Raw genomic sequence first — 72089 nt, forward strand, 5'->3', positions numbered from 1 at the left:
GGTATTAAACCTTCTCGGTAATATGTACAACTCCCAAAACATGAACATGGATATAATTGGCTTAGAAGCCCATAAATTACATCAACATGATTCCTGAGTGTAATATAACATGAATATAGATATATAGTATAACTTGTATGAAAACATGGAAGCATGTAAAATTTCATGAAAATAAGCATAATAATTCATATCTTGCATTTAAGAACCCATGGAATCCAAAGCATGGGTGTTCATGGATTACAGACGGATTCCTAATAACCAAAAATGGAATATCAAGAATACAATAACGAACTAGTAATACAAACACGTTATAGCATGATACGTGTAACTTCGGGTTATCATGAATTGAAATAGAAACCCTAGATTTATGAAACTTCGTGTTTTTATGGATGACGTGGCGTGGGGAAGTACAATGATGTTCCCACACGTTGATAGAAATCCTACATACCTTAATCGCTCCAAGACTTGTAGAAAAGATCTGAACTTGAGAAGGAATCCAAAAGTTTTAATCTTGAATCCTTGTGATTGATTTTCTTCAAAACCCTAGGTTAGGAACAATGAATTTCTACCTAGCATTCATGGATATATGTTAGAATTCACTTGAAAGGCTCGTAATTGACTTACTTTGGTGTATTTCAATGGTGGGAGAAGGAAACCTTCGTGCTAGGGCTTGGGAAAGTGAAAAATAGAATTTTGAACTGAACCTGCGTATTTATATTTTTCACTGCATCGGGAAATGTACGGGCACCAGGTATGGCCCGTACATTGTGGTTGTAACACTCCGTAAATCCGAGTTAGGTGTGAAGGTATTAAATGAGAAGTAATGTGAAATTTTATGCATATGAAGTCCTATCAATATGAGTTTGGGTGGAAATAGTTGATTTAAGATCAAGACCAAGTAGTGAAGTACATAAGAGTTCTTAAAATCGCCTAAGATTTGTTGACCTGTCTTGTAGGACAATTTTGTGAAAATTCGTTGCGAATTGGGGACCACCTTCTCTAATAGAAGTTGTAGATCTTTGAAATACCTTTCCAAAGGTAAAAAGTGGAGCTTAAATCGACTTGTGAGTAAACAGTTATGGGCGTTTTACTAACCTGTATTTCGCGGGATCATCCTGCGGTTCAATCCTGCGAATCTCAGGATGAACACCAGAAATCATGCCCCTCTGACACGTCGTGCGGTAGGGCTGCGTTTCACGGGTCAAACGTGCGATTCACAGGATGCGTCACGCGCCTTGCTCGACTATAAAAACAGCATGTGAAATTTTCTTAAACCATCATTCCAATTCATCTTTGGTCGACTTTTTGAGGAGAAATAACCCTAGGGCTTCCCCAAAACATAAGGTAAGAACATCTTTAACATTATTAATCGATCCTAGCATTAAACCCATGATTTTTGAATGAAAAACCCAGGGCTGCAAGGTAATCTTTCTCAAAGTGACTCAAGCTAGGGTTTTGGGTGTTCTTCGTTGTAAAAGTGAATTGTTGAGTTACTTAAGGCTTAATTAAGGTGTCTCTCTTTTAAAAACCTTATCATGGATGGATGTTTTCTTCTCAAAGGTTCTTTATTGAATAAAAAGGTGAACTTCTCATGCAAAATCCTAATTCATGTTTTGATTGTGGTTGGTGTGCGTGAGGGGACAAGCCTACATTAAACCTTGATTGTATTATCCTCTATATACGTATATGAAATCATAATCATTTTCTTCCATAAGAGATGATCAATAATGATGGTTAATTATTGGTACTGATGTTTTATAATGAACTATGACAATGGATCTTATTTAAAGAAGTGGAAACGTTTTCAAGATTATCTATGAAAGTATGGATTTCGTAATGGCATAACGAACTTTAATGTTATTGATGGTGTGACTACTTTGAGACAAATTGTGAATCGGCTTCTATGCTATGAACTTTGTTGTTGTGTTTGGCCTAGCTACTCAGGAGGAAGGGTAGCCACTATAGATCCTAGTGTGATTATGCCTAGCCATTCGGAAGGAAGAATGGCCACTTCTGGGTTCGCTACCTAGGGTGTGATTATGCCTAGCTATTCGGGAGGAAGGATAGCCACCGTTGAATTTCATATTCTGGTGTGATGCGCTGCTATGATTAGGGAACCTCAAAGGTCATCCCTTCGTTATGATTGATTTTTGGGCCTGTATTGGCAAGTGTGATATTTCTATCTTTTAATGGAACTGTTGTTAATAATCATGATCAACTCAAATGGCATATTTGAAGGTTGGAACTTGACAAGGACTTGATAACCTGTTTTGATAATTGTCCTTCATTGAGATAAACAAGCTGAATAATGGTTTTTACATTGATTTCACATGGTTTTCAGAACTGATTTCTTTATATGTTATTACACTTTATTTTCATATCACTTGTTGTCCCCGAGGCACTCACTGAGTACGAAGTACTCGGGCATACCATTGTTATTTTTGATGGTATGTTAGGTAACAGAGAAGAACAGGTTCTTGATACTTCAGGCGCCTAGGAAGGACTTGCTGTTGCTGCTGATTTGGTGAGCCCACACGTTCATTCGTGGGACACCCTATTTAATTGTTTATTTATTTATATTAGTTTTCGGGCTGCGTCCCGATGAGTTAGACTATTATTCCTTATTCTTAGAAGCTCCTTAGTATACATTCGAATGTGGGTAGAAGAAGAGTTGTTGTTTAACTCTTTCAGGCACACTATCATGTTTTGGTTAAATTGTTTAAATTATAAAGACTTCTGCTGATTTTATTCTTACATCATGACTTGTAACAATTTATTTTATAAACTGTTGGAGGTGATTATTGAACCTGGCGGGTTCAAGTGTCATTGTGTGTTACACCTCGCAGTTTAGACGTTGAGTTCCGTAGGTGTTAACTGCTTAATTGTGAACACTAAAGTGATATGTGTCTATTCTATTGTTATAAGGGTTTAAGATCATGTATGAGAAGTATCGAAAGGACTAGAGGGCAAGTGAATGAAGGAAATTAAGTTTGTCGGACTTTGGAGAAAACATGAGGAACAATTTTGGTCCAACTTGGCGGACGAATATCTCTTAGCATATGAAGTGTTTTAAGGTGAAACAAAATCCTAAAATGAATTTCGTCGAGTCTAGTTTCCAACGCAACAAACTGCTCGTCAATTGGACTTCAGAGTAGAGAATTATAGACGTTACAAGTTCAGTTGACAGAGCAGAAACGCGTGCTACAGTACTGCTACAGTACCGACCTGCTACAGTGTTGTTACAGTAAAATGCTACAGTGAACCCGACCCGAATTTGACCCTTATAAAAAGGGTAAGAACCCCTTTTTTTCACCAGATTTTGCTAGAAATTTCCAGAAATTGAAGAGAGAGAGAGAGGGAAACAAAGTGAGCAATTTTTAAGCGACGGAGTATTAGTTTAGGTTCGGATAGCGCGTGGTCGTGATTCTAGCATTTTTGTGTGGTGGATTCTAGCGTGGATTCAAAGAGGATATTGGAGATCTTGCTATTTCAACGAGAATAAGGTATGAATCTTCTTCTAATTACGTTAATACCGGTTTATTCGCGAATATAAAGTCGTTAAATAATTGTGTAGTAAGTTGGTTAGTTATGGAAGTTGGAAAACAGCGTGTGGCTGTTTTATGGTACATATTGGTGATGGAAATGATGTTATTGATGTTGGTATTGTTGTTGTTGTTGTTGATTGCTAAATTGAGAATTCGGGCTAGGCATATAAACAGGGGAGATGCTGCCCGAATTTTGACAGATTTTAAGGAGGTTTAATTTGAAGGTTTAGGACAAGTGTATGATGGTTAGCCTAACAATAGTATGAATGGTTTTATATGTTGATTTCAAGATAGGAGGTAGGTTGGAAAGTCGAGAAGCGAGCTTCCAGGTATGTTAAGGCTCGTCCCTTTCTTTCAAAGGCATGATTCCTATGTTTTGATTCCATACATGACATCCATAATATTTTTACTCCTAGAAATGCCAGAAGTCTATAGTTTCTGAAGAATCTTACGATGACTCCAATCCTAGAGATTTTCAAGCCTAAGGTTCTAGATGATTTCATGACGTGACTGAGCGTGCTATATAATATATGGCCTCAGCTTATGTCTGAGTGTGCTATAGCCTCAGCTTATGTCTGAGTGTGCTATGGCCTCAACTTATGTCTGAGTGTGCTATGGCCTCAGCTTATGTCTGAGCGAGTTATATAACATATGGCCTCAGTTTATGTTATGGATCATTCAAAGTGATACATGATAGTGGTGATGATTATGGTAGTGATGAAGATCCTTATCATCTAAACGAAACCAACAAATAAACGAACTCCAAAGACTCTATTCCTAGACAGTATAGGAGTATTCGTATCTTTGACCTCTTAAGTACCGAAGGGGCATCCATAAGTTGTGCAATTTCATAATGTTGTCTAATTCCCGAAGGGGACATTCAAATGGGTTTCTCTTTCCTATGAATTTTACATTTAAATTTTGGAGTCTCGAAGGAGACACATGAAAAGGGGAAGAAGTTCCCGTTTTGCGTTAAAATTGCTCCGAAGGGAGTCTTTTGATGGTTTTCAAAGATTTTCATGCATTTGCATATTTACATATATGCATGACATCATTTTATGGGGAAGGGAGAAGGTCTAAGGAGTTATATACGCAAACCACCTGATCAGCTGGTATACGATGATGCCCGAAGGGGCCATTATGCTATTATGCCCGAAGGGACTGCGAGCAGGGTGAAGTCATGCATTATATATACACACATACTCATGTTGCATCAAAAGTTCATATGCGCGTACATGTTTATCAGAGTTGGTTACAGGTACAGGTTGAGTCTGTTACTCTTTTATCATCCGAGTCGAGATATATTGTTTCAGTTCTACCTTACATACTCGGTACATTGTTCGTACTGATGTCCCTTTGCCTGGGGGCACTGTGTTTAATGCCACGCAGGTGTATACAGATGAGTAGAAGACATTGGCTATAGGATGTTCCCAGGCTATCATCTGGATTGGTGAGCTCCATCTCAGTCGGAGTGTTGCCGAGTCAAAGTACTTATGTTATGGTATTGTGTATATGTTAGAGACTTTGCAGACAGTGTCCTGTGGATAGTGCGTCGAGGAGTCGACAGTTGTGTAAGGCGACCGTATAGGTCGATGTGTCTTTATGATTTGTTTCCTTTGTAAAGATTTTATTTGTGACTAAAGGTTTTCTTGAATTAACGATAAGGGAGAAGTCCCTGATTTGACAAAAGAGTTTTATTGAAAAGTTTTTCTGTACCTGGCGGAAGCGTCATTTCATAGATTAAAGGTTCACAAAAAGTTGTGACTCATGGATGGAATGGTAGTAGGCGCTCAATCGAGTAGGGTCTTGGGTGTCAGTCGCGGCCCTCCGATTTGGGTCATGACATTGTGCATCTTTTAGGTTCTTCCGATGTTGTTCATGACATTGGATGCCGGTCACGTCTAGGGTGGATTTTGGGCGTGACAGTGGCCGTACCTGCAATGTCAAATTCCAGTAACCCTGATTTATACCTAGTGAGCTACAAGCTGGAAGTACGTTATGTATAATGATATACGGTGACAGGTACGCCCGTACAAATTTGTACGGTCTATATAACTTGACCGTACCTAGAATGTCAAATTCCAGAAACCTCAAATTCTTCCCTTATGAGGTACGTCCTCAAAGTACGACCCGTAAAAATGACGTAAAAAGTCAATTGACCGATGTGAGGCAAATTTTAAATCCCAAAACTCCCTGTTTTGGTCTCTAAGTCCCTGAATCATGAATAAAGCATAGTTAGAAGGTAAGAGGTGTTACACACTTGGGGAATATTTAAGAGTATATGTGAATTGCTAAGGCTGAGAAATGAAATGATTTGGTTGAGCACCGCTCGGACCTAATAAAGTTCTTCACCGCCTTAAAAGTACGGTCAGATTCATGGCCCGTCAACCATTTTCACGGTGGCTTTGCCACCAGGAACTAATCTACGGCCCATACCTAGGCCATCGTAAAACCACCCTAATAATCAGGTTTCTACCTAGCATCTATGATGGAACACCATCATTTCACACCCCGTAAATGGGTTTGATGGCCCGTACTTTGGGCGTGAATCATGACAAGCTGTTGACCTTCAACGAAACTTACTTCCTTCGATTCGTTTGACCTCTAACTCTTCTAACTCATACAAAATATGGTTATGACCAATTATAAACTTTACATTAGCCTAGCTTTACGATCTTATGTTAACTAACTCATGATGTAACTTATCGTATGAAAAATGCGAGATGTAAAAATAGAAATGTACTACGCATGGACTAATAATAATGTATTTAGTAGAATTAATAGAGGAATGATAAATGCTAGTTAGTCTCAGATGTGGGATACTATAGAGGTCATAGTTATGGAACCTGAATTCTCTGACCACTCTCCCTTGAGTGTGAATCAGGATGAGAGGCAAGAAAAGAGGACTAGCCATTCAATCTCTTTAACTATCCTAGTAGCATATGAGGATTTTCAATTGATCCCACAACATAATTGGGGAAAAGGGTTTTCTAACTAACCTATGAAAATTGTATGAAAGCAACTGCACATGCTCAAGCATGGTTTCAAACAGCTGAATACTAAAGAATTTCAAGGAATAGATGACAAGATAACATAGGCCAAACAGAAGCACAAAGACATTCAGATTCAAATGAAAATGCAGTGGTCACCAGCAGTTGTTTGATGAATAACAGGCCTTGAAAGTTGAACTTGAAAAGTGGTACATGATCCAGGAAAGTGCAATGATTCAATAGGCTATAATTTACTGGTTGAAACTAGTAGACTCTAATACAACCTACTTTCATGCATGCATGAGGAACAAAATGACTCAGAACCATATTAGAAGCTTAACCACCGGGATGGAAAGCTTCTACAAAGTAATATAAAGGTGAAAGAAGAGTTCATTGAATTCTATAAATAATTACTAGGAACAACTGCTTCGTGTCAAGGTTGATGTTATGCAATAGGCCAACCCTTTAACTAGATGCCAACAACTTAGCTTAATCTCCAATATCACTAGAACTTAATTGTTGAGGTTGTCAAGGATATTGAGGACAATAAAGCACTAGGGAGTGATGACTACAATATTATCTTCTACAAAAAGGCTTAGGATACCATTGGCGACAATGTCATTGAAGCAATATTGGACTTCTTCAATACTAATACTTTTTACAAGCCAGTCAATACTTTCATTCGCAAAGTGAAGCATCCCATCCCTCTTAAAGAAATAGGTCAATATTTTGTTGTTAATATTTTATACAAGATCATAGCCAAAATTATTACTAAGAGGATGAGTGCAGTCTTGAAGATCCCATTGATGGGAGTCAATCAACCTTTGTGCCTGGAATGCTTATCTCTGACAACATATTATTTAGTCACGAGCTAGTTAAATGTTACTTTAGAAAGAGCATATCACCTAGGTGCATGTTGAAAATTGACTTACAAAAGGCCTATGATTCCATTTAGTGGGCATACTTAGAGCAAGTCCTGATCAATCTCCAGTTCCCTTATGTCTTTGTTAAGATCATGACTTGCCTAACTTTTGTGGCTTATTCTGTCAACCTTAATGGTGCCCCCACTCCATGCTTTGATTCTAAGAGAGGTTTGAGACAAGGAGACCAATGTTTTCCTATCTCTTTGTTCTAACCACAAAGTATCTTAATAGGCAGCTCAAGTTCTCCACGTAGGTGGAAAACTTCATTTCTATACCAGATGTGCTAAACTGAGCTTTGCAGATGACCTGCTTTTATTTAGCAAGGGAGATGTCCAATCAGTACACACATTATTTCATTGATTCAACCAGTTTTCTCAAGGTTTTAAATTACAAGCTAACCTGTAGAAGTGCTCTCTCTACTTTAGAGGAGTGAACCAAATTGTACAAGATTAAATTATAGGTGTTCTGAGGATCCCTAAGTATGAACTGCCCATCAGATATTTAGGGGTGTCTCTGAGCACCAAAAGGCTATCAATAGCTCAGTGCCAACTACCCCTTGATAAGATGTTGGGGAGGATCACTTCTTGGACCTCAAATTTTTTGTCATATGTAGGCAGATTCCAACTTCTTAATGTTGTTCAGTTCTCTATTTAGACCTATTGATCCCAATTATTCTTATTACCTATGAAGATAATGGAGATTACTGAGAAAATTTTGCAAAACATTCATATGGACTGATGAAATTAATACTTCAAGAAAACCTTGCACGGGACAAGCATTATATGCCAAGAACTACAGGAGGTATGAATGTGATCAATATATAGATATGGAACAAGGATTCTATGTGAAAAATGGTATGAAATCTTTATAGAAAGAAAAATGTGTTGTGGATCTAATGAGTTCATATTTATTACGAAAAAAATGGTTCAATGTGGGGTTTGTGCTCGAAAAGCTTGCTGGATAATTCAGAAAGTCCTCAAAACTAGAAAATATATTGAGGAAGCTGGGTTGATTGAAGCTGAGTTGATAATTATGCCTAAGTTCTCAATTAAGAAGATGTACAATCAGATGATGGGTGCTTACACAAAAGTATGTAGGAGAAGATACATACGCAATACTCTCGGTGTACTAACAATTGATTTTTCAACCTTTTTTTTCATTCTTATCAGCTTAAAAGAAAAATGTACTTATGCTCTTTGTCACGTCAGCGTTTAGGGGGTAAAAGCTATCAAATGCCACATTCAGGAGTAACTAAGGCCAACAATATTTTGGGTATACACCGAACAAAAAGTATCAAATTGGATCCCAAACTATTAAAACTTCAATGAATGATGTCCATTGAGGCTCTTTGACCCTCTTTAAAGTGGGGGTAACTTTCTTAGTCTGAAAACTAGTGTATTTAATCGCGCTTCACACAATTTTTAAGAAAATCACAAGATAGATTTTGGAATGTAAATATTGCTATGTTTCTTGAATAAAAACAAAACAGTATAAAAAGGAAAGAAAAAAACAAATGAAACAGAAAGGGAAAAGAAATTTCAAAAACAAATAAATGTATCCAACAAATTAGTCATAGCAAAAAGGGCGAAAAGGTGATAGATTGAGAATACACGTAATTAAGGACATTTTAAAAAAAATATTTTTCCCACCCGATGTCCAGTAACTCCCACCACGATCTTTATTGGTAAGAGATTAAGGACGTTACGGTGTTCCATAATATTAAAAAAAACCATCAAATATCAAATACTATTCATATTGCAAAAGCAAATGTATGCAACATCAAGTACCAAAGACTTAATATTGAAAAAGAGGAGCATGAAATCCCTAATCAGTGGTGAAAGAAATTAAAGTTCAATCTATTTCTTCCACAAACAATCTCCAAGAGTATTACTCCACTATAGATCTATCGTATTACTAATTACAAAAGAAACACATTTTCTTTTCAGACGACCTACTTATATACCCATTTTATAGGCAAGACAAGTGTCCCATGAAGGATCCGACTCCTCTCCATTTTCCCCAAGTTCTAGTTTAGATTAAGGACACATGACATAGTTTAGAGTTAATGACTAAGATTGAATTGACTAAAATAAAGCTTTAATCATGATTTAGATAAATAATAACTTGTCCATAAATATAGTAAAATCTTTTCTCTCTGTTCCTACTTATCTTTTCCTACTATCTATTTACTTCCTTTTTGAATTGATACCTTACCTCGTATCTCCAATTTCTTGTTGAGTTAATCTTTTAATTGCATTTTTCCTTTGGATCTTATCTTTAAAATTAGGAAAACAAATTTGGCTACCAGTACAAATCATGTTCCATATCAATATTAGGATTTCAAGCAAATTTGTTAAATTTAAAAATTTAATGATAAAAAATTAAATAATATAATATTTTATTGGTTCTTTTCGTACACCTAATAATTTTGTTCTCCTGTTAAATTGTTTATTCTTTCCTGTTCCTAACTATATTGGTACTTTTCCTATTCTCCAACTAAATTATAATTTATGTGTAATTTAAGCTAGTTTTAAATAAAAAGATCCAAAGGAAAAATGCAAAAAAAAAAAAAAAGTTTAAATCAAAAAGAAATTGGCGACAAAATGTAAGTTATCAATTAAAAAAGGAAATAAATAGATATTGTACGTAGGAAAAGAAAACTAGGAAGAGAGAAACGAGTTCAATATATTTATGGACAAATTATTATTTATTTAAATCGTGATTAAGGTCTTACTTTAGTCAATTTAATCTAAGCCATTAATTCTAATTCATGTCATGTGTTCCTGATCTAAACTAGAACTTGGGAAAAATGGAGAGAAGAGAAATGGAGAGGAGCCGGATCCCTTCGTAAAAATACAGGAAAGCATATAAAGGTGGGGAAAGCATGTTTTTTTTTACATAGCCGAAAATCTCTATTTTATTTTTTCTCATAATACACAGGAGATTCACTATCATCTATCATCATTAAGATTCTTCTCCACAATACATTAGTACAGATTTTCTTTCTTCCTTCAAATATTGAGGTTGATCTGGTGTATATACAAGCATAAGCTTATTAAGATTGTAATGCTAATATTTATAGGATAGTTAGAAACGCTACTAAGCTTCTTCAGTTTAGTAGCCATTGATCTGGTCTCTCCTCTATTAATCACCCATGGCTTTCCTGCATTTAACAAATAACATAAAAATGATCAAAGACTAAAGTAAATGAAGGGCCTAAAAAAGACCAGGTTGAAGAATCAAGAAATATTTTTGAAGTTCCAGAATGAGATACTTAAAAATAAAATAAAAAGTGGAACCCTAGCTCCAATACAACAACGTCAGAGCTGTGTTATCAATTTATAACTTGTCTTTGTATTCGGAGAGTGGTGTCATCTACTCCTTTAAACCTCTTCTCTTACGAATATCCAGCACGAGCTGGTGAGCCGGTGACCCAACTTCCATCGGATCAGATGACATCATGTCCCAATGATCGAACACACATTGTGGAAAAGCTTGGCCAGAAGTTGCTTGTCTTTAATTGCTTGAGAACCCGAATGATTCGATAACTGGAAGGTATGCCTTAATGTTGTAAAGAGGGGTGCCAAGCCTCTGCATTTCCTCGAATACATGTCCACGTCTCTGGTTAAGAACACTATACATACCACCAAGTGCTTGCTCTGGAGCCTGAATTTCCACCAAGTATACAGGCTCAAGAAGGGCCTAAAAGAGACCAGGTTCAAGAATCAAGAAATATTTTCAAAGTTCCAGAATGAGATACTTTAAAAAAAAAATCAAAACGTGGAACTTTAGCTCCAATATAACAACAACGTCAGAGCTGTGTTGTTGTCTGTCGCTCAAGACCATTGGTTAATCCGTCATACCCAATCTTTTCACCATGTCTTTATATAGTTACCAGAATTAGCATTAATTTACTTCATTGAGTACCAACGAATGAAACGGTATTGAAAATGAAAGGGTTTAGAAACTGATCACAATGTGGACAGTAGATAGCTAGTTGGCATGCATGATAAATACACTAAAATAAATTACTGCATTTGTTAAAAGGTGAGAAAAAGAAACTGAAACATTAACATACCCATTTATGAGATAGCAAAACGTTTCATATGATAAGTTTTCATCAGTACTATGAAAAAACAACAACAATAATCTTGAATCGTGGGGGCAAGAATTAATATTAAACATAATAAAGAGAGTTTAATGAGTGGTTTTTTAAGTTTATTTTACATAGCACATAAATGGAAGAAAATAGGGAAAATGCCAAAAAAAAATGAGAAAAAAGAAAAATAGGAATGCTAGTCATAAAGAGGTGTCACATCAACATATCTATACGTAGCTTTATATTATATATAGATATAGTGTCACGACCCTAATTACCGATCGTGCGGGCACCTACCTTATTATCACTAATAGGCGAACCCTTACCCGTTAACTCATTAATCACTAGCCAATTTCAACTTCTTTAATCATTTATACTCTAACAACCAATAAATAAGTGAATAAATAAATAGTCTAACCAAGTCATAAATGATAAATAATATAAGTGCGGAAGTCTAACTATTACATTCCCAAAATCTGAAAGTCATCGTACAAGGACTCTAACCAACAATGTCTAAAGAATGAAATATTTGTCAAATATAATAATGAATAATGTCTGGAATGAAAGTAGACATCTGGAAAGAAAGATCTTCAGGTGGCATGGCATGGATAGAAGCCCACTCTCGAATCTGATTAAGCACACTAGCTTCAAGCTAGGGATGTGTCTGGATGAAATCTCTGAAACACAATCTGCACTCAAAAAGGGTGCAGCAAGAGTAGCATCAGTACAAACAACATGTACTGAGTAAGCATTATAGGCCAACTAAGATTAGCTCACGCATATAAGCATAAAATCAATCAAGATAAGCAGATAAGCACGTAATATCCAAATCAAGGTCACAACATATCACATAACCGAATCACAACCTAAGGTGAAGCTTCTAAACCACAAGTCTGACAATTCTCAATAATCTCAAGTCTATAATAAACAATTCTAAGTCCTCGAACTAGGCAGAGTCACTAGTCCACAATTCCAGTCCAGTCCATAATCCGATCCATGCTACAACAAAGGTACAACAAAACATACCAAATCAGAAATAAGAAGCCATGTCAGGTGTTGACACCCAATTTTGTCCCGCCTTCCTTCCAAAAAATATTTATTGGCATTTCTAATATTTTATTAGTTTAAGAATAGTCATTTATACTTTACCGCAATTTTAGCTTTCTATTAATACCGCCGTTTATTATCCAATTATAGCCATCGCCCATTATCATTATTATTACTGTTATTATCGTTATCATCATCATCATCATTATTATATTATTATTATTATTATTATTATTATTATTATTATTATTATTATTATTATATTTTCCATTATTATAATTTGCATTACGATCACTTTTAACATTTTCTATTTTTACCGTCTTATGCACACATTCACCACATTTTATCTTACGCAATTAAGCAATAGTATTTACTTGCTGTTAAACTTTAAAATATTATCGCACGGCTATTACGACATCGTATAATTTTTATTTGAGTAATAATAAATATATTTTTTATAATAAGTAGTATTTTAACACACGTTAATATGTAATGAATCGAAGAAGGTCTTTTATTTAAATTTAGAGAACCCAAAGTAGTATAAGAAAATATATTTTTAGCCCAAGAAGGCCTCACATCAGCCCCAAATCCGAGCCCAATCAATTGTTTTCGGACCAGTCCATTTACAATCAGCCCACGACCCATTAAGTGACCCACCATTCATTTAAATCTGCCGAACCGATCCGGCCCACTACCCGAAACTACCCGACCCGATTCATCCAACAAAATGAACCATTAGGGTTACACACCCTTTCTTCATCCGCCACACCCCTCCCCTTCTATCTCTTCACCCGCTCTCTCTCTTCTCGACAATCTTAGCAAAATCACAGAAAACCTTCGCGATTACAGGCCATGCATGGCCATCTTGGGAAAAGAAATTAATGATCGGTCCTTTCTCCTTCAGAATTTCAACGGTTGAAGGTTTGAGTTTTGTTTTCTTTCCTTGCCCTCTGCTTTCAATCTGAAAGCATTTTTATGGGCTTCGTCCGTTTGTGAAGTAAATTTTTTTTCTTTACCAGTTCCTTTTCACTTTAGGGTACAAGCTTTAATGAATTTTTGCCCATTTCGCTCTTTTCTGGTCGGGGGTCAAAACACCTACAAAATCCGAACGTTGAACCACAAAAACCCAGCCCAAATTTTTGAACTCCAGCAAACCCTAGAAATCCCCTATAAATATTCGCTTCTTATTCGATTGAAGATAGTTCTTGAGCCGCCCAAGAATCCCCCTACAAAATATTAGTTTTTCAGCAGTCACAATATTGTTTGATATCGATTCAAAAACACTAAATTATTTTCTGTTTTATTTTGCCCCTGGTATTTCTTCGAATCCGAGTGTATGCAAACTCGGAGATTGTAGCGTTTCGAGTGTATATCGGAGACCCCGCACCCATTTCGCTGCACCCGAAGAAGGTAATTCCCCTTTCCCTTTTATTTTCGCATTTTATGTGTTTAATTTATGGTAATTGGTTGCTTTGTTGTTTGTTAGCTCATCATGTTTAGTTTATAGTGCATAGTTTCTGTTCGTATGGTGTATCATGTCTATGGTGACCGATTTCCCTATTTTATTCAGCTTATGATGTTTAGTCCATGGAAGTCAGTTCCCTGTTTGTTCAGTTTCTTTTCTGGTAGTTGCCTTCTTGTTTTGGCTCAGTTCAACATGCTTTAGTTTGGTTGTACTATTTGTTGTTCAGTAGATTTAAGGGATTTAGTTTGTTTAGCATGACTGGTTGTTAGTCTGGTCTGTTTTAATTTAAGCATGTCTTTGAGCATTGTCTGAGTATGATTTGTCCAGGTTAAACATGTGTCCTGTGTTAATATACTACCATAGTAAGACTAGTTAGTTGATTATTATGTAGTAAGGTTCAGACATGATTTTATTCTGCTTGGTTAAGCATGATAGTTCAATCAGCCAGTCTTCATCTTGTTTCTTATCTGAGTAAAATGGATTAAAGGACATGAGAAATAAATCTGAGTTTAGAAGAATATTGTTGGAGTTTAAGCTTCAGAACTTAATATGATCACTTGAGGTATAATCAGCAGAGTTAATGCCCCTGTTAGGCCTGTAAATGACTCAAACTGCCTAATCATGCTAATGTTTGATAAATAGGGGATAAGCTGGCCATTAATCTGTTTTAACTGTGATTACACCTGTTTAGTGTTACATCTGCCTGCTGGCTTGAATACTTTGTGGTTACATGGTGTTTGTATTGGTTAGTCAAACTACAGCTTTATGTGTTCTAAATCTGCTGCTATAATTCCCCTAGTTAGTTATTGCTTCTATCATCCTGTCTAATGTTTGAATTTAACATGGATTAAGCTGATTAGACCTGTGTTGAGCATGGATCCTGTGCATCATATTAGTTAAGCCTATGCTGCTTCTAAAAGTGTCCAAGTGTTATCTATTAGCTTAAGCATGTCCAAAATAAAAATCTCACATTGCAAGAAATTAGCCTGATGCACACAATGTGGTTTATCTGGTTCTGATTCTGTCCTAATCAGTACTGTTTTCTCTATACAGTGTTAAGTTAGTGGCATGCCTTAGTTATGTGTTCTTGTTTGTTATATGGTTGGTTGTATGTGCAGTATAAGTAAGAATAGATCAACCATGTTTATATGCTTAAGTCTTATATGGATCAGTCTACCTGTGCAGTCCGTTACTCTGAAACTTGGGTCAAATCTATATTAGTCTTTATTTGCAGTTTGGTTTGGTTTTAATCTTAATAGTCATGTGCTTAGCCTGAGCATTCAACATTTGTTGGCCATGTTGTGTATTTATTGGATGCTCGAATTTGTGACCTTGGCTGGCCATCACACTTTGATTATCCACTACTTGCTATCTGCTATATCTGTTGCTACCTATCGTTGCTCAATGTTGTGGTATTTTTTTTTTTTTTTGGGTTGTTGCACCTTAAAGTGTTCTCAAGCTGTTGCATTTTGGAAAAATTAGTTGCTGCCTCATTTTCTTTAGAAAAGGGAAAACAGATACTGCACTCGTTCTAGAAAACTTGGCCTGAACTGAAATTCATTTCATGCCATCACTATGCTATAGGAAAATTTCATGAATGTTATGTTGATTCTGCACCTTTTTTTTTATTCTTATGTGGCTGTCCATTGCAAGTATAAGGTGTGGTTATGTATATATGTGTATATTTAGAATATGCTTTGATTAGTACATTTATGGGGAGATTAGTTAGTCAGTATGGATTAAGCTTGAACCCTCCCCGGTGTTAGCCATGCCTAGGATTCATGAAATCCCTTGAAACTTGTGCAACATCGGGAAGACGGGGGCAAAAGCTTTCCAATATTAACCCTTTAAGCCTCCTTATGAATGTATTTATGAAGTATGCTCAAATATACATAGTATATACACAAGTCGCTGATTTGTTTGTTTTGAATTTACATTATATATGTTTAGCCTTACTTATTGATTATATACTAATCCTTTTCTTTCGTTTTTATGCATGATCATCGCGTACGAGTCCGAGGGACTCGCCTTCTTCCGCATTCGGTGTTGAGCTAAAGCCCAACATGACTTCTCTCTCGAGTCAGTCCCCTGTCCGCAGCAAATAAAAAAAAAAATCTGGGCCAAAGCCCAACAGCAGCAACAGATCGCAGCAGCCCTAAAATGGGCCAAGCTTATTTAACCTTTTTTTATTTCTGTGGCTCTATTTTTTGTGTATTTGATTGCTTGACTAACACTTTGTCTCATTTTTATTTTCTTAGCTTAGATGAATTCTAGTGGATTAGTGGGGATAGTTTTTTTTTTTTTTTTTTTTTTAGTAATAATGGGTAGTTAATTTAAAGAGAAACCAATAGTTAATTCCATAGGTTTCATTCTTTTTTTATGCTAAAATTATTTATAGTATCTATAATATTTATTTTTACTAGAACAATTGATTTTCAATAGCGCGAATACATATTTTGAGTTAAGGGAATCACGCTTTATTCTTACTATCTTAAAAAATTTAAAACGTCACTAATACGCAAATATGAACTCAAGTATATTTTATAAATAATTTTTCAAGATTTATCCAATTATGCATATTTTTAGCCGAATATAGTTAAAAAAAAAAATAATGAAAGGAGAAAGAACACTCACGTCCTTTTACATCATATTTATAAAATAAATCTAGATTTTTGTTTACGTTACCATATTCTCATAACATAATTTTATTCAAGGCTCAAATTTGCTAAATCTTCTTTTAAAAGCTATTATTTATATGCAATTCCTTATTTAAAATTCACGAAAGTTGTGATGGAAATACTTTTATAAAATGATATTAAGATGTATGATTTATAAAAAATGATTTTTGCCCTTTTGAAAATAATTATTTCCTTATGCAAGTTTAGAAACGCATTACATTATTTATTTGCAAGATTTCTCTATTTTAATTACCTATATGCATTTCATGAGACATCTTTCTTAAAAATTACTTATAAAATATTATTTATTTATATTTTCCGATATTAACCTAAGTTTGGTCGGTAACCATAATTAATGGATTCTAAAGGATGTCTAACCCCTTCCCTTTAGGATAATCAAGAACCCTTACCTAGAATCACACTAATTAAGTAGACCGTTAACGGAGGTTTAGTTTAACTTTACCTTAGTTAATAATTAGGTGTACTAATTCACCTTTAAAATTAATTAGGTGGCAACTCCTTAAAATAAATAAATAGGAATCATCAATATGTTGTACTCTACTTTGACCCGTTTAAATGGGGTATAACATGAGGATGCCGAATAAAATGCAATGATGTGCAATGCAATGTACTGGCCAAATACCCCAAACCTGTACACACATGCTAAATAGTAATGTTTCCCCCAAATAGTCATGACCTGCAGGGGACCCATGATGTCCATGTACCACTCGTTTCGGAACGAACCTCTGACCACGAGCTCACAACTAGGCTACATCGTCAACCCCTATCAAATATGCCTTAATAGATGTATACGTTCCATCTCAAAATCTTATCAACAATGTCCATGATCGAATCATAATAAATAACTCAAGAACACATATTAAGGCCAGAAACAATGAAGTACAGTCATAGTAACACAAGTCATAAAAAGACTCGCCAATAAATCTGCTCAACCATAGCCTAATTATACGACCATCTCAATCAATCAGTGAAGGGTATATATGAACACATTCCTTTGAACAATTCCAAACCATTTCCATAATGTATGAATGTATAAATGCAGAAATGGGTGTAAATATGGTAAATAAATGCACTAAAATAACAATGAAGTACAAGAAGTCATAATGCCGTAAGTCATATCAAGACTTAGATAAATCGACTCAACTATAAGCATGATCGATCAATGAAATCAAGTGCAAATAAAAGTGCAAGTCACAATGCTATAAGCCATTCCAGAACTTTAGATAAGTCAGTTCAACCATGGAATGAATCATTCAACCATCTCAGTCAACATAAAGAGTCTATGTCCCTCTTTACTTCCAAATATAACGAGTACACCTCACAACTAAGTCTTGTATCACCAAGGTGCTCCATTTTCTCATATATCATCATCAATACTTAATCATAATTCAATATCAATATACATATGAAATGAGAATGCATGCCAAGTATAATATCACCATCAACCGTAATCCATACGCCAAGTTTTCATCTGCGTATTATGATAAGTTTATATCACAGTTCAAGTCTAAACTCATTATCCTTCCTTTTTCTGATGATATGTGTCACAATAAAAGAGAATTGGGTACAACACGTATCACAACACAACCATTCATGTAGTAAGTCTAATCACAATAACAGGCACCAAACCACCATCAATAACAACCAAGCTAATAGAATTCCATCCCGAATCGCCATAGTATGAATACAACTACACCTTCACGGCGACAAGCCCACATAATTAGAAGTCATACCAAACTAGCCAATATCCAGAAAAACACCATGTCCGAAGACCTAATCATGCTTTCTCCCGTCAATTCTACACAACATATACGTTTCGCTCATCAAAGTCTAACTAAAGTAAGCCGTAACCTACCTCGAAAGTAGAACAGGAGCCACGAACTTCTCCACACAAGCCTTCTATTTCCGAAATGCCTCAGAATGGTCAAAGTCTAGCACTATGATGCTAAGTAAGCGATAAGCCTTCTATTCAAACAAGAATAACAATTTGGGGAAGAAGACCCAATTACTTTTACCCGTTTCAGTTGGTTAATTAATCCTTAGGACCATAATCATACAAGTTCTAGTCTCGGTCATTGAACCAGTTAATGGATTTTCTAATCAATTTAACCCTTCTGACATAGTTTATAGGCCAAAGATTCCATTTTTATGATAACCCTAGGTTTCAACAACCAATTTCCATCATTGAATATCAAGTTCTCATGCTATGAAGCGATAATCTCTACTCCTAGAAAATTAAACAACAATAAACAATACCCAATAATATTCTAGGGTTTCTTTGGTATTTGTGTTCTACCCTTCAATTCCCATTTAAGGTCCTTTGATTGAAACAAGAATCGAACAAGAACATTACGCGAAGAAAGTTAGTGATTAAGGCTTATCTTTGATGAAGAATAGTGCCCTACCCTTAGAAAGTCGCCTCTATGCTCTTGGGAACTATTTTTGGGACTGTATGAGGAGTGAGATCGAAATAAGATATTTAAATCGAGTTTCTGACTTAATGAGGACCACTGCAGCGGTCCCCACTTCGCTGCAGCGGCCATTTGAAAAATCAACCCTTCTCTGCAGTTGTGCAATTTGGGCAGTGAGCACGAAATTTTCTACATTTTTATACTTAGTCTCTCAAAATCTTTATAAGGCCCTATGAACACAAGCCAACAAACAAACAAGTTAAAAACACATCACAGACTCACTTATAAGTCACAAAACACAATCTAAAACACACCCCAATTTACTTAGGTCCGCTCATTCCTAACCTCGGGAAAGTACTAGTAAAGATAGAATGGTCAACGCACGCATAACGACCAAGCGAGTAGTTACATATAAATATGTACGGACCACTATATCTATTGTTTACTATTACTTCGCTTACTCTATTGTCTTAAAGTTGAAAGTATATTTTATTTGTTTTTATCTTTTAGTATTTAATCCTTCTACATATCATGATTGTTTATTGATTGTATTTCACCATACTTGGTGAGGCTCTCCTTTTTTTTTTTTTTTTTTTTTTTTTTTTTTTTTTTCTGATTTTGCTTTCATTTGGAGAATCAAGTGCTAGTTTGGGCCTTACTGCACCTTTATTTTGTTTTTACTTTTTTCATAGGTTGACATCATCCAGAGCAGTTAAGAATATTAAAGGAGATTCAGGCATGCAAGCCTTTCTCTTTTACTTCAATTATTGCATTGTCTCCTACATATAAATTTGACTATTAACAACGGTCCATCACTTTATTCCATAATCAGAGAGATAAGATTTACTCATTAAAAAGTTCTTAAAACTTATACAATGTGAAATAAGTACTATAAAGTGCAACTTTATTGGTTCGACTCATTCACTTAGCTAAGTGCCCGGTACTTACTAGTTGGAGCAAGTAATGTTATTCTTGTTCTTCTTATTGTCTGATGCTTTCTCTTTTAAAATTTGGTGAGTTTTTTCTCAAAGAATCCTTGTCTATTTTCCTTGTTTCTTCTTTCTTATATTGCACTAGACTTTGCAAACTTTAATAACACAAAAATTGTATTTTTAAAGCTCCATATGAGAAGCAATATCAATAACTTTTTTGATGTTGCCTCTGTGAATAAAGTTCAATTGTACGAACTACATAAAGGCCTGAACTTATTGCTAAAAGATAACTCGGACAACATTCTTAACCTAATCAATATGTTAAACATCACACACCTTATGATATAGTTTGATTTTAGAATCATAATTTTTCTATAAGAGTCGAACTTGATTATATAAATGCCTATGTGATATCAATAAGGTGTTGTTTGCACTTAGAATGAGGTAAACGAGCGTAGAGTTTATGACAATGTCCGAAATAGTTGATTTCGTGCATTTTAGTCTTAAGTATCTCATGTGCTAGGTTGTGTCAACCTTCTTTTGGATAATGTAATTCAACGTTGTAACCTTTCAATTTTTCAACATTAACATGTACCATATATTGTGACTTTAGATTTCATTATTATCTCAAATAGTCATTCTTATTGAGGTCAATATATTTTGGTATTTTTAGAAGTAATATCTAGTTACAAGAAATAATTGTGTAGATATGTCTTATAATGGACATGATGTTCCATACTCAAACAAAACAATTCTCATAATAGTTTTACATTTAGTGTAAAATCATAAGGTGACTCAATTCTCAATTATCTCCCGCAACTCAAACACACCTAATACAGATTATTCCTTAATAGGAAGAGTTAACTGAATAAACGCTATAATAAAAAAAATATAAGATAATTTAAATATCAAACTTTCACCGATATATATATATATAAAAAAAAGTATGGACATTTCATCCGTTCTAGGTAGTCCGCTTCTGCCCATTATAATATGTAATTATACAAAAAATCTTTTATCCTCCGAACTACATGTAAATGGTATTAGTTCCTCTTCTCGATTAACCTCAATATTAAGATTTAGTGGCGTAATTCAATTGGGCAGCTTCCTGACTTTCACATTATTTTTTCACCCCTTTTCCTGCTTCATATATAACAAAGTTTTGTTGTTTCGAAAAAAAAAAAGAAAGTTTTGTTAACAAAATAATATAAACGCCCTAAGTTTACTAGTTATTGAGCTCTATGAGAGAGAAATGCTGATTCAAAATAGTAAAGTCTTCTCTTCCTAAAAAAAATTATCACTCTTCTCAACTTCAAAAATCTACTCTTCTGAAAAAAGTTGATGCAACTTCTTTTTAGACTTGTGCAGCTTATTTTTTAACTTCCCATTTCTCATTCATCCATTAGTAGGCATTTGATTATATGATCAATTTTCAAGTTGTCAAACATTAAGTCAACAGAAATTAGCCTTCTAATTAAAATTGTCCTCTAAATCCAAAAAGAATAAAAAAGAAAAGAAAAATAGAAATCTTCTCCATTATCTCCAGACAACGAAGAACACCAGAACAAAATTATCCAAAAGTGGGACTAAATGGCTAATAATACTTTAATGTTCAGATTCCCATGATTAGTAAACCTTTTGTTGAAAATTCCAAATGTTAGCCAAAAACCTAACAAAAAAGAGGACACATATTACACTATCCACCATAGAGTGGAGTATTCAAAATTAACATTATAGGATCAGCAACAATTAGACTCATTTTCCAAATTACAAAGAAAAGTATGAAGTCTTTGTTTCTACTTGCAATTCTTTCTTTGTTTCTTTGTAAAGCATATTCAGCAGAAGTGGGATCAGATGCTATAGAGTCTGTGTTAAGGGGTTTGGATAACAAACGGGTGTCATCTGTAGTGCAAGAATCTGCAGCTAAGGGTGTTTTGCAGAGGTTACTTCCTGCCCATTTGCACTCCTTTGAATTTAAGATTATCTCTAAGGTACTTTACTATTATCTCCCTTGCCTTTTTTCCAGTTTTGGGTCCCTCTCTTTGAATTTAAAGTTTACTCATAAATGCTCAAGATTGTTGAGATAATGTCATTTTTGAGTAACTAGTTGACTTTTTATGGTTATAAGCACACATTTTTGTGTTAACTTTTAGTTGGTGTACTAATAAATTCAAAACCTGCAGCAGAATTTTTTTTGAAATGTTTATTGTAGCACTTGTTAGTACCATCAGAATTGGTAAATGATTCTTACTTTATGATCACTCTGTATATAATGATACAATAGCTCTGTCTTGAATAAGTGTAAGAGCTTGTATTTAAGTGGGCTTTCTGTGAGTCGTCTTAGACTGCTGTAAGTTTGGATCTTTTAATATTTTTGTTACTGGCACATTTTTTTTCTTGCCAAACTGACTTGCTACTTGAGTATTTGCAATTTATATGTGACATTTCATATGTAAATGTAGGATCTTTGTGGTGGAAGAAGCTGCTTTCGTATAACCAATTACAAGAGTTCAAGCAGAAATTCACCTGAGATTTTGTATGTTAACGAATGGTTACAAGGATCTTATTATGTTACTTTTTGATGTGTATCTTTCTATGACTGTAGAAAATTTGTGTTTTCCTTTAAGCAGACAATGACGGTTTGTTCTTCTAATTTACTTCTTCCAGACGCACGTTGTTTAATTAGATTGTTTGGTTTAAGTCCTTGGTTCATGATATTGCCAACTTGCCCCCATACCAGGTGGCTGCTGATTTCTGCAAAGTGTGACTTGTTTTGGGCAAGTTTCTGATGAAGTTCCTAAAGAGATTAGTTTGTTGATATCTAGCACTCTTCGTAATCAGTACGAGCCTTTGAATATGATGTATTATGTCTTAAGGGTTGACAATTGATTGCCGTAGCCTCTTTGGGCATCTGTAGTCCAAATTTTCTTTCAAAGTATAAGACAAGATAATATTTAAAACTTTATTATAATGCAGAGATACAGTTGAACATGTGGCTCAACGTCTAGTTCTGCTTCAATCACTATCTGAAAGAGGCTTAAATTAGGTTATGAATCTATCTTTGATTTGTTTTCTCTTAGGATTCAAGGAACTACAGCTGTTGAAATCACGTCGGGGCTTCACTGGTATTTAAAGTATATGTGTGGAGCTCATATTTCATGGGAAAAGACAGGGGGTGTTCAGTTAGCTTCAGTTCCCATGCCAGGATCACTGCCTCTTGTAGAAGCGAAGGGAGTGACGATCCAACGGCCGGTACCGTGGAACTACTATCAAAATGTTGTCACATCCAGCTGTAAGCATACTCTCATCCCTCCTCTTCCCTCCCCCTCCCCCCACACCCCCGCCCCCACCCAAACCTTTTATGCATAAATCTTTGTCTCATAATAAAGTGCAGTTACAGACGCGCTATCACCGAAATACTGGTAGTAGTTCATCCCCCAATACATAAATGATGGAGAACATAATGCAGTATGTAGTTGATTTTTCAAGTGTGAGCATCTGTCTTCTGATATTCAAAGCCTTACGCCACTGTAATTTCTCTCTGTGTTTTCGCTAGCGAAATTGATGTCTTCTTTTGCCTTTTCTTTCTAGTAACTCTTCCTTGTTCTCTTTAGAACTCATTCCTTTTCTCATCTAATCATAGGACGATGAGACCACATTCATGATGTTCCTCAATCCTCCCTGGCATACTTGTGCATAATTAAAGACACTTATTATTTGTATGTTAATGGTGTGGTGTCTGAGGACTTTCATTTGGATTTCTTATGCAATACCAAGTCTCTCTTAGGAAATTCTCTCTTGTGCTTGATCTTATTAGAAGACGATGTCCTAAGAGCAAAATAGAGAAGAAAAACAGATCTAGTTGACAGTTTGTCATCCTTATCTTTTCTAAGGCTGTAACCAGTCTTACTCTGGTCACGGATCAGGAGATTGAAGTTGTGTCAATCAAGAATGTTAAGTTCATAAAGCAAAGCATTTATAATAAGTGATGGAGCTTTAGTACCTCGCGATTTCAGCCATTTTTGTGAACTGTTCCAGTGTTCCAGTAGGTTTAAGCTGTTCAGATTGAGTTGAGCCTGATTTAAAACCCTTTTACTTGATAGTCTACTCTGTTGAGTGTTGACATTAGGAGAATCACAATTTTTCTATTTATGGATGCTTACTGTTGGTATTTTTTGAGATCCCGCTGGTATAAAAACTTAGCTTATTTCTACTTTTTATAGGTATTTTTGAGATGCTGCTAGTGTAACAGCTTTGCATATTTCTACTTTTCCGTGCAGATTCATATGTTTGGTGGGATTGGCAAAGATGGGAGAAAGAGATTGATTGGATGGCACTTCAAGGAATCAACTTACCTCTAGCGTTTACGGGACAAGAAGCTCTCTGGCAAAAAGTTTTCTTGGTATTCTTATAGCTTTGGATTTTGTGGGTTCAACTAGTTTAATTTTAGGGCCATGGTTGTTGCCATGGCAGTTCCTGCCTGATATTAAATGAGGAAAGTCATAAAAGCTGTTTGACACTTTTTAGCAAGGGCCTGAGTTTTGTGTATGTTTAGGGGGATCAGTTGCGGTAGTACCAATGCTAGAAACCTATCTTTTTGCTAATCCATGCGTTGTTTTCATAGTGCTAATCTCAGCGCTTCTGTCTTGAATCTACTTCTATGAAGTAGGCCAGAACTTGGGCATTGTTTCAGATGAAGTTTGTTGACTAAAATGTTTAGTCTTTGTTCCAAGTGTTTAAGGTTTCATATGCCATCGGGTAAAAGTTTGTTCTCTGAGAAATCAGCATTTCTCTCTGAGATTTACTGAAATACATCCCCTTCATGCTATTAAGTCTTGACTATTTTAGTTGGTGCTAAAAAGCAATGTGCCAACATCTGCTTAGTGGTACCGTCCTAATTCTTTTATGATCACTTTGTCCATATCTTATGTTGCTACAGAAATCATATCTGCTTGATGTTTACCTTGGGGTTCTTAATACTGAGTGTGTAAGAGACAAATACCACTGTGCTTGATTAGATATAGCTCATGACAGTCTGATATTGCTTTATAAGAAGCTTTATTAGATGCTTATAATCACTTTCTGGTTCATGTTTGTTTCTGATCAGGATTATAATATTACTACCCAAGATTTAAATTATTTCTTTGGTGGACCTGCCTTCCTAGCTTGGGCTCGCATGGGAAACCTGCACGCGTGAGTGCCATAATCTGTCCCTTACTTGTAACTTGTCTTTTCTGTTAAGGGCATTTCCAGCCACAGCAAATGCTGGCGAACTGTATAAGTAACAAATATTATCTGGTTCAGGTATCATGTGAGGCCCGGGCATATAATTTGTAAAGATTTTGTGAATTAAATGTCATGCAGCAAATTGTCTTTGAATTTCCGTATATGGCGCTCAAAGTTAAAGGGTGTAAGTACCTGAGAAAGGAGGATATTTCGGGTGTTGAACAGGCCTATTTTAGGCTGTTCCACTACATCTAAGTGAGTTGTGCTTGCCTAATAAGATCTATAATGAATTCTAAATTTACTTGTCATCTGATTGATTCATGCAATCCCTCTTATACGATTAGATGGCCTGCATGTGATAGGCTAGGTTTACCTATAAAAAAATTTCCATCCTATTGCGACCCCTGGTTCTTCATAGATTCTTTTTGCGATGGGATTCATGTTTAACTTAATTTTCTATCAATGTTATAAGAGCTTGAAAAATCGTTTGTGCCTCAATTTTTTGCGAAGCTAAACTGATTCATCTCCATGTTTTTTTAGCTGTCTATTATCCTTTGCCATTGGGTTTGCCATTTTTATGTCGAGGTAAGAAAGACCAGATGCGACATTTTACCCTCTCGAGGATTGTTTATCTTAACACAATCCTCATTTTTCTCAATAGGGTTTGTATTTTTTAAAGATGAAAGTGAAAGCATGGATCCTTATCTGCACTCTTTACTTGTTCATATAGCAGATGTGAGTGACTGCATTCATCCTATTTGTATTATGTTTCTGTTGGGATCTATGCTTCAAATTTTGCTATGAATTGCTCTCTGTATCATATTGTCTGTCATTTTCGGATATTTACACTCCAAAGCTATATTCCACTGCAGATGGGGTGGGCCTTTATCTCAAAACTGGTTAAATATTCAGTTAGCATTGCAGAAGCAGATATTATCTCGGATGCAAGAGTTAGGCATGACCCCAGGTATGACATTATTTTTGGTTTCAAAGGAATCTTTCAGCTATTTTGTCTTTCTTCTTTATGTCCGATTACTGATTGGCAGACCATGGCTTCTCTTTTTGATGACAAGACCATGGCTTCTAGTAGCCTGGTGTGCTAATTAAGCTAAAGGTGTTTCTGTTCTTTACTTCTTCAATACACAATATGATTGCTTACATTAATTTGCTTGTCTCTTTTTCTTTTCCCCTCTAATGGCTGCTAGTGCTTCCATCATTCTCTGGAAATGTTCCAGCGGCACTAAAAAAGATATTCCCGTCTGCAAATATTACGAGACTTGGAGACTGGTATGTCAATTTGAAGTGTGCGGTATCACTGACTTCAATTCCAGTTTATTGTCTCCTTTAAATGTTTCTGTTCCTTCCCTTCCTCTTAGATCGTATTTATTAGAAGTGCTTATATACTGTCTCACATATGATTTAGCATAGTTGGGTAATATTCTTCACCTCCACCGAATTCATGTTAAGACTCTCTATGCCGCCATAGCATGTGAGATGAGGTGTGGTGATCCTCCTTTATGCCTTAATTGCCTGCCTCCTTTTGATTTTGAGAAGGCATAGGAAACATCACTTCTATTGCTACACTCTGCTGAATATTTCTCATTCTTTAACATTTTCACTGAGCCTCTGTATAGTTTGGAGATGGAAACTGACATTGCGCATTGGGGAGACATGTTTTCCTTCCCTCCTACTTTTGACTAATAAAAGTTTTCGTCTGAAAAAATAGAGGACGTCAAATAGGAATAAATCCTTGGGCAGATAGAGCACTACTCTTAACTCTCTGTCTGGATATAGATGGCCACATTTCCATCTTGCCGGTCCTTCTCATAACATTCTTTCCCGTCGCTTCACTCTCCATGCAAAGTTATAGAACTTTTATTCAACATTTTTCTAAACAAAGTCCGGTTTATGTGATGTTCACTAGATGATAAGCTTATGACAGCTAGTGAGATGCTCCCTTTAGTTTGTTTCCTCTGCCTTCTAAATTTATGACCAACTTCTCTTCTATAATCTAAAAATGAGCAAGAGTTTTCCAATTTTAAATTTGTATAGAACAATCTACAAATTCCGATGAACCTTTTTTTTGTGTTGAAGAAGTAGGAGTATTTCAAGGACTCACTTTATGTTACAGGTGATAATGAGCCTTCTATTTTTGAAAGTAAAAGTTCTATCCCTGGTAATTTTAATTTCCATGTATCTGAAGTGCTCCCTAAAAACTAAAAAGTACATCTAACTTGGCTGAAAAACATTTATTGTCAGATACTTGGAAGATTTGCTTTTTTAATCTGATGGAGTTTATACTTTTCTTAGGAACACCGTTAGTGGTGACCGTCGATGGTGTTGTACTTTTCTCCTTGCTCCTTCCGATCCCTTATTTATCGAAATTGGAGAGGCATTTATCCGGAAGCAGATTGAGGGTGAGTTATACTTCTGCTTTCAGTTAAAATGATTTCAGGATTCTTCTTTAATGAACTGAACAGCGACAAAAGTTGTTTGGTCTTGAAAAATGTAAAGGATTCTAGACTTTTGGGAAACTTCCTAACCTCTTTTATTCTTGTTCTATTGCTTTATCTTTTTCCGTTTTGAACATAGAACGTTGAGGAGCCAAAGCTTTTTAGCACATTACACTTATCTGTTTGTAATTCTATGTTAACTGAACTAAAGGAAAGAAAAAGAATACCAAGGAATTACATGCCACTACACTTCACTGGGGAAACCAATGAGTTCCTCACAGCATGGTTGCTAATTATTGCTATCTGGTAGTGTGTGAATATCGTAAATATAGTCCTGTCACTTGACTCCCCAAAAGAAAAGTAAGCTCAGAATACTATTCTGCTCCACTTGGGGCCTCCTTCCACAAAGAGAGAAAAAATAAGAAAAAAATATCTGTGGTTTAATTCCAACCCCTCAACTAGTATGACTTTCAACAACTAATTCTTCTCTCTTTCTATCTGTCTGTTTGTCTCTCTTCAGTGCCTATATTTTAGTCCACCTTCAGTATAAGGTGCTGTAATGGATCAAAAATTCCTGTTTGACCTCAATTCCTGCTGAGGAAGAAGGCAAAGCACATGTGTAGTAGATCTAGTTTTATTGTGAGGCTCATATTTACGGGGGATAGGGTGTGATGCAAATACCCAATTTTAGTGATGTAGCCATGTTGTTGGTTATAGTTCATGAATCATTGTATATATTGTTTGTTTGGCAAGTTGATGCAGGGTATACTTCCTGGCCTTTTCTTTGATAAAAGCATAGTCAATGTTTTGCGGCCTATAATTGGATATTTGCTGTCATTTGATCTTAACTTAAGGGCAAGTTCTACAAAATGGTGGTTAGACCGATTATGTTGTATGGGGCGGAGTGTTGGCCAGTTAAGATCTCTCATGTTCAAAAGATGAAAGTTGCCGAGATGAGAATGTTGATATGGATGTGTGGGCACACCAGGAGTGACGGGATTAGGAATGAGGCTATTCGGGACAAGGTGGGAGTGGCCTCGGTGGAAGGCAAGATGCGGGAAGCGAGACTCAGATGGTTTGGGCATGTGAAGAGGAGAGGTACGGATGCCCCAGTGCGGAGGTGTGAGAGGTTGGCCATGGATGGTTTCAGAAGAGGTAGGGGTAGGCCGAAGAAATATTGGGGAGAGGTGATTAGACAGGACATGGCGCAGTTACAGCTTAGCGAGGACATGACCTTAGATAGGAGGGTTTGGAGGGCCCACATTAGGGTAGAAGGCTAGTAGATAGTCTCGTTATCCTTCCTTATTAGTAGGCGCATTATCGCAGTAGAATTTCTTGTGCCCTGATTTCTGCTATTATCTGTTATTTCCTGTACTTTGATTATTCTATCTTATCTGTGTCGCTTTCGTTATTTGCATTTCCATATCGCTTTGAATTTCTTAGCCTATCTGACCTCTTTTTATGCTTTTCATTGAGCCGAGGTCTTTCGAAAACAGCCGTCCTACCTTGGTAGGAGTAAGGTCTGCGTACACTCTACCCTCCCCAGACCCCATGTTGTGGGATTTCACTGGGTTGTTGTTGTTGTTGATGTTAACTAACTCCTTTGTGATTCATCTTCTGTATGTTCACTGCAGAATATGGAGACATCACCAATATTTACAACTGGTATTCCATCTTCCGTCAAACTACTTCATCTGGCCTATTTATATTGAATTTGCAAGCAGTTTCAAGCTTTTTCACTTTGATCTATTCTATCAAATCATTTTTTCACTTTGATCTGGTTTACAGATTCGTGTTGCATTTTATTTGGTTTCAGTTCTTGGGTTATATAGAGGCTTAAGCAGGGTGACAAATTGTTTCTCTTTTGGGCTCTAATAATATACTTTGTATGTTTTAGGGCTTCTTACTTTTTAAGCCTGAAAAAGTTGATTTTATTGTTTGTATCTTTTGCATAGTGTCGCCTCTGCCTGACAGTGACTATTGATTGAACTGAAATTCTGGTAATGTGATTAGTAGAGATATGGTGCTATAACTTAAAGATTTATTGCTAATAATATTTTTTTTTTATAACTTAACGACAATGATCCTACTTGTTTTTTATATCCTTAAATGTTCAATAATCACCTTTTGGCTTTTGTAGCCTGAAAGTACTAGTACTACTCTTCCCCTTTTTCTTGAAGCATAATCTCTCCTCCTAGATGATCCATATAAGAATGGGAGAGTCACAACTCTTTTTTATCAGAACATTTAAGGGTGGAACTTGTAACAGGGTCTTGCAAAATAAGTGAAGAACTTCTTGGTCTTGACATTAACTGCCCAGCTTAGGGATCTCATCTGGCTGTTTAGGGCATCAACTTTATAATTCTTTTAACTTCCACTCAAGGCTTATTCTTAGTGCCTAGAATAGGAAAATAAAAAATTTCACTTGAATTTTTGGTTTATGATTCGAAATCTGATAAGTGGCATGTTTATGCAGTGATACTTTTAACGAGAACACTCCACCTACTGATGATCCAACATATATTTCATCTCTCGGATCTGCTGTGTACAAAGCAATGTCCAAAGCAAATAACAATGCAGTGTGGTTGATGCAAGTATACTTCTTACTCTTACTTGGCTACTGATTTATTTAATGATAGCATTATTTGAGCTCTATTGTGATCTGTTGTAAATTTTGGCATCATAAAACAAGCAGTATAGAAATATTGTTTGGAAGTTAAAAACATAAGAAATGTGAGCTCAATTCCACTGTTTTTATTTTATAAGAGAAATATGGTAAAAGCTTCAGTAAAAGGTAGATAAACAGCCAGGCCATTACTCTGTCAGTAAGAAGAAAAAATCAGATTTAAAGAGATGGGGATTTAAGGGGGGGAAGGGGTGGGGTGGGGAATAGAACCGGGAAGATAAGCCAAGGCTACTATATGCTTGAGTTTCGTAACCTAAACTTTTTACATTGATTCAAACAGATACAGAAAAAACCGTTTAAGTTGTCAAATAAAAGAACCCCTCATGAAGCAACTCGTCTGAAAAGAAAAACATCTAGTCGATTTCATCCACTTTCTGGTTTTCCAAATGGTCCTTCTATATGCCTTTAACAAGAAGATGGAAAACCTGTGAAGCCACAGATGTGCTTCAAGTTAAAGATTCCTACAGCTTGCGGGAATATCATCCCTTATCTTTGAGTATCTAGGGAAACAGCTGGCCTGGCACCTTTCACTATGATTAAAAGTTGTGCACTTCTGAGGTTTGGGATTGGGAAAATTCCTTCTTTGATAAAGTACTATGAAGACAGAAGAAAAGAAGATATTTTCAGAATGATTGCTTGGTTATTTCCGTAAGGCATTGGAATTAAATAGCGTTTACAAGTAATCCAGAAAAGAAAAACATGTCTTCACATCCCTGCAGATCTCCTAATTACACATTACAAGGGTTTGAGATGAATATGCAAACAACATACATCGAATGATAGGAAATCGTGAGCCACCTGAGCTGATGGTAGATGTTCTTTTAACCAGCTATGCATACTATAGCAATATGCATCTTCTTGGTGCTTCAGTTACCGTTAGTGTACCTTTACCTTTTCTCAAAAAATAATTATAGGGATTTGGGAATATCTCCATATATACAAGGTATGAACTTCTGCAGGTTTATGGGTTTTTAATGCTTCCCCTCAAGTTCCTCTTCCCTCTCCTTAAGTTAAGAAAAAAAGAATGCTGCTTGATTGAACGAACATTGGTTGAACCTTTCTAACTGACTACATATCACATATTACTAGTTTGCCGCAAATATAATCAATTCTACAGCTTCGGAGTGGTTTCTTAAAATTATTTTCTAATTGATCATTTGAGTTGACAAAAATCGTAGCAATGCATCTCAATTCAATTGATTGTAAAATGAAGTGATACCTATTTCTATGTGCTTTTATGAAACACATGATTGTTAGAGATCAGATTCATTGTTTAATCTCCTTCACACCATAACTCTTGAAAAGGTTGCTTTAGCCATATAAGTGCTCATGTAGCTATAGCCATTGCTCAAGACATAAAGAAAATATGTTTTTACATCCCTACTGATCTCCTAAATCATAAGATACAGGGATCCTAGATCATTTCCATATATACAATGTATCGATCCTTGTCATATTCATAGATTCTTTACACTACCCCTCAATTGAGCAAACATGCCATTTACTCCTAGCTTGCCACAAAATAAAATTAATCATGCAGCATGAGAGTGGTTCATACGAATGCTTGCTAGCTAATTATTTGAGTTGACAAAACTCGTTGTAATTCTTTGTCGTTCTGAAGCGTCAACAACAAAGTGCTGGCACATGCGATGTACATACGCGTCTTCCCGGAAACTGAACTTCGTTTGTTGAGGTAACTAGCGGCTGTACTTCCTACCTGAGCAGGAGGTGATGTTTGGATATGGGCTAGAAGTGGAAAATGGGTTGCATCTACCCTTCTTTGCAAACCTTTCTGACTCTGCTTTGAATCGGGGTGCATCTACCCTTCTTTGCAAACCTTTCCTACTCTGATTTGAATTTCTTAAAGTTGGAAAAAGGGTTTGAAGAACGGACTGACGGTGACACCTTGACTTTGAATATAAAAGTGAGATGAGAAGAAAAGATTTGAGAATGAATTGTTTGATTGTTCACTAAACCATTGGGATTTAATTAGTATTTACACGTAATCTAGAAAGGAAAAATGCCAAATTACATACCCTAGAAATCCTTATAATTATAGGGATTTAAGATACTTTAACATTTACAAGGTGTGGATCCTTGCTACTTTAACCAATTCAAGACTGTACCTTTTTATGGTTTATTTCATGAATTTTCTCAAGGAATTTCTGGGATTTAAGTGCCATTGACTGTATTTACCTTATCAAGTAAAAAAGTGCCACTGACAGCTGGGACTGAATTCTCAATCTAGTTAGTGCTGAGACGGGATCATTTTTATGGAAAACTTTGTTTTTGTTGGAAAGCAAAGAAAGCTAATTGGTTTGTCATACTTCGAAGATTTTAACTGAAATTGTCCTGAGTTTAAGGTTGATCGAGTGCTCACTGGTTCATTGTGTTATTACATCTACAATATACCATTATGGATGTGAATCTTGGATCCTAGTGACTTAGAGTGAAAGTTAAATCTGTAACAGGAGCTTTCTTTCATCAGTTTTTAGCAATCCACAGATGAATTAGTATGTCATTAGGTTTGGATCTTGTGGTGAATGAGAGTTCTTTTGTCATTGAATCCATTTACCTGGCATTGGTATTTGTATAAAGATTTGCCTTTAGAAAATTTTTTCTTGTGATTGACCTCTTTGCTCTAGTCTACATTAAAAATTAGCTTTGTGTTTCTAGATTGCTGCATGAAGTCATGAACAAACTTCTATTTGATTGGAAATATGCAGGGCTGGCTATTTTATTCTGACTCCAAATACTGGAAGCCACCACAGATGGAGGTACAGTTCTGTAAAGAAAGTAATCTTATTTCCTTATATGAATGACATGGTCAGACCGCTATATCATTTTGAACTTTCAGTTAGTATAGCCATTTATTGCTTCATAATTTGTTATGAGTTGTTTTACACTATTTTTAGAATGTTAGAACTGTCAAATTCTTAAGTTATTTTTTGATCGGTAAATTGTTAAGTTATATAATGTCTCGCGTTTCATATGTATTGAATTGGACACTTATTAATAAGTTTGTCTTGTATTCAGATTATCCAGTCATCAATACATCATTTCTCTTCTCTTATTTTCTCATATGGTATCAGTATCTATGGGTTTGGTTGAGACCCAAGTAACTTCTGGTCTTGGGCTTACTGGGTAGTAATCTTTTGTCGTCTGCACGGGCAAAGTCTTTCTTTCTTTTCATAATTTTTTAATACTCTTTTCATAGTTTACCTATTCTTATTTGTTTCTGGCGATTGTTCCTTATTTGTTTCTGGCGATTGTTCCGGAGGCACTACTCCTTATTTCTGGTGATCACTCCCTATTTGGGGGGATCATTTTGGGGGCATCACACCTATTTTCTGTGACTGCTTTAGTGGCATTGTGCCTCTTCTATGGTAATTGTTTTGCGGTTTTCCGATGGTTGTTTCAGCGTCACTGCACCACTTTCCGGTGATCATGAGTATTTTATGTGACCATTCTGGTGGCACCACACCTCTTTGAGTCTTTTCTTTGGTTGCCAATTGAGGTCACACTGCTTTTTGCGCGTACTACTCTGGTCACTTTCCTATGTACTTTTCCTTCGTGTTTCAGCGATCAAAACTTCTCCATCAAGATTCCTTCGACCATAACTTTTATGGCGACTTTCTTGCAAAATTTTCTGATAGTTGTCCTGGCATACTATTATTTGATTATTTTACTTTTCTATGTTAACAAATAAGTAGACTCACGTTGATCTTCCCACATTTCAGTTTGAAGGTGCTTGTTAGAGTTTAAATGTTAGTGTTAAAATGTTAAATTAAGTTTTTAAGTTGCATATTGTCCCACATAGGACAGTGTTTTGACACGTATATAAGTGTCTTGTTTTCGCCATGCTATGAAGTTATCAATATGTTTCTTCTCTTATTTTTTCACAACTTACAACTCAGAAAGGGTTACTAAATGTATCATGCTATTTCACTGTCCAAATTCCCTTTTTTTGCTTCTGATTCTGCCACTGCTTATATACATATATCCACTTAAGCGCTAAGGGAGATTAACCAGGAGAAAATTAGAAAAATAATCTCTGATTTGAAGTACATGTGAGTATGTGGTTCTTACATTTCTTTATCTCTACTTTTTAGTTATGTGATAGTGTCATTTATGAAAGAAAAGTAATTTGATAGTATCATGCTCTTGATGTCGGTAATTACAAAAATAGACTTTTTGAATACAGTGTACTTGGATTGTACTAAATGACACTTCCTGAACATCTAAAGGGATTGACAGTTTTTTTTTGTCATATACGTGGTGACTACTTACCTCTTTCACATTACCTATGTGCTGGAGGGGAGAAAGCATAGTCCTAGGCAAACATTAGCAAACATTCCCTTGTTATAGAAACTATTACAATTGTAATATATATGTTGTAAAAGATTTTAAGCATCCACAAATAAATCCCACGCCACTTGCTCTGGTTAATGGAAAAGGAATGAGAAGACTTAGCTATCTAACCTAGCTTGCATTTTGCGACCGGAAGGCACTGATTTTTCTGAAGCCAAAATACTCAGTTTAGAGGGCAATATGATCTCCTTATTCCTTCCATATTTGTAAAGTCAATCTTTTAGCAACAAAAAGGACAAAAAAAAACATCGTACACCTGACAAGAGCATATTTCTCCATCAGAGTTTTATATTTCGCACAGACTGTTGTTCTTACTTAATTTTAACTTTTTTGCTTCCAAATAGGCACTTTTACATTCTGTTCCACGTGGGAAGATGATAGTTCTTGATCTATTTGCTGATGTCAAACCAGTATGGAAATCATCTTCTCAATTCTATGGCACTCCTTATATCTGGTAATCAGAGGGCTCTATGTAGAAACAACTGTGTATAATTTGGTTTCTGAATATGTTATTTCACCTATTATGAAGCTTGAATATGAACCAATTCTTTTTCCAATGTTACCGTAACAAAACATAGGTGTATGCTGCACAACTTTGGAGGCAACATCGAAATGTATGGAGTGTTAGATGCAGTGGCTTCTGGTCCTATTGACGCCCGCACAAGTGAGAACTCAACAATGGTAAAATCTCTATCATTTTATGAAAATTATTTTATTCTTTGTTTTCTTCCTAAAGTTATTATTCAGAATTTCAAACTTTTTATGACTCTATCCTCTTGCACAGTTGCACTACTATGATGTAATTGAGTTTTTAATTTGTTTCCTTGAATTTTTCCAATGTCCATTACTATTTACTTTGCTTGCTGGATTCTCTTTGGCAGGTTGGTGTTGGAATGTGCATGGAAGGAATAGAACACAATCCAGTTGTCTATGAGCTGATGCCCGAAATGGCATTTAGAGGGGCTAATTTTCAACTTCAGGTAACAACCTTGTGTCAATTAGAAATCATGGTAATTATCACCACAGAATTTTTTTGCTCATTTCACTGTAAGGGCCTTTTCAATTCAATCCCCCTTCCTATCTTGAACTATATGGTTCCTAGCTCGTTATACAACGAATTTGTTGCATAAGGCTATACTTTTGACTTTAGTATACAAAACTGTAAAACCTATAGAAGTGAATCAACTTTCAGCCAAGAATTCTTAGATGTTTGTTCTTTGCTGTATTCTTTTGCAATTTCTCTGATCTTTTGAAATTTTACTATAAAATAGCTCGAACCTTGTAAAAATATGTTGATTTGGATCAAAGGTGATTTTTGATCTTAAACTATTTGCTATAGACAAAAGCAGTATTGGTGCCTTGTGGATGACGTTTGAACTGATTGGCCTCTATTGTGTTCATATCGATCTTTATCAAAAAGCTCATGTTTGTGCACTTCTTTTTCCTATACGAATGCAGGAAGGGGAATTACTGAGCTTAATTATCTTTGATGATTTCTTCCGACCTTTAGACATATTTTATCGAATCTCTCTCTATATAAAGCTGATAACATTGCATGTTGAGGAGTGTGATATGATTCAGTAGTTGTTTACTGTTTTACTGAAATATGATTTATGCTACTGCAATTTCCTTGATACTTGTTTTTTTTTTTTTTTTTGAAACAGGTAACATTTTCCTTGATACTTGTTTTACTCAATATTAATCAATCTAAGATTGGGCTAGCTCTATAAGTAACCAAAGCTTCCTAATGTTTTTTTTAATCTGATGAGGGTGCAGTTTTATGATTGATTCTTGAATACACTCTCAACATACCATTTAATATATTATTATGCTGTCTAAATGGGGAAATTGGAGGCATATAGATCATTAGAATTATGTCTGTGCTTATGATATTGTTTGTTATCATTGGTGTCAACTTCAAACAGATGCCTGAGTTGTGCTGAATAGTGTGTATTAAAGCGTGTTGCCATTTCTTATCTCAATTTTTTCCAATATGGTAAACCCTACCCTGAATTTTAATGTGTCACCATTTCGTTTCTCGAATTTTGCCCAATACAGTAAATCCTACCCCCCAAACCCCCTACCCAGGAGTCAATAGTGGCCCTTTCACTTTGTTCCCTTGGTGACTTAACTCCAATACTCTCTTGGGTGGGAGTGGAGTGCTCTTTCCAAAGGAGCTACCTACTTGTCTTCTTTTCTCCCTGATAAAATAAAGAGAGATTTATACTAGTAGTGAAAAGCAAAGAAGGTACAGTGTCTGAACAAAACTTCTCAAGAACGCCTGCTGCGGTGGATTTGTATTTGAAACTCGTATTCACTGGCCTCACCTGTGTTTAAATCTCCTAAACCCAAAATTTATTATTAATGCCGATCCTCACATCAAATTTTATTTGTTTCTGCATAGGGATGGTTGAAATCCTATTCTCGTAGACGTTATGGTAAAGTGAATGATCAAATTGACGCTGCTTGGGAGATCCTTTATCACACAATCTACAACTGCACTGATGGAATAGCTGTAAGTTTTTCATTATTGTCTGTGCTCAAACATTTCTACATCTTGTGATACTAAGGAGAATGGATTGATAATCATTTCTTGTATATCTGGACATATAATATTCTGGAGCTTCCGATGTATTGTATCATATATGCTAGATTAGTGCTGTTATGAAGTCATCAGTCTTAACTAGTATGTGTGTTTAGGTTGAACTGACAACTAGGCAATATATTTCTAGCTACAATTATGATGCAATTAGCTGCTCATTGTGTCTCAGCATCTTATTACTGAAAACTATATGAATATCCAGAACTAATATCTGTCTTCAACTGAAAATGCATATCTTGTACATTGGAAATCCTTCACAAATTTCGCTTGCTTATCGAAGCATGTTCAGTTATTGTAATCTATTCAGGAGAAACGAGGAGAGAAATCCTGTATTAAAGCCATGATCTAAAAGTTCTTCGAAGCACTAAGTATTACATCCCAGTTTTCATGATCAGTCACTACCTATAAAAAAAAACTAATTTTCATGATTTGTCACTGGCATTTGTTTCTTTCCTGACCCTGGCCTCTTCCCTTGTGCAATTTGTAGTTTCACAACACAGACTACATTGTGAAATTCCCTGACTGGGACCCCTCAGGGAAGACGGGAACTGATATCTCGGGGACTGATATTTCCAGTCAGAATGGGATGCAAAAACTTGCAGGGTTCCAGTGGAACAGACGGTTCCTTTTCTCTGAAAAAGGCTCCAGCCTCCCAAAGCCTCACCTATGGTATTCTACAGAGGATGTCATCAAGGCATTAAAGCTATTCCTTGCTGCAGGAAAAGAACTTTCTGGAAGCCTCACGTATAGGTAAAGGTCGATTCTGACTTTCAGAAGTGATGAAAAATGACCTTTAATTCCTTTTCTTGCAGGTACATATAAATTCATTCTAACTCTTAAGAAGAGGGGTCAAAAACTAAAATTTCTTAGAAAATCTATGCATCTGTATGAATAAAGTTGATCCAAATTTGTCAATTTGGAACCCTAAAAAATTGCATTAATGCTTTGTTATGCATAAGAAGACTACTATTGGACGAAGTATAATCCAGATTAGTAGTCATGTTATATTGTGTAGAAAAAAGAGAAAAGTGACTTACCAAAATATGTAGTTCTTTTGTCCCCCCAATCGACATCAGGATACTGCCAAATATAGTAATATCAAATGAACAAAATTAAAACCACTTATGTAATTAGCAACTTCAAAAGTTTCGGAGCACCCTAAAAAAGCCAAGTGTTGTATAATGGTGACATGGTTGCTCCAGGGAAACTGTAATTCTGAGTAGCTACTTCTGAGCAAGAAGCCGCTTAGCCGCTACTCATATAAGTGGCTTCTATGAAAAGTCATGGTGAAGCAGCTTATTAGATGTCCCTTATCTTGTACAGAATCCATGATGCATGCGGGATATTGATTTCATGGGTTCAACTGATGGCTTCAACAGAGCTTTCACAGGCAAGCCGCCTGATATTCTGCATCTGCAGGCTTTGCCCTTTGCCAATATGAGCTTCACCTCTCCCATTGCCCTTCCCCGATGCACTTAAGATTAACCAATATTTCGAACAACGAGTCTATGTGATTTTTAAAAGAAAGCGTCTGAGCTGTTTAGTGGCTTTCTGTTAACAGTTACCTCGTTATTTTAGCAGCTTCTTTTTTTTTTTTTTTTTTTTATGGTAGAATTTTCAAATCGAACCTGCTATTTGGATAATGTCTTCGTTGTTTTTTCCATTCCCTTCAAAAATCAAAAATATTTTCAGCTAAAAGCCAGCTATTGGCGAAGCCACTTTTTTGAGGAGCTGCTTTTCCAAATGATCCTGTATGTTAGTAATTGTTTTTGGTAGAGGTATTCTGTAATAATTTCAAAAGCAGTAATGTTTTAAGGAAACAAAATTCAAATTGCTTATAAAGACAACTTTATCTCTACTTCTGAATCCATTTTCCTTAAAGTATAATGAAGCCCTAATTTTTACCTTAATAGTTGTGACTAAGCTTGTGAGCTCTCAATTGGGAGGAAGAGAGTGCAACCAACGGTGTTTCCTAGTGGTCAATGAGTGAGTTGAGAGACCTATGAGGTCTGAGGTTTAAATCCTAACGAAGGCAAAAAAAGAAACACTTAGCGATTTCTTCCAATCTGCCCAAGCCTTGATGGACAGAATTACCTGTACTTGTGCTGGTGGGAGGTAACAGGTACTCGTGGGAGGTAACAGGTACTCTGTGGAATTAATTGAGGTGCACGCAAGCCGGCTCGAACGCTACAGTTATGAAAATACTGGGAAAAAGGGAGTATAATATCTTAATAAGAAATTATTGGTGATGTACTGTTTCCGTTAACCTTATAATACTCTTGAAGAAACGTAAACGGAAAGTCTAGGATGTTTATATATGCTATTTCAGATAGTGGGTAGTATAAGACTATAAGTCAAGTTCAAAATTCCAGAACTTTTTTTTCTTCTATTTTGATAACGATTCCAGAACCTTTTTTCAAAATCATTTGATGTATTCGTGGGCTTCGCATTGTCTTTCATGCACATGGCATGCACCTTCTGATTAATACGAGCTGCTCGCTATGTTTCATTTTTCATGAAGGATATTGAGTCCCACATCGGCAGTGGGAAGGGAAATTGGACTCCTTATATCACCTCATGAATTAGTTTTTGGGGTTGAGTTAGGCCCAAAGTCCGTTTCTTTATCAAAGGTGTTTGTTGGAATGGAGTTTAAGTAAGAGAGACTTTTAACATATAACATAAATACAAGATAACAAAAGTACCGTGTTAGTATCTTGCAGTCTTCAATATGCCATGTTATAATTCCTATGAGAGCATGTTATTAATACAAAACGAAAATGTTAAGAATAATGAACTTCCAAATACAGAATGGTGTTGAACTTGTTGGAGCTAACAAAAAGAGTATCATATAAAATGCAATAGAGAGAGTAGTTATTATAAAAAAAACTCAAAATCCTGAATCCTGTAATTAAAAAGAAAATTAGAAAATTTTCATTATTTTAAATAAGAAAATTCAAAATCCTGTAACTAAAAAGAAAGGCATTGGGAGGACACTCAATAGAAATTAAATGACAACATGTAAAATCTTGAACTCTGAAATTCTAGCCATTTTGAATTTCATTGGAGGAGCTGAATATGTATTATTTTTCTCATGTGCACAATGAAAATGATCATAAATATGAGAACTGCCTCTAATTGTGTATTTGCTTTCAACAGATACGATTTGGTGGATTTAACCAGACAATCACTTTCCAAGCTTGCAAACCAGGTTTACTTGGATGCAATATCTGCTTTCCGCCATGAGGATGCTAAAGCATTGAGTCTGCATAGTCAGAAATTCCTTCAACTTATCAAGGACATTGACATACTTCTAGCAACTGATGATAATTTTCTACTTGGAACGTGGCTGGAGAGTGCCAAAATCTTGGCTATGAATTCTGATGAAATGAAGCAGGTGAGAACAGCTAAATGAAGATATCTCATATCTTCTGCCAATTTGAGTAACTTGATTTAACAGGAAAAGGAAAATGAGAGTGAAATTTCTCAAGTTATATTAAATTTAGTAGTGATTAAAATGTACCTTGCCTTGTAGAATGATAGAAAAACAGAAGAATCAACGAAGTGAAAGTAATAATTCTATTGGCTTTTGCTCCATTTGCTGGCCATAGACTTTGTGGGTGTGTTTGGTACGAAGGAAAATGTAGACTTTGTGGGTGTGTTTGGTACGAAGGAAAATGTTTTTTCGGAAAACAAGTGGGTTTCTTACTTATTTTCTAGTGTTTGGTAAGTAAGCAAAAAGATATTGTCCGAAAAGCATTTATATGTAATTTAGCAAAACACCATGTGGGTGTGATGGGGTGAGGAGTGGGGGTTCGAGGGTGGCGGGGGGTGGGATGGTCAAGCGGTGGTGATTGAGGGTGTTGGGTGGGTGGAGAGGAGACAATGAACTTGGAATGTCACTTATTGAACTTGTTTTCCCTACTTCAATTAGGAAGTCATTTTCCTCATTTTTAAGGAACTTGTTTTCTAGAGAAAAATGTTTGCCAAATCATTTTGACCAACCAAACATGGGAAAATCTCCATACCAAACACACCCTGTATGTGATCTAGTTTTCCTAATTTGGGACTTCTATGGTGAAGCCCAGACAATGACTCTTGACATTAAATTTTCCCCTCATTGACTAACATCACACTCTTTTATCAGAATCCTACGAGTTGCCTCCTTCAATTGGACCAACCCCATCACCCAACCCATGGAAAAGCTTGCTCAGAAAAACACCCTTCCATAACCACTAGAGGCCCCACTTTTCAGGGATGCATTTTCCAGCTTACGGAAATGGCATGGATGTAGGAAATTTGCAACATAAGGACATCCTTCTTCCAGTAAAAGAAATCATTTTTTTTTTTTAACTGACCTCAAGCTTCAAACAAAATTTCCATATTTGATGAGGTTCTGTCTACTGAATCATTGACATTAATAACGTAACGGGTTCGTCATGACTCATGTCTACTAATCCTTCGGTTATTTTCTTTTTAGTATGAGTGGAATGCAAGGACACAAATAACTATGTGGTATGACAACACAAAGTACAATCAAAGTCACCTTCATGATTATGGTAAGCTCTATTTCTATCAGATAATTCGGCTTCTTTATTTTCACTTTATATCATAAATATTGTTAAGGATTTTGATATTTTACTTGTCTTCACTTAGCAAACAAGTTTTGGAGTGGCTTATTAGGAGCATATTATCTGCCACGAGCATCGATGTATTTCAAGCTCCTGTCTAAAAGCTTGGAAGAAAAAGTGGACTTCAACTTGTTGGAATGGAGAAAAGAGTGGATTGCATATTCAAATAAGTGGCAAGAAAGTACAGAACTTTACCCTGTGAAGGCTCAAGGAGTCGCCCTTGCTTTTGCTACTGCTCTATTTGAGAAATATTTCAGTTGAGACAAGATTATTCATTTCCACAATCGAACATGAACAGAAATGGAAACTTTTCCATGATTGTACAATAATAACTCTGGTTCTATTTCTGTTCTCTCTCTCTCTCTCTCTCTCTCTCTCTCAGGTGGATGATATATTTCATAGAAAGGGGTATTGGCTGTGACAATAATTTATTCATCTGGTCCTAATCTATTAGTTTCACAGCATGCCTCTCAAAGGAAATGTTCTTCCCTTTTACTTTAAACTCATGAGTTGATTGAAGTGCCAACTGATATTCCCTGAGATTACCAACCACTGAACTCCCAAGACAATACAACATCCTCCTAACGGTAGGATTAAGATGTTTGTGGTGAAGTCGACGCCTAACATTCTCCAAGAAAACCCTATACTAAGTGTTGTGCACCTTATTACAATCAACCGCTGATATTGAAAAGAGAGCTACAGTTTTCATGGGACACCCCCAGTCTTTAGCATTGTTCAAATCTACGAAGTTGGTGAGTACTTCCTGTTTCAATCTAACTGTGAACAACTATTCCTATTAGAAATCCATTAACTTTCATTGTACAATCATGCAACGCAGTAATTGCATGCATAGATTCTTGAGGGGTAACTGGAAGTCCAGTATTAATTTTCTGCAAGGTTCTACCTGGAACATCTTTACTGCAATATAGGTTTCTGATTTCAGTCCCCTCTAAAAACAACGGACCATTTCTTATTCAGACAATTATACATGAGTTCAACCTTTTTTCAAATACATCCACATGCGTTGCACAACAGTTGTCTGGTTAGAGACGATATTTTAATATGAACTAATCCTCACAATCCACAAAAGAATCTAAAAAAATAATAATAATACGCTAAGGTAGTACATCAATTGTTAATGTGTATACAGGTGGCTAACGAACAGAGGAATGGCCAGTGATTTTACAAGAATACACACTTGAAAGACTGATGAGATTGCTCAATAGCCATCTCTGGAAAAGAAAAAAAGAACCACAAGATTTCACTATAAACTCTACCTTTTTCTTCCCTCCAAGTTGAGAATGAGCAGTTGGAAGAGCAAGTCTATTGTACGTGATGTTGTCTTCTACAACTTTAGTGTTTTCACAATAACATGAGATCCTAAACCAATTCCATCAGCAAAGGATCACCTCCTGCCATGAGTCGAATCAATTTTATAAATTCAGATTCAGTGGAAACAACCAATGGGTGCACAGCTGGTACTTGAGCAGAATACAGTTTCAACGAATTGGTAGACGATGCTCCTATCTTATAAACCATTTTATTCAGCAAGTTATCAAAATTCTGAGGTAAATCCATGGCCATGAAGAACATGGGTAATGCAATCTTGTGGTGTATATCAAGATCACCAACCAAGTCTACAAGATCAACAAAGTCCTGAACGAAACGTCGAGGAACATAGAACACCTCAGAGCCGCACAAGGCGATGCTCTGGTCAGTTGGGCCACTCTCCTTGTAGTTGACTTGGAGGTGAACTGGCATTGTGCTTACCACTTTCTTCACCAATTCTCCTTGCTTTAAAAACCATGAGGAGTCCTTCCCGTTGATCATGTTTCGAGATGTAGGCACCTAATTCAAATGATTGAGGGGTGAATATTTTGCTTTTGAGATAATTAAATTTCGTGATGTAAAGGTCATATTACCTTATTGGCTATCCACAACTTAGATCTGTCGCCTTGCAAAAGGTTCCAGTAGTTCAAAATTGTATTGTCCTGTAGGAAGAGAAATCCTTCTGTGCTATTAAATCTTTCGAATATCCTTGGAAGATACCTGAGTGACAATTTGAGTGTCAGCACCAAATGTACAAACCGACTCTTTTCCACATAGAACCAATCAACTTTTACAAAAGCAACAAACAAATTCAAAGTAATAATTGCATTAATCATGTCTTATTCTGAATTACAGAAAATGGCAACACAGTAGAAAGAGTCAACATGAACCATTCACCGAAAAAAGGAATGTATGCATAGTAAAATATTTGCAGAATGTGACCAGTTTCATGTGAAGATGCTACAAAATCACCACAGATAGGATTTAACAGTTTCTTCTTCATTAAGGGATACAATCTATAACTGTTAGCCAGCTCATACAATCCCTGGGCCCCCATCCCAGCCTTTTTTGACGAATGTTCAAACCTTTGTAACTCTATTTCCCACTTTCAGCACATTGCTACTCGAAATTCATCATCCTGGGCCTATATTGTGGTACTTCTATAATAGTTCTAAGATAAAAACAATCTACATACAGAATACAAGCCTCGGGGAAGAAAAATAAAGTTATAGACTAGTCCCTTATTGCGGATAAAACAAAACAAAATCCATAGTTCCATATGCTATTAATATTTATGTGATGAATCAAGGATAACACATTATCAAATCTGATCGTCAGTGCTCTTGTTGTATGATATGAGCTTAATTGAAGTAGGAATTATTGCACAAATATTATTACACATCTCAAGTTGTGGAGTAAATTTTTAGTTGGCTGGTAGGTGTTCATTAGCTTGGGCTGTCCAGCTGCAGACTATATATACACGTGTAGCATTACTCTATAATCAACACGGCCTCTGTATTTCTACTACATGATGCCAATTCCACCCTATCTTAGGTCCACTTAAATTTCATACCCATCAAATTTCTGTTAAACTCAATAAAGTTATGGCAGCACGAATCTCTTAGTCTTACATCTCTTCGAGCTCCTTTTACCGGTACGACTGTTTACTGCCTTTGAAGTCTTTCAACAGATTGCTATAACTTGAGACTTTCATTTCAACATGATACAGACAGTTATCTTCTTCTCTCTGTCTATCTTTTCGTAAGATATACTAATGGAAGATGTTATTCTTTCCTCATGGTAGACTGAGCATATTTTTTCATGGATAATTTACCACTTTCTTTGCGAATGGAAGCTAAACGACAAAAGAGGTCAATGTTCTTACTTCCCAAGCTGGGAGGAGTCCAGTCTAACTATTCAAGTAAAAGGAAGGTGAAGTCAAATGTAAACATCATGCTTGGAGGCAAAGTTATGCAATATGTTTCCAAGAGATAAATTAACAAGTGGAAGAATGAGACGGTGTGAGAATGGGATTTCCATGGACGAGAGCATATTGCCTACAAGGCTTTAGATCTCACCCCAGTCAACCAATATGTAAGATCATCCAAAAGACATTGCACTATACCTTGTGCTTTGAATCAAGACAAATATTACACCTTCCGTTTGTGTTTGTGTAATGGTCCAGATGGTATCGTTATATAGGTTTGGAGATGTCTTGGAGAAGTTGGAGTCGTATGACTAAGTTACTCAATGTTATATTAAAGAGAAGAACAATATTAAATACGTGGAGAAACTGTATCTTGGTTCCGATATACAAGAACCAAGGAATAAACAAAATTATACAGCTAACGTAGTGCCGAAAGTGAGTCATACAATGAAACTTGGAAAAAAAGTGATGGAGTATAGATTTAGGAACATTATAAAGGTGACTGGGAACCAATTTGGATTCATGCTCCGTAGATGTATGATAAAGCTATTATTTTCTAAGAAGATTGGCAGAAATTATAGGAAGAGGAAGAAGAATTTCAACAAGATATTCAATTACCTAGAGGAAACATATTATAGAGTGATAAGAACAATCTTTTGCGGGAGAGTGCTTGAGAAGAAAGAAAATAATGGCAAATATATAAATTCCATAAATGATATGTACGAGGGAGCGGATACCAAAAGGTTCCCATCACTATGTTTCTAAATCAAGGATCTACCTTGAACCCAAAGGATCTACCTTGAACCCCTACTTGTTTACCCTAGTTATGGATGAACTAACAATAGTATAGAAGATGAGGATTCATGGTACGTATTATTTGAAGAATATATTAATTGATGAAACTAATACGAACATGGATGAACAATTGGAAGTATAAAGATGCACCCTAGACAGTAAGAGTTTTAACATTAGTAGAAGTAAGGCAGAATAGTAGGTAGCACTACAAGTATAGTTCCCATAATAAAGAATGACGATCAATAATACTTTATGCTCCCCATATTCTTGAGAAGACATTCCATTAGATGGTAATACTAATTACTACTTAGATTATGACAAGGTATGGGTATGGTCACTGTATAAAGAAAAGAATGATGATGTATGCTTAATGATGATGTATGCTTACTTGTATACATGATCCAATTGTCCTTGCTCAACAGCAAGATCTGCATCAGCTTGTGTTGACAGAATAACCACAGTTTTGAAGATCCTGCCATATAACAATCTCCATTCTAATGCAGTTTGTTGCACGGGCCCAGCGACAAACAAAATTAGCACAACATTTCCAAAATTCCTCCTCCACCTTATCAAGTTCCCAATTTCATAATTCACTGTACCTGATTCCTCAACCCCAAGATGTACAGAAGGTAGTTTTCGGGGCACAAATTCCTTTCTATCTCCACGTTTGACAGTTGTCTTTTGCAGATCTGACTGTACTGCCATCAGTCTTGGCTGCTGATACCCAACAGCAGCCAAGTCTTGCAACCATGCAGTTGTAAATTTGACATCGTTCTCGCTCCATAACCCTTCTAGTGCCATTGAATGGCTTAATTCTAAGATTTTCTCAAACAACCTTTGCTTTTCAGATCTCCAAGACACTAAAAATCTGATTAAGCAGCCCACATTTACATGCAAATCTTTTTCCTCTGAAAAGTGGTATGCTTCAACTTTGTCATCTCTATGCACAGTAGGAGGATACACCGCAACAAAGCCACCGATCTCCCATAACAGCCGTTGTGCCCAATAACCTCTTAAGATGTCAGAAGCCATGGTGCTGACTGACACTGGAAGCATCAATGACCAAAATGCATTATAGTGAAACAATGTGTTGAATGAATTGATTGGCACCATTAGACTTTGAGGCAATGCCACTTTCGGGGCATGTTCATCAAATGTAACATCAAGTGCTTCTGATCCAACCTTTCTCGTAGAATAAAAAACTGAATCAACATCAGGTAGCCCATTTGATATTCCCTGTTGTATGTACTGTCGTCCTCCAGACACTTCAGTATAGAACTCTTCATGATTTACAAAACCAACGCTTTCCAGTGGCAATCCTCTAGGCCAAACTGATCTTTGGCCAAAATGTATATAAGGATTTATAACAGTCCTATTCTCAATCTCAAGACTATACTGCAAAATCCTCTGCTGCTTAGCCGTGGCACCATCCAAATCCAAATCAAAATGTTTCCCAAGATCCCCACCAATCACTTCCCCGCGATCATCAGCATCAAATATTCTCTTTGCACCATGTTGGATTGCAAAAAGATACCCAACGCTCTTCCTCACATACGAATCATAAGGAAGGAAATCGACCACCCTAAACCCTAAACTCGCTTGTTGTTCCAGAGAAAGATATATAGCACCTTTCAAGTTCCAATCTTTCGGGGTTCTTGAATTACCTATTGCAAGAACCTGCCAACCTTTTAACCTAACAAGACTTTGGAGTGAACTGGAGGGGTAATGTGATACAGATACAACAATCCATTGCTCTGAGTGAAACGACGAAAACGGAGAGGACTTATCTAAAATGGGCTGTACTGAACCAAGATCAAGTTTTGGCAACTTAGTTTTCTCAGGCTGGTTTTGGTGGGTATTTTGGAAGCATAGGAGTGAGTTGGGTACACTTGATGTACGGAAGTAAAAAAGGGCTGCCACACTAAGAGTCAATAGTGAAATAACAAACAGTTTAACAGAGTTCTCAGATACCCATGTGGAAAAATCAAGATTTTTAGTCTCAGAATAATGTACAGCTTTGTGTTTCAGAAAATGGGGTTTTGAGGGTTTAGGAGATGAATGATCTTGGACCATCATTGAAGAGCCCAATATACACTACTTTCTGAAATGGGTATTAGATTTAAAGCTCATTTATACCACACCCTCAACTTCAAATCAAATACTAAGAAGAAGAAGAAAATCACAAGATTTACACAGATTATAACTACTTTCAATTTGAACTGATGTAAAATGGTACAGTACTTTCTATAGATAAAATTTAAAAAGTAGATTTCTGCTCTGAGACTGTGAGTCTCACCTTTGATTCTTCAACTTCACTCAACAGTATTGTTTGTTAACATAGAAAGACCCCTTGAGTCTCTCTTTAATCGCCGACAGTTTTGTTTGTTAACATGTCCTTTTCGGTAATCAATGCTGCACGCGTTTGAATAGGCGCGTGAGATGCATATCCTTGGTTTGTTTTCTTTCGGTAGCTGGTATTTTTTTTTTGGCCAACTTACATAAATAACTACCTTTTAATGCTTGCTTTCAATCCGTAGCTACTTTTTTTGCAATTCATAACTACATTCAGGCATTTCGCTGTATTTGATTGTATTTCAGTGTATTTGAATATACTGTTCAATTGTATCCAACTTTATCTAATGTCACATGTATTTGGTTGTATTTGAATACATGCAACTTAATTTCTCTGAATACATGTGTATTTCAATGAGCTAATTTGGTGTATTTGACTGTGTTCGAATATTATGTTCCGTTGTATCTCAATATTTGAGCACGCTACTTGGTGTATTTGACTGTATTCAAATATTTTGTTCTGTTGTATCTAAATATTTGAGCAAGCTAACTTGGCGTATTTAACTGTATTCATAATGTATGGATAAATGGTCCTAGTTGGTACTGATATGGGTTATTAATGTATTTATGCATTTTACTCTTCATATTAATGTTTTCTCTCTTGAGCCGAGGGTCTTTCGGAAACAACCTCCCTACCTTTCAAGGTGGGGTAAGGTCTGCGTACACTCTACCCTCCCCAGACCCCACATTGTGGGATTCCATTGAGCATGTTGTTGTTGTTGTACTCTTCATATTAAGTACTACGTATATATAAAAGTTGAATACAGAAAATTCAGTTAGAAATACAGACCTGCGTAGATACTACAATGCATAACTACAGACAGATATGTATACATATGAAATACATTGGTCAGAAAATTCAAAATTGCATATGTACTACAATGCATAAATGCAGACAAAATACGCATGTATCTATGTGAAATACATCTGATATAAATACAAGTTTCAATAGATACTACAATGCACAAATACACACAAATACACTCAGATCTGGAGATACAAGAAATATCCAGATCTGGAGATATAGGAAATACTCTCTGACGGCATTCTTCCTTTCAGATCTGAGTTCAATTTTATCTCAAAAATCACTTAGGGTTTTTAGATATAGCAAAACAGAATAACTTAGGGTTTCAGATACAGATCTTAATTTTGCAGATCTGTATGAACCACAAAAAGACGAAGTAGTTGACGGAGGGCCGACGGTAACGGTGAATGACGACAACTTCGGGTATTGAAAACCTCAACTCTGATCCTAATCACGCGGTTCGGAGAAGACACGGTTCAAACCTGAATTTGTACTGAGTAAATCGATTGGTGAGCCACCGAAAATATAAAGTAGGAGGAAAGGAGTGAACGCCGAGGGAGAGAGAGGTGAGGGCGAAGAGAGAGAGGTGGGTGAGAAATCCAAGCCATAAACCTAATATATATATAATGTATAGCAAAATCCTCTAGGCTTGTGGGCCTAGAGGCTAATTTTATATATTTTCGTCAAAGCAAAAAATTAAAGAGTCTTTACAATGTAGCCAAAATGGCTAATAAAAATGCAAGAATTAAACTAATGAATATATATATATATATATATATATATATATATATATATATATATATATATATATATATATATATATATATATATATATATATATATATATATATATATATAAAGCAAAATCCTCTAGGCTTGTGGGCCTAGAGGCTAATTTTATATATTTTCGTCAGAGCAAAAAATTAAAGAGTCTTTACAATGTAGCCAAAATGGCTAATAAAAATGCAAGAATTAAACTAATGACCAACTTAAGCCTTATGACACTAGAAATTGCTAAAATTTAACTAACTAGAAATCTAAAAATTGTATTGTAAACTATGAGATAAATCAGTTTTGATCATTAAATGACCATAGAACTGCTTCTGTAGGGTGTAGTCTTGCCAAACATCCTCTGTAGCTGCTAACTTTTTGCATATATGGCCTCGCCTCTTGTTGTAATTGAGTGAAAATTCTACTGCCATTCACGTTTATCAACCAAATGATGTCCCAAGTTTGATCCCTTGATGCATCATTTAGCCAATAATCCTGCTCATATCCTGGTGCTACTAGTGAGTTACAACAGAAAATTCTTTGCATATCTGCATAACACTGCATATTCATGTCACCAGATGCCAAAATCCAGTACTCACAATGCAGCTTTAGACCCGCTGCAGCAGATAGTCTCTCATCTCCTTGTATTGGATCAATTGGAATGTAGCAGTAATGTGCCATGCAACTGGCACAGATCCTGCAAACTATAAAAACAGTAAAACCAGATCCAACCCTCATTTTAAAAATTGTAATTTCTGCAAAGTTACAGCAGTGAAAACTTGCTACTATCCTGCTCTTTAGTAACGAACAACCAAGTACCAAATCATCTCCTAGGTGTAATACTTTAACTTTGCACCACACCTGCACCAAATCATTTCCTGTATGAGTAAGATCATTGGCACAAGTAAAAGCAGTACTGTCTGCAGTCCTTATACTAGAATCAGTGTCACATGTAATGCCAAGTCCTATATTTCTGTTAACTTTGTAACTCCATTTAAAATAGACCATCATTCTCTCCTCCCATAGGACTTGAGAATGATGGTGCCAATTCTTTTTCAGCACACAAGCAGCCTGCTTCCAGCAAATCTCCACCTTGAAATGCCATAATAACCAGGTCTGTCCACCCCTAGTGTCACCACCAAAAATCTGCACCAAGAACCAGTTTCTTTGTGAACCTCATATTGCAAACTATCCATGCATTCTTTTATTTCCAATCTCCATAAAGAAAAAGCACTCCAAAGTTGCACCAACTCATTTCTCATCACAGGATCATTAGAGTAAACTTGCTTCACAAATACTGAATTCCTGAAAATTTGATACTACACCAGCAACCAACTTCAACTCTGAATATCTATTCCAGCTGGTTAGGTAGTCAACTTTGAACAAAGCTTGCAACACATCATCTCCCATATACCTAGAATCACTGACACAAACTAGTTTCCATTTTCCTGCATAAAACAGTCCTGCACAAATCCTGTTGTATGCAACTGCTACATTATACCCAAATTGCATAAACCAGCAGTAGCCAATAGTGTCACAGATTGGTATCAAATTATTTCCAAGATGATGAGGATCATTGACACCAGTAAAGATCAACTTGCCAGAAGCTTTGAATTGTTTGAATTTCACAAGAAATACACCAGCCAATGAATCAGTGATATACACCTTAAACATGGTCCTGGTGTCTTCACAAACTAGAATTGACCTTGTTTGCACAAAATTCCAATATTACCCCTGATGTATTCCAACACAACTGAAATATTCAGGCTCCTACTGCATACAGTCTTTGTGCAATATGTCTTCAAAGCTCTTTTAACTAGAAACTCCAACTGTACCAAGTCATTTCCCATTAGAATAGGATCATTGAAATACAATACAACCAAACTTCCAAAATTTCTCCTTTTCTCATGATACACTGTACAACTTATTCTCAAATCATATCCTGCAAAGTTGGAAGCCATTGTTAGTAGAAAAAGTACCATCATACTCTCCTCCAAAAGGACTTGAGCATGATGGTAAGCACTTCTCCACTTCCATGAACCAGAATTTTTATGCATCACCATAGTGAACATGTAACCTGCAAACCAGAAAATTAACTTATGTTTGTTATACATTGTCAAAAGCCTTTTAAAAGCTTTTTTTGTGTGAACTGATCTAATGCTTTTTTTGTGTGAACTGATCTAATGCTTTTTTTGTGTGAACTGATCTAATATTTCATATTAGTGCATTCATCACTACATATGGGATTTAGAATTGGTCCTCCTTGTTGTCATCCCTGAAAAAAGAGGTGCATTTGAATCTTTTGTTGTTTTCTTCCTTGATTTCCCTGCACCTTTAGCCACCCATCTAGGTGATATATCACAATCCCTTGCAGCATTCAAAAAATTTTGTGTAGTAGATTCCTCATCCATATCAATTCTACTTTCCTCAGCACCTGGGATTACTACTTGCAAGTTTTCTTGGGCCTTAGGAACTGTAATCTGATTCTGCTTCTTTGAATTGGACTTAGGATCATGTTGCACCACTTGGTTCTGTTTCCCACCTGCATTACCCTTGGTCCTTTGTTGTTGTAGCTTATGATCATCTGCATTCTCCTTTCCACCTGATTTAGCATGATTAGAAGCGCTTGCATGTTTCTTGGCACTACTTTTGGCTTCCTGAATTACGTGCTGCTGTTTTTGACCTGATCGATCTGAAGTTTTATCAGGTATTTTATCCACCTCTTGGCTGCTTTCTTGACCATTTGTAGTAGAAAGATCCACCTGTTGCACCATAGTGCCAGTTTCAGCTTTCTCCTTGCTTGCAACTACAACTTGTTCACTCTGAATCAAACCTGCAGTTGTACCAACTGCTTGTGCAGTTTCCACCTCTACAGTATCTGTAACCTTGTCAAACATAGCATGCATTTCTTGTGAAGACCCTACTGAGTCAAATGACTGCTCCTGATCAACCTCACCAGGAATTTCACATTCTTCAGTACCCTTCTCCACCTGCTCACTCTATATTTTCCTTTCACCACCATCACCACCAGTATCAGTAGCAAAAGTTGTTGAAGGAACATCTTGACATGCTGTATTTGTAGTAACTAATTCTCCAGTATTATTAGTAGCAACAGGATTAGCAAAAACTGATAGAAGCCATTGGTTAGTCATCCCAGGAGATTGCTTGTTCTTTCCAGGAGTATATACAGGAGCATTCACATATAAAGGTTTTGCAGCACTTTTCTCTAGTATTGCAGCTGTAACTAACTGCTTTCCTGCATCAACATTCACAACCTCCACAACCTTCGTATTAGTAACTTGCACAGTACTAGGACAACAAGTTCTTGCTCAACTCCATTATTTGCTATATTGTCTGCAGCAAGTAAAGTCATTTGCTACTGATTATTTCATCAGCAATTTCCACAACCTCATCATGTGCACCTTCATCCTCCCCTAGTGCTGCAAACTTATTATTGGTTTGAACATTACTAGGTTTTGGATTCGACTCTACTGCAGTTTTTCCTCCACCAGTGACAATTTCTTTTGCTGCTGGTAATTTTTGCCCATACCAGTAGCATTCCTTTGCTTCTTTCCTCCCTGATTTTTCCACTTATACAAATCCTGAACATTACCAATAACTTTACCACTTTGAAGGACTTGAATTCTATTATTTTCTTTGCTGTGATTATTGCCATGATTGTTCCTTTTGTTTTTGCCCTTGACTGGTTCCTATGCATTGTTTGAGACTGCAACTTGCTTCCCTTTGTCCTCAGAAACTTTAACTTGATTTTCCTCATCAACATTAACTTCATCCTCAGTTTCTTCTTCAGTTAACAACTCTGGATGAAGCTTCAAAGAAGTAACTTCATCATGTCCTTGTAAATAACACTCGTCACAATACTTTGGTAAAATATCATATTGAATCTTTACCCACTTAGTTTTAATCTCTCCAGTAACATTGTTAACTGCTTGAATAGCCACACGCTTAGGATGCTCAACTAATAAGTCAACCTTCACTTTCACACGAGCACAACTAGGTCGTGTCTTATTTTTGGTAGCCAAATCTATTGTTAATGGCTTCCCTACTGCCGAGGCCATTGAAAATAATTGAGATTGACCAAAATAGTTTGGTGCTAACGTGGGGAATGATATCCATGCAATTGCTATGCTCGTTTCCTCCTCCGGATTAAACCAAGGATCCCATTTGAATGTTCGCATAGGATAATTCCATTGTTTTTCCTTTATCCAAAATGCAGACTTGGACAGTAAAGTAACATAATCTTCAAATAAGATACACCGAATTAAAACGTGACGGTTACAACGGAAACCAATGGTGGGTCCACCTTTTAACTCACACTGTTTCACTATGGCCATACGCAAAAATTGAAGTTCTGGCATACCATAGCTAAACTTACCAATTATTGCGTATTGAAGATTCTCTTGTATTATCATTTGATTAATCTCCTCCATACTATATTGCACAGTAGGTTCTCCTTGTAGATAAACAATCGGCTTAATGGGAATATTAATATTTGGATTGTTTTGTTCACAATTTTCGTTCAAAGTTGCTGGCTATAATAATTTGGAGTAGTCTAAAGGGGGATTGCGTTGGACAACCTCAGGAGGAGGTTGTCCCGTGGCCAGTGCCGCCATTACTTGTCGGCAAAGTAATGTTTTGGGCGTGGGGTTTGTGTACGCATGAGAGAGAAGAGAGCGTTGTTTTTTTTTTTTAACCTAATATATCTGGTATAGCTAGCCATGTAATTTATAAAATTAATTTAGCCTAAATATAAATAAATTAAAAGATAGTTATTATCAATAATTACCTCTTAGAGGTAACTATGCCAAGTAATTTTTCCATTTTTTTTCCTCACTCGGTGTCCGGTATTCGCATTGGAGCCCGACTATATCCTTATTTGCGCCGCGTAGGGACCATTTCTGGGGAATTGCTTCCTATTAAGGATTTTTCCATACCCAAACCCGAGACCTCTGATTAAGGGAGGAGCAGCCCCATCCGCTGCACCACATCCTTTGTGGTTGGCAACTGGTATCAATCAATGTGAAGCAACAATATTGTAAGAATTTGGGAGCAAAATAGAGACTATGACATGTGTCATCAATCCAAGTAAGAACCAGAGGAAAATAGAGAGGAGCCGGATCCTATAATTTTTGCTTTGCATTATTAAATTAGGAAGTAAAATTTTATCATAACTGAAAAGATTTTAGAAGTAGAGATACAATTAAGCTTTCGAATAATATGAACATTGTTTATAATAAAAGTGGGTGCCAAAGTACATTTTTATTATGAAATAAAAAAGTATTCAAGGGTGTAGAAATTTTTCGTTCGAAAAAAGTGAATATAATTCTGGAACAATTTAAATAAAAAATGAGATCTATTTTAGAACAGTGGGCGTTTTCAGTTGGAGTAGTAAATAACAATTTAGTATAGTACTTAAATTATGTACCTTCCTCAACTTCTAAAAGTTCGAGTTCGAATAAATAATTTGAACATTATGAGTGGTTAGGAGCTGTTTAAATACTTAACAAGTTTATCATCTCACCTAATCGTTTGGCAGCTTCTTTTGAAGTGGCAAGATAAGCAAGGTTTAGGTAGTTCTATTACTTGTATATTTCTAAGGGTGTCGAATGGGCGGGTTAGGATGAATTTTGACGGGTCAAAATGAGCTGAATTAATAAATGGGCAGGTTATTTACACAAAATTGTGCGGTTTGCCCTTCGTATGGACTGGTCTTTAGTTTTTGCCCCTCAAATCGCTGGTCTTTAATTTTTGGCCCTGTTTCTCATTTAATGAAAATTTATGTGTCAAAATACCCTTATTCGCTGGTCTATGAAATCATAGATTCTGGGTTCGAACCCCAACAGAGTAAAAACAAAAACAATTTTGTAAGACAATGTTTTCATAGTTGTGTAGTATCCTACAGGATTATGCCGGACAAGGCATAATTTCTATGTAGACAAGGCACAGTTTCTATGTAGTTAGAAACTATACCTTGTCCGACATGGTTTTGTAGAAATTAAGTTATACTATAAAACTATGCCGGAAAAGACATACTACAGAACTATGCCTCCTTAATAGACATAGTTTCTATGAAATCTTGCTTTGCGATTACTTTATTGGGATCCGAACCCAGATGGTCAAGAGTATTTTCGGAAAAGGCAAAAATTAAAGACCACCCCAAGATAGGGGCAATCGTGTCGATTTCCCGATTATTAATGGGCGGTTGGACTGAATTTGGGCAAGTGAAAATGAGTTAAGTTAATAAATAGGCGGATTATGGGTCGAAATGGGCTAAAAGCGGGTCATAACCCAACCCGCCCAATTTTTACAACAACAACAACATACCCAGTGAAATCCCACAGTGTGGGGTCGGGGGGGTGGGTGGGTGGGTAAAACGTACGCAGACCTTACCCCCATCTCGGAAGATAGAGAGGCTATTTCCGGAAGACCCTCGGCTCAAGAGAAAACATGATGAGAAAAGTTCAGATAAGCACAAACAGTTCAAAGCAATATGAAAATGAAACTAACCCGCCCAATTTTTACTAGTTTTAATTTCTTTATTTGTTCTTTTATAATTTTTTAGTACCTAATAAAACTTATTCCTTTCTTTATTATGCTACATATAATAGGTCATTCGCACAAATGCCCTATTTCTGGGGTGGTCTTTAATTTTTGCTCTTCGGCACTTTAAGCGCTTTAAATAATAAAAAAAGTGGCCGACATTCTGGGTTCGAATCCAGTAGAGTTAAAAAAATAATTTCTCTAGGCAAGGTTTTCATAGAAATTATGCCTATTCGGGCCAAATTATGTCTCAAGGCATAGTTCTGTAGTATGCCTTTTCTGGCATAGTTTTATAGTTTAACTTAATGTCTACAAAACTATGACGGACAAGTCATAGTTCTATATAACTACATAGAAACTATGTCGGACAAGGCATAGTTCTGTAGAAATTAAGTTACATAGAAACTATGCCGGACAAAGCATATGAAGGGCAATCCGCGTAATTTTTTGATATATAACTTATCAGATAAAAAAATATATATTTAACAAGATATCTCGTGGTTCAATTTGGGTTGATATGAATTGGACCGAAATGGACCAAGCTAATAATTGAGAGGGTCAATTGTCAGCCCAAAGTTGAGCGAATTGGACAGATCATGCTTTCGTGAGCTGAATTTTCTACTTATATATATTTCTAAAAATTTCACTTAATTGATGTCCCTTGATGAAGTGGCGTCTCTATACTTCTGGTAAGCCATTTTCAAATAGCTCTAGTTACGGAGTATAAGAAAACAATAATATTCAAGAAAAGAACCTCTACTTCGAATTTAAGGTGACTAAATGATTATTTATTAAATTATATGAATGATATTGCTTATATTTTAAAATATATGCTTGTAAAATATTTGTTATTGCATCTGTGTTCAAAAAAGCAGAAAGTAAAATCTGGAAAAATGATTAAACGTAAAACTTGAAAATATCTGAGACCACGAAATTCACTGTGCGTCCTTAATGAATTTAATCCCCTCACTGTACCCGAGGTTACGGATTACTCCTTCCCAGTATAAAACGGATATACTTGTTGATGGTGTAGTACCTCAAACCCCACCAACTTCAACGATGCAAATTTGGCAACAAATCACACAAAGACTCGATATTTAGTTTGTAAGAAACTATGCAGAAATTCAAAAATTCGGTGTTGAAAATGAGGCTATTCCTTTATAGACGAAATTTGGAGTCCAAATGGTGCGAAAACACCAGTTCGTAAATGGTGTCTGTTCTGCTAAATTTAAAATTCTGTCTGGTTAATAATATTAGAAAATTGGAAAAAGAAATAATGAAAATTAAAAATGAATTACGAAAATAAAAAATAAATTTGGTCCAAAAAGATTCAATGAATCAGATCATTTGACCAAATTCAAATCCGAAGCCGAGCAACGACGACGACGCGAGGGGAGACTCTTTTCTCAACTCTTTATGATCTAGAAGGTGTGCTTCCCTATATAAGCACACAACTCTCCCTTTCCACCACCAATGTGGTACAAAGTTCTCATCCAAAAAGAACTATGCTCAAATTTTTAGTTTTTCCTCCATTTTTCATTCACACCACCTTATCTTTAAAGCCTAACCACTTCAGGGTCTCTAAATCCCAACAATCCCCCACATGAATGGAGAATGGCTATATTATGAAAAACATGCATGAAAAAACTGTGTGATCCGTAAGAAAGGATTAATCGATTATGGATAAGTAGATTTCTCTTTAAACTTTCCATAGTGAACATATGACGGATATACTCGATCAATTGGTAGATTTGATATCTTTAAACCGTCTAGCTTTGGTATATACCTAGACAACCACATGTCACACAATTAAGCTTTTAACCGTCTTCAGTTCTCATTGTTACTGTCTGGTTCATAAGTGCGTATAGAATTGGCCTTGCAAAATTCTCCTTAAAGCGGCTTATACTTTACTCTTACATAGGTGATTCTTAAATATGTCATCCCGTAGATACACTATTTGATATATCCCGTATCAAACTTAGAGACCATTAAAAAACCTTAATGTTTTATCCTGGTACCGAACATTGTATCATCACAAGAATGGACCAAAAAAGTTATTTTGACAATGTTGAACCGTTATTAATGACTTTGTTTGATCTCCTTGAACTTAAATCTTGAGATCTCCAGTCTTTTAGGTAGAGTTACTGCCACGATGACTTGTCTTTGGCCATAGTCTCGTTCTTCTTGATGATGTTTCAACCACCTCTCTAGTTAGTGGATCCGACACATTATCACTTGACTTAACATAGTCAATTGTGATAATTCTACTAAAGAATAGTTGCCTAACGGTATTATTTCTTCGTCATATATTACGAGACTTTGCATTATACATAACGCTCCCAGCCCTTCCTATTGCCGCTTGGCTATGACAATATATGCATGTAGCAGCCAACGGTCTGGGTCAAAATGAAATGTCTTCTAAGAAATTCTGGAACCATTCAGCTTCTTTACCGACTTTGTCTAAAGTTATGAACTCAGAGTCCATTGTACAGTGGGCGATACATGTCTGTTTGGATGATTTCCAAGACACTGCTCCTCCACCAATGGTAAAACCGTATCCACTTGTGGATTTAGTTTCAGTTGATCTGGTGATCCAATTTGCATCATTGTATCCTTCAATAACTGTAGGATATCTGTTATAATGCAAAGCAAAGTTTTGAGTATGTTTCAAATATCCCAAAACTCGTTTCATTGCCATCTAATGATTTTGGTCGGGATTACTTGTGTAGTGACTCAGTTTACTTATAGCACCGGTGATATCCAATCGTGTACAATTCATGATATACATCAAACTTCCCAACACTCTGGCATAATCCAATTAAGAATGACTTTTACCTTCATTTTTTGCAAAGCAAGGTTCACATCAATTGGCAACCCCTAAGTCATTCATATCAAACTTACAAGCAAGCATGCGCTTAGTAGAATTTATGTTAGCAAAGTCATTATTCATTATCAACATATCATCCACATACAAACAAACAATGACGACGTGATTTGAAATGTTCTTAATGTAAACACAATTGTCACGCTCATTTATCTTGAATCAATTTGACAACATCGTATGGTCAAATTTCGCATACTATTGTTTGAGTGATTATTTTAGCCCGTAAAGAGACTTAACAAGTTGACACACTTTCTTCTCTTTCCCAAAACTACAAACCCTTCGGTTGTTCCATGTAGACTTCTTCCTCCAAATCTCCATTTCAGAAGATTGTTTTCACATCCATTTTATGGAATTCTAGACTGTACACGGTGGCTAACGCTATTAATATCCGAATGGATGTAATCCTCGTTACCGGTGAGTAAGTATCAAAGTAATGAAGACCTCGTTATCTGAACCCCCGTGACAACATGTCTTGCCTTATATTTATCAATAGTGCCATCAACTTTCATTTTCCTTCTGAAAATCCATTTGGAACCCAAAGGTTTGTTCCCTAGAGGAAGATCAACCAATTCTTAAGTATAGTTGTTTAATATGGATTCTACCTCACTATTGATTGCCTCTTTCCAAAATTGAGCTTCTGGGGAAGACATAGCTTCTTGAAACCTTCGAGGCTCATTTGCCAATAGAAATGTTAGAAAATCTAGTCCAAAGGAAGTAGATGTCCTTTGATGTTTTCTACCTCTTGGATTTTCCTTAGTAGTAACATCTTTCTTTGTTTCTTCCTGAGGTCCTTTAGATCCTTCACTAAACGACTTACACTCCTTTTTATACAGATATATATTTTCAAAGAAGTTAGCATTCTCTGATTTAATTACCATATTCACATGAATGTCGGTATTTTCTGATTTGTGAACCTGAAATCGATATATTTTACTATTTGTGGCATATCTTATGAAAACATAATCAACGGTTTTAGGTCTTATTTTTACCCTTTTGGATTTGGGAACTTGCATTTTGGCCAAACACCCCCACACTTTGAAGTATTCCAAATTGAGCTTTCTTTCTTTCCATTTTTCGTATGGAATAGATTGTGTTTTGTTGTGAGGCACTCGATTGAGTATTCGGTTAGCCGTTAGGATAGTTTCCCCCCACAAGTTCTGGGGTAAACCAAAACTTACTAACAAGGCATTCATCATCTCCTTTAGTGTTCTATTTTTTCTTTCCTCAATTCCGTTGGATTGTGGCGAGTAAGGGGCAGTTGTTTGATGAATAATACCATATTCCACACATTTTGTTCAAAAGGAGATTCATATTCGCCGCCCCTATCACTCCTTATCATTTTAATCATTTTGTTAAGTTGCGTCTCAACTTCACTTTTGTATTGCCTGAATGCTTCAATTGCTTCATCTTTACTATTAAGTAAATAGACATAGCAATATCGCGTACTATTGTCAATAAAAGTTATGAATACTTCTTTCCACTGCGAGATGGTATTGGCTTTATGTCATAAATATCTGTATGAATTAAGTCTAAAGGACTTGAATTCCTTTCAACTATCTTATAAGGATGTTTAACATATTTAGATTCTGTAGCGACCCGTTTGGTCGTTATAGTTCTTTTCGCGACTTCGCCCGTTCCTGAGCATTGATTAGCTCACTTGTGACCCGAAGGGACCGTTGACACACTTCCCGAGGTATCTAGACCGGATTCGGGCAACTTTTGTGAAAATATAGGCTTAAAGTTTAAAATGGTTGACCAAAAGTTGAATTTTGGGAAAACGAACCTTTTTCGAAATTTTGTCGATTTCGAGAGGTCCGGATGGTTGTTTAGAACTTGTATGTGTATTTGGTTCGGTTCCCAATGCATTTGGAATGTTTTTCGGGACTTGGGATGAGAAATTGGAATTAAGGCATCGGGGGTTGACTAGGTCAACGAGACCTCCGTTTGGAATTTCGAGGCCACAGACGCGTTTTTATGTGGGACTATGTGTTTGGTCTGGGGAATAACTCGGGATTTCGATTGAAGACTAAAAAAATTTGGGGATTCTGGTGTCTGGCGCCCGCAATGGCGGCACCGCTGTTGCGGTGTGTTGGTCGTTGGGGCGGCCATGTATGTTGTTGGCCATACCACTGTGGTGGTGTCCCATCCGTCGTAGCGCCACCACCGTAGCGGTATCTCTACCGCCGTGGCGGTGACAGGCAGTTATTTTTCATTAAATGTGTCTTAAATAAGTCTTAGACCCTCATTATTTCGCATCTCGATATTTGAGCTTGAGGAAACTGTTCTTGGAGATTATATGGAGAAATTCTTTGAGGTAAACCTTACCTAATCCTTTACTCTTCCTTAATCACAATCATCTTAGATTTCCCCCTTCCCTTTAATAATCCCTTAGAGATGGAATTTGAAGGAGGGTTTTGGGGAACTTTCCCTTAGGATAATGTATGATAAATTGATGATGGTTATGCTAAAATTTGATGAATCTAAGCTTATTAATAATGTATCTTCCACTTTTAACGTTGAATTTCGGATTTGAAGATTTAGGATTTATACCCAATTTGGGGGTTTATGCTTGAAACAAAAAATTAGGCTTATCCTTGAGCTAAATCAACAATAAATGCTTAGGCTAGGATCACCTAGTACTTAATTTGGTAATTTGCCTCCGAATTGCCCGTTTTACCCTTGTGGGCCCGTTTCCCCAATTTCTAGGGTTAGAATTGACCTACTTGAAATCATAGCAATATTAGTATCGTTCTTCATGATTTCTAATATAGAATTCGATTATGCTTATACTACTTCGGTTCTGAGCTTCAGCGAAAGGGCAAGGCAAAAGAGTGAGTTGTTGGTGTTGCGGTTCGGCAGTTCAGGTAGGTTATAGCTTACCTTTGGTGAGACTTCTTATAGCGAAGCACATATTTAGATTATGATGTCGGAGATAGCATGTGAACCTTTAGGTATGAAGTCGGGTTGGATATTGCCTTAGGTTGGACTCTGTTGTGTGTTGGGACTAGCCACCCCGTTATGTGTGTTTGATTGTTCTATTGTGATAGTTTGATGCCATGAGTAGTTAGTAGATATCAAAATCTATGTTATTGTCTTGACTGAGATAAGATTGATATACCGTTATTGGTATTTGAACTATGCTGCATTTTTGGCATACCCGTTGTTGGTACTTATGATATTGATACATTGTTCGCGTACCCCTTTGTTGGTACTTGTGATATTGATATACTGTTGGCATACCATTGTTGGTATTGTGATATGATATATATTTGGCGTACCCCTTTGTTGGTACTTGCGATATTGAACTTGGTTGTGGATAATTGATATACGCATTACACACATTCTCACACATTCATGATGCATGGCCGATACCCGGTGATGATCCGGTATCGTTGATTGAGATGAATTCCGGAATCATTGATTGTATGAAAATGATATTTGATAAACTCTTTTACTTGAGTGATTGTGAAAAGGCCGATGTCTGAGGTTCAATTCCGGAATCGTTGATTGTGTGAGACTGATATTTGACAGACTCTTTTACTTGAGTGATTGTGAGATGGCCGATGTCCGATGATCTATTCCGATATCATTGTTGCATGGCCGATTCCGATGATATCCCGGAATCGTTGTTAGTGCATGGACTCCGCGGGTCCCCCAGGGTAGTGCCGGTGAGACTCCCCTTATGAGCAATTAGCCAGAGTCTCGTCTGTCTGTTGGGCAAAGATCCGGGACAGGTGGCACTTAGACTTCATGAGTCACGCTGGGTTGTGCTACCGAGACGACGATATTTTCGTCCGGAGTACATGTGTACACCTCATCTGCATGGCATTACATTGCATTCATTCCATCATTGCAATACATTACATTATGACTTGATTGAGATTCGTGGTGATTGGATTATGATGGTTGGATTGGATTGGATATTTTCGGACTTGACGTATTTGGGTTTAGATGCTTTACATAGGTGATGACGGATACTTGGTTGTGATCATATTGTCTTATATTGTTAGATTCCTTGCTTATCTGCTTTATTTTTTCTGAATTGTGTTAACTATGCTTAGTCGGCCAATGATGCCTACCAGTACTGTTATTTGTACTGACCTGCATTTGCTGCATTCTTTTATGAATGCAAAGTACCAGGTCGTGTTGCGCCATATTTTGAACGGGTCCAAGATAGTTTGCAACTTCCCGGTTCTTCTAACTGGTATAAAGGGGTTAGAGTCGCCACCTTATTTTTAAGGAAAAACAGAAAACCTATATGTATTTATGTGTCTACTCCATTTTTAGTCCACGAAACCTATGAGATTCTAGATAAGGGTTTTATTTACCCCGAGGGGAAGGTATTAGGCATCTCTCAGAGCCTGTCCGAAGACAGTCCTTAAAATTAGTTTAACTGAACAACAGAAGGGGGGGAGGGAGGTCATCTATCTGTTTATCATTATTATTATATGTTTTCAAAATGCTATGACTTCACGAAAAGCTACACCAGGAAATAATATACTAAGTATATACAGTGTATAAAAAATGTATTTATATCAAGTATCAAGTATTTATAAGGAATGTATATTAAAAAAGAATATATAAAAGAGTATAAAGAGAATGTACCTTGTAAGCATAAAAGTGCATCTGTTAGTATAAAGAGTGTATATATGTTAGTGTAAAGAATGTATAAAAAAAATGCAAGAGTATGTAAAATAAATATATCAAGTATATAAAGAATGTGTGTCTATGTATATTAAAAGAATGTATGTATATTAAACATATAAAGAACATATTTCAAATATAAAAGAGTGTATATCAAACATAAAATGTCTAAAGAATTGTATAACTAGGTATATTAGTGCATAAAGAATGTAAAAATAATCTACAAATATTCATTGGTGTAAAGCGTTTATATAACAAAATTATTAAGAAAAGTGAAGTTGATTTGACTTGTTTCTACCGTTTAGTTAAAAAGAGTGTTCATTTAATGAATATCCTACCAAAAGAATAAGGAACAAAAGGACAGTAAAAAAATTTGGTAAAAAATAAGTATAAGGAATAATGTATAAGAAAAATGAGTGAAAAGGATATAATGCCTTTAAAAAATGAAAGATTTGTAAATGGACGGCCTAGTATTTACCTAGCGTCAAAAATGTGGATTTAACTTAACTAAAATATGCTTTGGTGTACACAAAACAATATAAAATGTACATTGTATTAAAAGTGTGTAAAGAATATAAAATAAAGGATGTATTAGTATTTTTTGCCTAAATGCCAAAAGTGTGATTTTAATTAACGAAGTATTTATACCAAGTCAATTTAATCTATTTATGAAAGTATTGACGGCCTAAGTCTTGCCTAAAGCGAATGACAAATTTTAAGTTAAAAAAACAAGGCGACGAGGAAATAAATATATCAGCCCGTCATTCAAAAAATAAAATTTTCACTATACTACGAGTTTATGTTTTGTACAGTTATAAAGAACGTGGAAAGTAAATACAAACAGTGATTCAGTTTCCTTCTGAGTATCGTCTTCGAGATGTATTTTCCCGTAATTGTATAAACACTTGGTAAAAATGTTAGTAAGAGAATAAATAATATTCTAATGAATTAAAGAAATGATAAATAAACTTAAAATAAAAACCCGTCTTTTGTACAGAGGAGGCCTTGGAAATCAGACAGAAATTGTTTCATCGGCCAAAAGTGTAGTATTTGTAATAAATTGCAAGATGAAAGAAAAATGTATTGGTTAAAATAATTTAAAATGTCAAGAAGTAAAGGGTGTGACATAAAGTTCTAAAAAGGTGATTTGATATAAAGTCTTTCAAAAGTGATTCGACATAAAATCTTAAAAAGGTGATTTGACATAAAATCTTTAAAAGGGGGATTTGACAAAAGTGAGGGTGCAATTTGATTTGACCTTAGGATGTAATGTATATAATGTGAAACTGTATATGTAAATGATGTCTATAAAAGAAATATATGTATATATAAAAAAATATACGTAAAGAAAATGTAAAGAGCAAAGTGCGTAGAGAAAAAATAAAACAGGCATGAAGTTTGATGGTACAAAAAATGTAAAAGAAAATGCTTGAAATGTATACATGTATAAAAAAATTGTAGAGACAACATAACAAAAACATAAAGATAATGTATGAAAAATATAAGGATAATGTAAAGACAATAAAATGCATTCTCTTTAATGAAAAGTTTCTTCCTTCTTCACTTAGTGATTAGGTAATGTATGTACATTTATAGGTATATAATGTATGGTATAAAAATATATAAAAGAATATAGAGATGTAAAATGATGTAAAGGAAAAAATGTGGGTTAAAGTGAAAAAAAAGACGTATGAAAAATGTAGAGAAAATATATGAAGAAAATGTAGAGACAATCTATGAATAAATATAAACAAAATTCATGAATAAATGTAAAGACAATACATGAATAAGTGTAGAGACAAATGCATGACTAAATATAAAGACAAATGCAAGAACAAATGTAAAGATAAATGTATGTATGAATAAATGTAAAGACAATACATGAATAAATGTAGAGACAAATGCATGAGTTATGTAAAGACAAATGCATAAGTAAATGTAAAGACAATGTATGAATAAAGACAAATGTATGAATGAATGTAAACACAATTGCATGAATAAATATAAAGATAATGTATGTAATGTATATAAAAAATATAAAGACAATGCATATAATAAAATTAAAGACCGTGTATATAAAAAATATAAAGACAATGTATGAAAAAAGAAAAGAGAAAAATATAAAGAGAAGAGGAAGATGCTAGCCTTGCTAGTCTTCCTATGAAGAGAAAAATATGGAGAGTGAAGAGAGAAGAAAAAATATATGTGAGGTAGTGTGAAGTAGTGAAAAAATATGAAGACCCATCTCCTTTATTTATAATACAAAATGACCCCTTGTTTTGTCCAAAAAATAAAGGACTACACCACATTGTCCCCTTAATGCCACATTTGGTCTTTAGGTTATGGTCCAATGGGAATTTTACCCTTTTAACCAATGTATAAAAATCTATTAAACATGGATGAAGAACCCAACCCATCACTTCAAATGTCACCTTTTTAAAAAGTGACAAAACCTTGACTTGATCGAATTCTTGCTCTGCGTTTAAGAATTAATTTCTCTGATTTTCTCTACACTGACGGACTGTACTAAAATATAGTTAACTAATACATGTATAAATAATAATGTTAATATAAATAGTAATGTATAGGATATAAAAATGTACTGCTATAAAATAAAGAAATAATTATTAATTTCACAAAAAATGGTAGTATTCGCTGTACATGTGCAAAAATAACGATTCTTGAAAAATGACAATAAATTGATAAAACTCCTAAAATGAGAACAATTATCAATAAATCATCAAAAATGTAAAAAATGTGTAAAAAGCTATTCCATGCTCTTTAACGAATCAGGGCCCCCGAAATGTTAATTTTAAGCACGGCGAGCCAAAATTAGGTGTCAACAGGTCGGATCCACTTCTTTGACCCGTGACTAATCGACTCTTCAGCTTCCTCTCAAGTTTCCAGGGTGAGCATGGCGTCCGCTGACCTTGAAGACTTTTATATCATATGTCTTACGTTTATTTCAGAAACATAGACATTTATGTATTACTATTCTAAACTGTACTATTCATCTTAGATGCTCTTGTATTGTTCAGAATAGACCCTGGGGTATTTATTGTCTTCCGCACTTTTACTACTACTTATATATGGATATATCGTGAGACTTACGTAATTGTTCTATTCCGCTGTTTTAAATTCATTCTTCATGTATTCATTTATTGTTGGGTTGAGGGTTTGCTTACCAAGTTAAGAAGGTAAGTGCCCGCACGGCCAAAGCAAAATGGGTCGTGACAAGTTGGTAGCAGAGCCATAGCTTACTCAGTCTTTAGTACAAGAGCGTGTCTAGTAGAGTCTCACTGATCGGTATGATGAGCTCCGTACTTATCTGCGGGAGGCTATAGAACATTTAAAAAATCTCACTTTCTTTCTTTCCGTCGTGCTACTTTATTCAAATTGGTATCTAGAAAGATCAAATTGGTATCTGACTCTTATCTCTTCTCTTACAGATGGTGAGGACTCGAGCTACTATAGCCCGAGGTCAGGTGCCAGATCCAGCAGCTACGGCTAGAACCCGAGGCCGAACGACAGCCAGAGAGGGGACAGAGTGAGAGGCCGTGGGGCTGCCCCAACCAGAGGTAGCGCTCAGACGGTAGGACAACACCGAGAGAGATCTCTGTCCCCCGAGCCCGAGGATGTGGCTCTAGCTCAGACACAACATGAGGTTACTTCTGATCAGGCCATGCACGATACTATGGCCAGAGTATTGCTTCATCTTGATGCCTAGTAGGCGGCCGACAGTGTTACTACACCCAGCGGGGGTTTATAGACTAGGGATGGGGTGCAGACCCTTGAGCAGAGACCTACGAGGGTAGGACATCCCGCTGCAGTTATGGCTCCTCGCATGGATACGATACCCGCTCTTGGTGATGAGATTAAGCCCATGGAGGGCGCTGTTATGACTGCTTCTGATCACTGGTTGGGAGATTCAGGAAGTTAGAGCCGTCGAAGTTTGTTGGTACCTCGTCTGAGGACGCCTATGAGTTTATTCTTGATATGCATTAGTTGATGCACCGTATAGGGATAGTGGAGACCCACGGCGTTGATTATGTGTCCTACTAGTTTCACGGCGACTCGAAGACGTGGTGGAGGTATTTCCTGGTGTGCAGACCTGAGGGTTCTCCTCGTTTGACTTGGACTCAGTTCTACCTGGCCTTGAGAAGTATGTGCCCCGGTCTCTGAGAGAGGCGCGTAGGGAGCAGTTTTTACACCTTGAGCAGAGGGGCATGTCTTTGGAGTCCTATGTGACCCGTTTCCTCTATTTGGCCCGTTACTCTACTCCGTTGATGTGAGGACCCACAGAAGGTGTTACCCATTCATACAACTGTGAACCCCCTGGGTATCTGACCCCATGAACATGATCTGCATGACATGACATACTCAGGTATTGTATGGGCAAGAGACACAGACGATTCGATATACGCTGCAGCGGCTGGTATCGAACCCGTGACCTCTCCCCTTTTGTTCTCCCAAAGGAGACACCTCTCACCAATGCCGCTGCAGCGTATATCGAATCGTTTGTGTCTCTTGCCCATACAATACCTGAGTATGTCATGTCATGCAGATCATGTTCATGGGGTCAGATACCCAGGGGGTTCACAGTTGTATGAATGGGTAACACCTTCTGTGGGTCCTCACAAAAAAGGCGCCTTTTTTGTGAGGATCCACACCACCCTGTGGCCTTGTGCCCTGTGGCAGTGGGGTTGCCCTCCATACTGGGGTATTGTCTATGCAAGGGTCATAGATGGATCGCACCTTGATCCCTCTTCACGCTGCAGCGCTACGGGGTATCGAACCCGTGACCTCAAGCCCTTTACATTCCCCTGAGGGAATCGCCTCTTACCAATTGAGCTGCAATTGTAACACCTCGTAACTTCGGACGAAAGTTTGACTCATAAGATGATAATATAATGGAACCAATATGAGTGTTATAGGAAGTGTTTTGAAAACCAATTAAGTCACAATAAATGTCTTTGGGCAAAGAAAAGTTGGAAGCCACTCTACGGGGCATGTTTGCAAGTGAGTTTATGGAAGGTCTTACTTCTAACGACCATAACCCCTATATTAATTTGTAGTTTGGGCAAACTTCCTTGATGAAAGTTGTAGCCCCTTGAAATATATTTCCAACGGTATATTATGGGCCTCAAACGGACATCTGTGAAAAGGGTTATGCCCATTATACGACAGACTATCCGAGCAGAAAATTTCGACGGACCATTTGACGGTCCGTAGAACAATTTGACGGTCGTAAAACAATTTGACGGTCCGTCAAATTGACTTAGGCCAGCGTAAAATGGTCACAGAAAACCATATTTTGCTGGGAAGTTTTACGGTTCATTTTGACGGTCCGTAAAACAATTATACGGTCCGTCAAATTGACTCAAGCCAGCGTAAAATGGTCACAGAAACCCAATTTTTGCTGGGTAGTTTTACGGACCATTTTGACGGTCCGTAAAAATGGGTGTAGAATTACCCGATGGGTCAGATTTTAAGATGTTAATAAGAGACCCAAACTCATTTTTTTCATTCCCATTTCTCCTACACGACTCAAGGGTTCTCTAGAGCCATCCAAACACTTCATATGCAAGAATCCAAGTGAAACTAAAGATCCACTTCATCAATCCACAAAACTAAGTGTGAGAAACACATCAAATCCATTCAAGTCAAGAAATTCCATGGAAGGTGGAACTAGGGTTTTGTTCAAGTGAAGCATTTCAACTCAAGGCTTATTCCTACAATGACTAAGGTAAGTTTTATGGTGTTTCATGATGATTAAAGTGTTGATAAGTTCTTGGGAGTATAGTAAATGGATTTGATAAAGAGAATTATATGAACTATGCTAGAGTTTTTGGATTTTTGACTTGGGATTGTTGTATTCATATGGGTGATGAAGAATGATGTTAATTACATCTAATTAAGATTGTAGAATCACCTAGAAGTAATAGAATGGGAATTGGGTGAAGAAATCACCATTGATGGAGACTGTGGAGTTTCATGCCCACTAAGTGTTTGATAAAATGCTTCGATGACCAAAGCATGAATATTATTGCTAATATAGAATCCCTTTGACTTGTATTGATATAGATCAAAGTTGAAAGGGGTGACGAACATTGTATTACGCTCAAAGGCTGGAATCAAGGTATGTGAGGCTAACTATCTACGTTAGGGAATATTCATGATTCTCCCTACGCCTCATTATTCATGCTTGTCAGCAATTTGACTCAGAACATAGTTTATCCCTAGTTTCATGACATGATATAGAACTGTTATCTTCTAGGGTTACAGTTACAGAATTCGTTCATGGTTGTCACTTTGCACATCATGAACTCAGCACGTAATCTTTATAGACTTATGCATTATTATCACATGAGTCTCAATCAGTGTATAACCAGTTATTTGCAAGAGTCCCATAATCACAAACAGTTATCATGCTATTAGCTATAGCCAGTCTCAGTTTTGTAAATTGTTAATGTTGAACACCTGTATCTGTACTTTTGGGCCCTAGGCCACAGTTTATGCATACGTATTGCTTGGGCCAGAGGCCACAGTTTTTGTGCACATTATTTGGGCCCTAGGCCACAGTTATATTTACAGTTTTACAGGTGATTCTTCATCCAGAACAGGGAGTACTTCAGCTTCTTGCTTTCCTGTTTAGTTCAGTTCCAATTTCAGTTTCAGTTCCAGTATTTTATTGCTTCAGTTGCTTTACATACCAGTACAATTCAAATGTGCTGATGTCCCTTTTATTGCTTGGGGGCCTGCATCTCGCGATGCAGGCAACGATATACAGGTTAATGACTCAACTATTTAGGAGTGCACGTATCAGCTACTGGTGAGCCCCAAATTCCTTTGGGGCATTGTCAGCTATCCAGTTATTTCAGTTTATAGACAGCTCTATCATTCAGTACTCTTAGAGGCTTCATAGACACAGTTCAGACAGTCAGATATTTATTATGTTTGCCATGTTGGCAATTGTTCAGTTGTTTTGGTTTAAGCCATGTTGGCTACGTTCAGATATTTCAGATTGTCTAAGTATTTTCCGCATTATGATTTCAGTCAGACCTTTAGTATATCAGCATGTGTTTAGTTGTTTCCACATTCAGTTATGTTTTTGATATCACATGTTGATTCAGCCAGCCAGGTGGTTCGCTCGGTCACATGCAGTCAGGCACCGGGTGCCGTGTTACGTCCAGGCCCAGGTTCGGGGCGTGACAGTTGATCCCTACTAACGCCGATAGGATCAGACACTTTGTTGGAGGACTAGTGGGCTCTCTACAGATTCTTTATCTTCCGATGGAATCTATGGATGCTTCCTTCCAGTCCATTATCGAGCATGCTTCTATGGTTGAGGGCGCTAAGACCCATGCTTTTGGTGGTGGTGACAAGAGGCCACGTCAGACTGGCAGTTTTGGGGGCTGTGGTTCGAGGGGCGCCGATCAGTTTTTGAGGCCACCTTAGCCCTATTCCGGTTGTCCTGTGCATTCAACATTGCCGGCTTCCTCTAGTGAGCCACTTAGGCAGAGAGCTCCTGAGAGTTATTTTTCAGACCAGTGGACAGGGTTGCTTCATTCGGGTCTTCAGCTTCCGTGTTTTAGCACTCGATTCCTCTTACCTGTGGCGCCGATCAGTTTTCGAGGACACCTTAGCCCTATTCCAGTTGTCCTGTGCATTCAGCATTGCCGGCTTCCTCTAGTGAGCCACTTAGGCAGAGAGCTCCTAAGAGTTCGTTTTTCAGACCAGTGGACAGGGTTGCTTCATTCGGGTCTTCAGCTTCCGTGTTTCAGCACTCGACTCCTCTTACCTGTTACACTTGTGGAGAGGTTGGGCATGTGGCCAGGAGATGTCCCCGACCTAAGAGGGATTATCAGCTGTCGAGGACTCCTGTATTATTCGGTGGACGAGGTGGGACTTCTTAGAGAGGCGGTGCTCAGTCAGACCGCGGTA

At 36.4% G+C, this 72089-nt stretch overlaps 2 protein-coding genes across 4 annotated transcripts; one reads left to right on the plus strand and one right to left on the minus strand.

Annotated features, from left to right (window-relative positions):
• The first annotated feature begins 21355 nt into the window (after positions 1–21355).
• Positions 21356–42424, plus strand: LOC132644753 (alpha-N-acetylglucosaminidase). Of its 3 annotated transcripts, XM_060361359.1 has the most exons (19): positions 21358–22102; positions 22574–22647; positions 23192–23403; positions 24392–24513; positions 25219–25304; positions 26210–26304; positions 26543–26624; positions 27648–27754; positions 29425–29455; positions 30267–30384; positions 33203–33253; positions 35192–35301; positions 35426–35528; positions 35729–35827; positions 37252–37362; positions 37937–38199; positions 40606–40843; positions 41927–42005; positions 42103–42424. In XM_060361359.1, exons 1-19 carry the CDS (start codon positions 21893–21895, stop codon positions 42336–42338), a joined length of 2427 nt encoding a protein of 808 aa, XP_060217342.1. In that variant the 5' UTR covers positions 21358–21892; the 3' UTR covers positions 42339–42424. The 3 variants fall into 3 exon arrangements, with proteins under 3 accessions (XP_060217343.1, XP_060217342.1, XP_060217344.1); XM_060361361.1 differs by lacking the exon at positions 22574–22647 and having other exon boundaries at positions 21964–22102; XM_060361360.1 differs by lacking the exons at positions 25219–25304; positions 26543–26624 and having other exon boundaries at positions 21356–22102.
• A 642-nt stretch (positions 42425–43066) lies between these two features.
• On the minus strand, positions 43067–48492 carry LOC132644754 (probable glycosyltransferase STELLO1). The gene is made up of 3 exons (XM_060361362.1): positions 46517–48492; positions 44000–44126; positions 43067–43925 (listed from the first exon to the last, which is right to left on the minus strand). The coding sequence occupies exons 1-3, from the start codon at positions 48202–48204 to the stop codon at positions 43458–43460; spliced, it is 2283 nt and encodes a 760-aa protein (XP_060217345.1). The 5' UTR covers positions 48205–48492; the 3' UTR covers positions 43067–43457.
• Positions 48493–72089: the final 23597 nt, after the last annotated feature.

The sequence above is a fragment of the Lycium barbarum genome, chromosome 6 (genome assembly GCF_019175385.1).
Source record: "Lycium barbarum isolate Lr01 chromosome 6, ASM1917538v2, whole genome shotgun sequence".
In the NCBI taxonomy this organism is placed as follows: domain Eukaryota; kingdom Viridiplantae; phylum Streptophyta; class Magnoliopsida; order Solanales; family Solanaceae; genus Lycium; species Lycium barbarum.

Excerpts from the sequence above, each read along its gene's own strand:
- LOC132644753 (XM_060361359.1), top strand. The coding sequence starts at position 21,893 with ATGAAGTCTTTGTTTCTACTTGCAATTCTTTCTTTGTTTCTTTGTAAA. Across the intron at positions 22,648-23,191 it reads AGAAATTCACCTGAGATTTT|GATTCAAGGAACTACAGCTG; the intron begins GTATGTTAACGA and ends GTTTTCTCTTAG. Across the intron at positions 25,305-26,209 it reads CGCATGGGAAACCTGCACGC|ATGGGGTGGGCCTTTATCTC; the intron begins GTGAGTGCCATA and ends ATTCCACTGCAG.
- LOC132644754 (XM_060361362.1), bottom strand. The coding sequence starts at position 48,204 with ATGATGGTCCAAGATCATTCATCTCCTAAACCCTCAAAACCCCATTTT. Across the intron at positions 44,127-46,516 it reads CAATTGGATCATGTATACAA|GTATCTTCCAAGGATATTCG; the intron begins GTAAGCATACAT and ends ATTGTCACTCAG. Across the intron at positions 43,926-43,999 it reads AGTTGTGGATAGCCAATAAG|GTGCCTACATCTCGAAACAT; the intron begins GTAATATGACCT and ends CATTTGAATTAG.